General features: G+C 35.3%; 1 protein-coding gene and 1 non-coding gene across 2 annotated transcripts; both read left to right on the top strand.

Moving 5' to 3' along the window:
- Positions 1 to 13,233: 13,233 nt before the first annotated feature.
- LOC128286999 (small nucleolar RNA R71) lies at positions 13,234 to 13,340 on the top strand. The gene has a single exon (XR_008277699.1). It is a non-coding gene; the product is annotated as a small nucleolar RNA R71 (small nucleolar RNA).
- Positions 13,341 to 37,611: 24,271 nt separating this feature from the next.
- LOC108461399 (chromatin assembly factor 1 subunit FAS1-like) lies at positions 37,612 to 44,857 on the top strand. The gene is made up of 12 exons (XM_017761240.2): positions 37,612 to 38,265; positions 38,343 to 38,442; positions 39,093 to 39,240; positions 39,319 to 39,442; positions 39,621 to 39,982; positions 40,071 to 40,385; positions 42,596 to 42,677; positions 42,742 to 42,879; positions 42,984 to 43,397; positions 43,603 to 43,740; positions 44,321 to 44,366; positions 44,443 to 44,857. Exons 1-12 carry the CDS (start codon positions 37,780 to 37,782, stop codon positions 44,613 to 44,615), a joined length of 2,526 nt encoding a protein of 841 aa, XP_017616729.1. The 5' UTR covers positions 37,612 to 37,779; the 3' UTR covers positions 44,616 to 44,857.
- The last annotated feature ends 27,232 nt before the right edge of the window (positions 44,858 to 72,089 follow it).

A 72,089-nucleotide genomic window follows, 5' to 3' on the forward strand; every position in this document is an offset into this window, starting at 1 on the left:
GCTTAGGTGTTGATAGATATTGTGCATGCTTCATGAATAAAATTTGGTCAAATGTATGGTATACATATTATATTAAGTGTGATTTAAATTTTAGGTAGGTTGCATATATTATATATGTGCATCATTAATAGGTTCGATTATGGTATAATGTATTGAAAATACATATAATTGCATGAGGTAGATTCGGTGTTTACTAGTGAATTATATTAATGTTTTGGTAGATGTTTGATTTATTTATTTTGGTAATTAGACATAATGGAACTTGAATTTTGCATAAGAAAATTAGTCTAATGTTTTTTTAAAAAAATTATATTTGAATCAAGACATGGTTATTATATGTTAGTTGAGTTCTTACAAGTATTTATAGGTATATATGTATATATATTTATTCGCTTATAATCGATTAACGTGTATATGTGCATGGATGTATAGATTTAATAATTAATTGTAAATTTATGAAAGTGTGTAAATGAATTATTTGGACCAAGTAGATAAAGAATGAAATGGGCTATTTCATATATAACCGAATGTCTGCTTTTAAATTGTATTTATATGCAAAGCAAATGAATCCCATATGAGTCCATATAGTAATGACACATAGGTGATTATAAAAGGTATTTATTGAAAATATTGATTTGCTATATGTTCAGTATGAGTTAAATTTGTTTTATTATATGTTGGATCATGTTTTAAATTTTGCTTGTGATAAATGACATGATTTTAATATTTAGCAATAAATTACGTTATGAGCATTAATGTATTATTAAATTATTAAATGATAGAATTATGATTTATATTTTATTTAACATTTGTACATATATGAATGTGACTTGTGTGGAAGTACAGTGTTATATTTTAGACCAGTAATGCCTCTGGACCCTAATCCGGCGACAGATTATCATTCTTTACCTACTTGGTTATGATGTTATGATGCAATAAAGGGAAAAAAAATTACCCTAGCTTTGAGCTTGATTATCATTGCTTCGGTTTTGACGGGTGGACTTTCGTGTTGAATGCTCATAATGCATTTTCCTTTTTAGTGATTGGAGTGGCATGTCCTTTTCGTTGTTTGACTTGATGATCTCGTCAATGATACCATTGATTTCGTAGTCTTGTTCAGTCATTGCCTCAGTAGATGTAGGTGGGATAGCTACAGTACTATCCTCTGGTAGTGTCAGTGCAGGGGTTGCTTCTTCAATCCCTTCGTCATCAGTCTCTATGTGGATTGATTCAGTCTTTTCTATCTCTTTGTCAAGTGATTTAGTTTCTTTCTTTTCTGCAGGAGGGTTGGTGGTTCCAGGCTCTGCTTCGGCCATCCCTTCTTCAACAGATTCTTGCAATTCCTTAGGAAATTCAGGGAATGCAGGCATAGGCTTGAGGAAGTTCTTCTGAAGAGACCTCTTTAGAGTAGCATCTCTTTTCTCCACATAGGCTTGAGTCTCGAAAAGATGTAGTTGTTTATGTAACCTCTCAAATGAGTTGAGCACTGGCTGCTCAAATAAATTGTTGGAAGTAGAAGTGGTTGCTATGGCAAACATTGGTGTAGAGGATGTAGAAGTTGAGTCAGGTGGTTGCTGTTGTGACAGGACCTCTCTAAATATCTTGGCTACAATAACCATTGTGATTGCCCCCTTATTTGGGGTTACATCCTCGATGGGCTAGACTTGGACATTGACGCTCTGGCAAAGTACAATGATTAGGGATGGAAAGTTGAGACTCCCTATATTTTCAGTGCACAACAGTGGACTTTATTAAAAATTATTTTTCCCAAATTAATTTTTGTACCTATCATTATGGAGTGGAGTAACAACATTCGTTCTTTAGAGACTGTAGAGTTATGGGTAGAAGGGATTAATCTCATATTTAAGAAATGTTACCAAACTCTACAACTGGGCTTTAAAGATGCCCTTTCAATTGTGTAACAATCTTGTCTAGATACCGTCCATTGAGTTCCCTCACCACAAAGGTCGTGCAGGACCTAATTCAACCTATTAGAGGTGACTGTTGCAGTGAATTGAGGATGCTCGTCTTGTACATCAGAGAGCCCATATTAAGCGTTGATGTTGTCCTCATCAAACAACATCAACGTTCCTCAAACATATATGAAAGCATTATTGGGTGAGGTGATGTGAATATAAAAATCACAACAAGCTTAGTCAAAACATCCTCAGGATGAAAGTAAAATATTTTCCAACCATGTTTTTCTACCATGGATGAGATGGAGACGTCACACCACATAAAAGGTTCATCTTTGAAAAGAAAGCCTTTTTTGAGGCAAAATGGTCTCTTAGATATATTGTTCTTATACTTCTCCTCTATTGTAGCATTGAAGAATGTTTGTGGTGGTACAACAGCTATTTGGGGGGTAATTCATCTAGCAAGTTATGGACAACGTCGATTTAGAAGAGAAAGGGGAAAAATTGTAGTTGTTGAAAAGGCACAAGTAGTTTTGAAAGATAAAAGAGATAGGTAATTGTAAGGAAAAAAGGATGGGATTAAGGTAAAGGTAGAAGTAACGACAGCAATGTAAGTGTTAATTAGGGTGTGACATGGGTGACACGATAAGCGGTAATTATTGCCTGACGTGGTTGTGATGGGAATTGGAGGAAATTTGAGAAAGAATGAAGGCCTAATGTTTGAGGAACAATTTCCATTGGGCCAACTTGGTATATAGAGAGCCCAAACCCTCTACTGTCGTCAAGGAAATAGAAATACATATCTGTATGCAAAGTAAACAAAAATTATTAAACAAATTAAATGAGAGAGCTAGGAGAAATTTAAAACAGCAAAAATAAACAAAATTATCTAGATGTTGAGGTTAAACATCTCGAGATCAATGGATTGTTTGTTCCGATTCACATGAGCACCCCAATAATGCTTCAAGCGCTGGCCATTAACTTTAAATGTGACCCATGTTTTCATATACTTGACATCAACAACTCTATTAGGGTATACTTGGGTTACTTCAAAGGAACCTAACTATTGGGATTTAGTTTGCCAGGAAAAAGCTTTAACCTTGAGTTGAATAACAGCACCTGCTGTTCTGGTTCAGATTGTCATGGTATAATCCTCTTATCATGCCAATACTTGGACTTCTCATTGTATAATTTAGCATTCTCATATACTTGTGCCTTGAATTCTTCCATTTCATTTGACTCCAGTAATCTTCTATTGCCAACAGCTTTCCAATCCATGTTCAATTGTTTCATAGCCCAATATGCCCTATGCTCTAACTCAACCAAAAAAGGCAAGGTTTTCCGTAGACAAGCTTGAATGGTGACATTCCTAATGGAGTTTTATAAGCAACGCAATAGGCCTATAAGGCTTTGTCCAATCTTAAAGACCAACCCTTACTATTTGGGTTAACAACCTTCTCTAAAATCTGCTTAATTTCTCTGTTGGAAATTTCAGCTTGCCCATTCATTTTTGGATGATATGTGTAACGCCCCAAAAATATAGGGTCTATAATTTTGTGTGATTTGGCATAAATTCCATGTTTACTTTAATGGCTAGGTGATTTGGGTGTGTTTAGGAGTGTCTGGAAAGTCCTGGGTTCAAGCTCCGGCTTTTGTAGAATTTTTTATTTTGCTCTTAAAAGAATCTGGATACTGGCACATGGGCTTTATAAATAATTGTGTTTGTTTTATGTCATAAAAAGCCTTGTGGCTTAGTGGCAAGAAACGTGTGGAGCATCTGAGAGGGCATGGGTTCAAACCCCAGGTATTGCAAAAGGGATTTTATTTTATGTCTCTGTGGCGTGAGAGGTGGAGTTTGATTCAAACTCTGCAGAGGTGGTTGGAGACTTGGTCAAAGAAGATTTAGATGAAGATTGGTAGAGATTTGGAGGAGGAAAAGGTGGAGAGAGGAGGAAAAAACCGTGGAGTTTGGGTGGAAAGGTGTTGGTCGAATTTGAGACTCTTTGAGGTGTGTATTCGGCACTTTGGGGGAATACTTTGGGGGAATTTCTCTTTTCCTTTGGTGGTGTCGAATAGGTATAGGTACAATAGGGCTTTTCATTTTTGTTTTCTGTAACTTTCCTCTTGAGTTTTTGTTGTTTCGTCTTTTTGTTTTTGGTATGTTTTTGACCATTCAGGTCTTTCTTCTCTCAACTTTACTTCCCGATTGTTTTGTCGAATACAAGTTAGAGTGTGCCAAACTTTCTTTTGAACCTTTTTCCCTTTCTTCTTCACATTTCCTCTCTGCCGAATTGGCATTCTTCTTCTCTTCTTTTCTAAACCGAATACATTAGACCTTCAATCCCTCTCTTGGTGCTTGACCGAATATACTATCTCGGGATCAACTCTGCTTCCGCCTCTCCCTCTCTTCCTAAGTAATAGCTGAATACCTTATGTCTCCTCACATATTCTAAAACTCTGACAAGCCGACCACAACATTGGTCATCTCATATCTCATTTTGTCACTCTATTTTTTTTGCGAATCTACAATTACTTTTCTCGTGGTTACCAAGCCAAATATTGGTGATCGAACGCTATACTCTGCTCACATGTACCGCCCCTTAAGTCAATATTCGGTTCTAGGGGATACGGTAAGTTGTCCTCTGTCTTGCTTAAGTTGTTGTTGATGGGTGTAAACTACATCTTTAATCAACCCTCTAACGAGATCTGTTGTTATGCAGTTAGGGGTCAATCGACAATTGTGGGAGTCTAGCCAAGTGATTTAAGGGTTTAAGGCTACACTCCTATTTATCAAGGTTAGTGGTATGGCCAGTATAGAAATTCAGGGTTGTGAATCTTATAATTAACGATTTAAGGGCTGATTGAATACTAGGATTGAATCTAGGTTGGTTCTTTTGGGATTTTTGCAAGGGGTCACTTGAAGGTGTGTAACCGTACATCCAATTTGGCTACTAACAAAACGTTGAATAAAGGATTGTATTCACACCACTTTGTTACGGTGAATTGGCAAAAGCCGAAAAGCTGAAAAGCTGAAACTTTAGCAGTTGAGGCCTTATGAGCGTACGAACGCCCGTGTGGTAAACTGAGCCCAGAAATCACGAGCGACAAACTGTAGAGGCCGCCACGAGCGTTCTCGTGGGCTTGGGTCATTACAGGACTCTTAGGCCCCACGCAGATAAAATTTACGGTAAGTGAAAAATAATGGAGTGGGCTATGATGATCGCATAGTCGCAACGAATTTGGGCTAAATGGGCCACACGTGCGTGTGGGCCCACTTGGGCTTATTTACACAATTTTGTCTATATAGGTTACTAAGTCGTTAGGGATGACCGTAGACCTTTTGAAAGGTCGTTATCTGTATCAAGACCCTAAAATCAGTTAAATGATTGAAATACCCCTGAGGGGGAAATTACTATTTTACCTCTAACTGATGAAATGACCATTATACCCTAGTGGTAGGTTAATTGATGTGTGTATGACATTTATATATGACTGGTTTTGAGTATGACATACTACAGGTAATATTTATGACACGACATACTGCATGGGGTTGGGTTTCTGATTTGGAAGAAGTACTATATTAGAGGCTTTGCCAGTAATTACTGCTCTAGTGGCTTTGCCACGTTTACTGTTATTAGCAGCTTTGCTGCGTTACTGTTAGCAACTTCGCTGCGATATTGGTGTGTTGGCTAGATGGGTCGATTTAATCTCCACATGGTGTGTTGGTTGGTACAAGTGGTATGTTGGTTGGATTGAGGTGGGTTACATGAATGCACTATTCTGACACTGAATTGGGCTTAGACCCACGTTGTTACTATATAGGGCTAAGGCCCGATCTGTCTCGATCTTGAATAGCGCTCGTTCCCGATCATTCTTGCATGCACGGTTCTTGTTTGGTCGATAGGGGTTACACACTGAGTTTTTCTAAACTCACCCTTTCTTTTTGTCTCTATAGGTAATCCCCAGCCTTAGACGATTTGGTACTGCGATGGACTTGGAGGTGGTCACACGACTGCTGTGTCTTGCACTTGACTTTATTTAATTTACGTTTCACTTTTGGGTTTTTCATTTTGTAATAAGGTCGTTTGAGGGTTTTAAGTTTTAATTGGGTTTTTGATTTCTTATTTTAAACTGCTAGTCTAGGATAACACGAGTTTTCAAAATCGTGACGGTTTTCTAAAGAACACGAGCTTTCAACAACAAAGTTTTCAAAATGCTCCTGCGGTATAAGTTGAATAAATGTACCAATGTCAAATAAATTGGTAAACGATTTGACGAGAACTACTGTTAAAAAATAATAAAATGATTTAAATTCAGTAAAGGATTTTTACCAAAGTGATCAATTTTAGAAAGACACTTCGATGTGACACGCCAGATTCAGCCATAACGTCTAGGCCGGGTTTGGGGTGTTACAATATGTCATGGCAATCTTTTGTTTTACACCATATAGTTGTAAAGAATAGCAACTAGCTTGCAATCAACTGAGATCCCTCATCACTAATAATGGCTCAAGGTGTACCAAATCTTGTAAAGATGTTCTTGTGAAGAAACTTTAGGTAAAGTTGTGGCTTCTATCCATTTGGAGACATAATTGACTATCAACCAGTAAGTATAAATTGCCGAATTAGGGTGGAAATGGACCTATAAAGTCTATCCCCCATACAGCAAATAATTCACTTCCAAAATATTTTGCATCGGCATTTCGTGTCTCCTAGATAGATTGCTTATCCTCTGACAATGATCGCATGACTTATAAAATTCATGGGATTCTTGAAATATTTTGGCCAATAAAAACCAGATTGGAGTACCTTAGTTGCAGTTTTGACTCCTCCAAAATGCCTTCCATAAAGAGTTGAATGACAATGTTGCAGGATGTTGTGTATTTCATCATCAGGGACACATTTTCTAATTATCTAGTCAACACAATGCTTGAATAGAAAGGGTTTATCCCAATAATAATGCCTGGCATCATGAAATAATTTCTATCTTTTTTGGCTGTTGAGATCAGTTGGCATCAAACCACTTACTAAGAAGTTCACTATATCGGCACACCAAGGTAATGCCATGGCAACTAATAGTTGCTCGTTTGAGAAGTCTTCCTTAACAAGTTTGACATTGCCATCTTCATTTCCAACTTCTGATCTTGATAGGTGATCAACCACTTGATTTCTAGTCCCTTTTCTATCTCGAATTTCTAAATCAAACTCCTGTAGCAAGAGTATCCACTTAATTAATCTTGGCTTGGCATCTTTCTTGGTCACGAAATACTTAATAGTAGAGTGGTTTGTGTAAACTGTGACCTTCGTACCAACTAAATAAGATCGAAATTTATCGAATGTGAATACCACGGCCAATAACTCATTTTCAGTAGTGGTGCAGTTAAGTTATGCATCCGTCAAGGTCCTACTTGCATAATAGATTGCACGAAATACCTTGTCTTTCCTTTTCCCCAACACTACTCCCACAGCATAATTGTTGCTGTTACACATAAGTTCTAAAGGCAATGTCCAAAGAGCTATTACAATTGGTGTTGCTACCTGTTATTTCTTCAATTTCTCAAAAGCTATCAAACAAGGTTCTTCAAAATTGAAAGGTCTATTTTGCTCCAGCAAGGCACATAAGGGTTTAGATATCTTCGAGATATCCTTAATAAATCTTCTATAAAAACCCGCATGGCTTAAGAAACTCTGCATACCCTTGACAGTAATAGGAGGCGGCAATATTTCTATTACCTCAATTTTTTCTTTATCGACTTCAATCCCTTGTTGTGATCATTTATGCCCCAGAACTATGCCTTCACGGACCATGAAATGGCATATTTTCCAATTCAATACAAGATTTGTTTCTTCATAGTGGCAAAAAACCAATTACAAATTTTTCAAATAGCCCTTAAAGTTATTTCTAAATACAGAGAAACCATCCATAAAGATTTCGAAAAAAATTTCCACCATGTAAGAGAATATTGCCATCATATAACGCTGAAATGTTGTCGAGGCATTACATAACCTAAATGGCACCTGAATTTCTATCTAGGAAATAGTAGAAGGCTTTCCCAGCTAATTTATCCAATAGTTGGTCAATAAAAGGTAAAGGGAAATGGTCCTTCCGAGTTGGCTTGTTGAGCTTGCGATAATCCATGAACACTTTCCATCTTGTGATAATCCGAGTTGGTATAAGCTCATTGTTTTCATTACTAACCATCGTAACACCACCCTTATTGGGCACACAGTATACAGAACTTATTCAAGAGCTATCTGAGATTGAATATATAATATCTGTATTAAGCCACTTTATTATCTCTTTCTTAACAAATTCCTTCATAATAGGATTCAACCTTCTTTTCTGTTCAATAGAATTGCCATGGCAATTCTCCAATAAAATTTAATGCATGCATAAAGTAAGGCTAATTCCCTTGATGTCATCAATTGTCCATCCTGATGTATTGTTAGACTGTTGTAGAACTTCCAACAACTTGACCTCCTGATCAAGTGTCAATTCCGCAGAAATAACTACTGGCAATGTGTTGTTGTCTCCTAAGTAAGCCTATTTCAAATGCAATGGCAAAGGCTTCAACTCTGGTGCAAGAGGTTCCTCTATAGATAGTTTAAGAGGATTGAAAGTGCAAGCTGATAAATCCAAGGACTCAAACTTTTTCCCTAGTCTGTACACAATCTACTTTACCTACATGGACTCACTAAATTCTTCTAAAGTCTTTATTTCATTTAGCTCAAGTGAATTGTATCACTATCAGCATTTTTGTGGCAACATTTTGCAAACTCTTCCTACATTGTTATTTCTATCAAACCAATGGTGTGGCACTATGCATTCTCATTAGCACATTTTAGGGCATCGAATGCTTAGAAAGTGATCTACTGATCATTCATCCTCATGGTCAGTTCACCTTTTTGCATATCAATCAAAGTTCTGCATGTAGCAAGAAAATGTCTTCCAAGAATGATCGACACATCTTTGTTAGCTTCACTTTCTAAAATAAGGAAATCGGCAGGAAAAATAAGTTGATCTACTGTTACTAACACGTCTTCAATTTTACCTTTTAGATGTGCATAGGATCGATCAGCTAGCTTCAACGTGACCGTAGTAAGTCTTGATTTTCCGATTCCAAGCTTTCTAAAGACAGACATAGGCACTAAATTGATGCTCGCTCCTAAATCACAGAATGCCTTACCAACATAATGATTTCCAATTGAACATGGGATAGTAAAACTCCTTGGGTCTTTCAACTTTGGAGGTAATTTATTTTTCAACATCCCCGTGCACCCCTTAGTGAGAGCAACAGTTTCAAATTCTCCCAATCTTTGCTTCTTTGATAGTATATCTTTCATAAAGTTCACATAATTGGGTATTTGCTCCAAAGCTTCTACCAACAATATGTTGATGTGGAGTTGTTTCAAGACATCCAGAAATTTTTTGAACTAGAAATCTTGTTTACAATTATGGAATCACTAAGGAAAACGTGAAGGTGGTCATCCTTTAGGTTGCTGATATTGTTTTGTTATGGCATTTTTATTGGCAACATGATCTGATTCTACTGCAACAATCTTCTGTTTAGCCTTTTTAGTTGTAGTGTGCTATTTAGATTGTTCTGAATTCTTTCCATGGTTGAAACATGATTTGTCCTCTTCTGCAGTTGCATCTTTAACAATTTCATTCAGCTGATTCTGACTTCTGATAGTGATTGTCTTACAATTCTCTTTCCCTTGTGATCTCAAATTCTCAGTATCACTTGGTAGAGCTCCTTGTGGTCTCAAATTTAAAGCATTTTCTCTATGCCCCACTTGGTTCTTAAGGGCTCGTAGGGATGCAACTCGACTCTGCATCATGGCATCATTATTGGCCATATATTCTTTCAGTAGAGCTTCAATAGATGAAGAAGTTGATGCTTGACCTTGTAGGACATTTTGTCGTTGCATGGGTTGATTGTAACCAAGCAATACTCTATCGGCATTCTGTCTAACAACATTGTTTGAATTCCCCGTACCTTGATTATTCCAACCAAAGTTTGGATGTTGCTTCCACCCTAGATTTGTAGGTGTTAGAATAGGGATTGTTATTCCAGTTAAAATTACCCATATAGTATACAGATGTTAGGTTTGATAGGCATTTATCAAACACATGGTCTTCACCACAATAAACACAAGATAGCTCAGTTAATTTTGTCTCATGGACTGCAGTTGGCCTCTCCATTATCTTGATCATATTAGCTAAAGATATAACACCCTTAACCCGTATCCGTCACTGGAATAGGGTTACGAGGCATTACCGATCAACCACAACATAAATAATACATTTATACATTCATACTCAAAATCCATTCAAAACATTCACAATGTCCCTTGTAAGGCTCTACGAGACCTTAAAACATGTTTAAAAGTGGTTCGAGACTAAACCAATAACATTTGCAAACTTTGGGAATCTTAGAAAATTTTCAAACATTTAAGGGTCACACGCCTGTGTGAACAGGCTGTGTGCCTCACACGGTTATTAGACACGCCCGTGTCACAAGCTGTGTGAAAACGAGGCATACATATTGACTTACACCATATGGCCGAGAACACGCCCGTATGCCATAGCCAAGGGAAAACTGGGGAGGTTACTGACTTGGGTCACACGGCCGACTACACACCCATGTGCCATGCCCGTGTGTTTAGGCCGTGTCAAAACTATAGGGTATACTGCCTTAATTCGAAAGGGTACCCTAAGGGACACATGGCGGTGCAACATGACCGTGTGTCGCACAAGGCTGAGACACACGCCCATGTCTCTACCCGTGTGGACAAAAATAAGCCATTTAAAAGGCCAATTTGCCACCCTTTTCTCATGCTCACCTAGCCTCAAAATGGTATCATTTCAACACATATATAGGTAGCCAAAACATGCCAATTCACACACATATCATGCTATCTATCATCAACCAATTCAACTACTAAATTCCATACTTAAAACATATCAAATCAACATGCCATAATCATCAATCTCACATGACTACAAAATGCATTTACTCATCAAATTATCATCTATTTCATGACATAATTTGCACCATATCTCCATCTTAAAATCAAACCACAATATGCCAATCTTCCAAGCATTAATACATCATCTACTAATTAACCAAAAACAACTATTTGGCTATATCAACAATTATGGAAAACATACCAAAATAAGCCAACATATAAGGCATTATATACATCACATACATATCACTTGTCAAATACATAAGTCAAGCCAACTCAAATGGCCATACACATCACCATTTACAAGCCAAATCTCATGGCTAAAAACATGACTTAAAACATACCAAAATGACGCTAGCCTATACATGCCATATACCATATATACAAAGCTTCAAAAGTACAAACAAGTTGATCAATAGTGTGATGATGTTTCTCGATGATCCGCGAGTCTGAGTTAGCTTTGATACCCTATAAAACACAGACAAATAACACACAGTAAGCTTTATAGCTTAGTAAGTTTGTACTAAATAAACTTAACAGTTATAATACTCAAATCATCAATTAATAAACACTTAATAAGTCCTATAGCATCACTCAATTCTAACCCATGACCATTTATCATCTATATACAAATCCATCAAGCTTCATACACATAGTATCAACTACCACATAGGTATCGTACAAACCTGTACTCTCTCGTATTTATTTATTACATTTTCACCTCTTTGTTCAATACGTTAATCCATCTAGAGATCTTTCAATACTCAAGGAACTCGCACACTTAGTGCAAAAATGATTAGCCGAAGCTATAACGATATCGCACACTTAATGCCATCACATTAAATCAAAGCTATCTCAGTACCACACACGTAGTGCCACATATAGCCGAAGTTATTCCAATTCGCACACTAAGTGCTACATATAGCTGAAGCTATCTCGAAACTCACACTAAGTGTCAATCGTAGTCAATTTGTCATCAATCTCAACCGTAGTCTCATATATACAATTTATGTGATATTAAATCATTTGAAACATAATAGTAACAATGTTTATCACGTATGAACCTACCACGAACGTAAAAATGACGAAACTAGTTGATTAGTCGAGTACTTTGTTCTTGCCTCTATCTAAGTCCGGGTTCCTCTTATCTTGATCTATATTATAACAAATTCAACTCATTTAATCACATAATCATTTAATTTAGTCCACAAACACATATTTGGGTATTTTTACACTTTAGCCCCTAAAATTACACATTTATTCAATTTATTCCCTATTTCACAAATACACAAAATTCATGAAATTTCTTTAAACCCAAGCCTAGCCGAATTTCATATAAGTCCCTAGCAGCCCATATTTTTCTTTTATTTCACAATTTAACCCTTCAATTTACACTTTTCATAATTTAATCCTATTTAGGCATTTTCACTCAAAATCACTTAACAAAACTTGATAATCTATCATTTAACTTCCATAATTCATCATCAACTATCACAAAGCTTAAGCATTCAATAATGGAATTTCACAAAATCATCAATAAATTTAAAAATTAAGACACGAGCTAGCTAATACTCAAAGTAACGATCACAAAAACGTAGAAATCATAAAAAAACCAAACAAATTTCATACCTCAATCAAGCTATGCAAGTGCTGAAAATTCAAAAGCTTCAAAACCCTTTCTTTTCCTTTGATATTCGGTTGGAAGATGAAGGAAACAAAATGATTTTAGCTTTTTTTTATGTTATTAACATTAATAATAGTTTACCATTTTACCCTTAATAAAACCATAAAAAAACATCCATTTACTGCCCATTTATGTCAATTTCCACTATCAACGGTCTAATTACAACATAAGGACTTCATATTTAATCAACCATGGCAATTAAGCACTTTTAACAAGTAGAATGCAACTTTTTATATTTTACGCAATTAAGTCCTTTTTCTCAAATTGAGCTATTAAATGATAAAATTAGCTCACGAAATTTTCACACATATAAATTCACATGTTGTAAACACCAAAAATAATATTTAAATAATTTTTAGACCTCAAATTTGTGGTCCCAAAACCACTATTCCTATTTAGATGAAACTGGGTTGTTACAAAAAAGGATACATGGGCTGTCAATGAAGTGATTGTATCAAGTTCCATCGTGCTAGCAGCTCTTCTGCCAGTCCAAACTCGCGTGGTAGGATATTGATAATCATTGTTGGCAATCCATTCCAAAATCTTATATGCTTCATTATAGGATTTATCCAACAAAGTACCATTGGCGGATACACCGACTACCATCCTTTTATGTGTATTCAGCCCATTGTAAAACATCTACATCTGATTCTAGTATTGGAACCCATGCTTCAAACATTTTCTAAGTAATTCCTTAAATCTTTCCTAGGCTTCGTAGAACGTTTCATCCTCTGATTATCAAAAAGATGTTATGTTATTTCTGAGCTTGGCATTCATGTTTGGTAGATTATACTGTAGCAAAAACCTCTAGCGCAGGTCATTCCATGATGCCACTATTCTCGATAATAAGGCATTAAGCCATGCTTTTGTATGATCTCTCAAGGAGTATGGGAACAATTTGAGCTGCAAGGTGTCTTGAGGAACACCTTATTATCTAAACGAGTCACAGACCTCTGGAAAAAGTCTCAAATGTAGTCTCGAATCTTTAGTTGGTGACCCACTGAATTGTCCAACAGTTTATAGCATCTGAAACATTACCGATTTTAACTCAAAATGCTGAGCTTATATGTGTGGTCTTACTATCCTCGGATTTAGGCCATCTAAAATTGGAACAACATGCTCTCAAATTGGCCTATCTCGGTCATCTATCGCACCGCGAATAGGAAGATTAACATCCCAACCATTTGGATTTAATAGATCATTCCAACCAAGATCATCCCCTTTCCTAGCCATATTATGTAATTCTCTTCTCTTTCTTAGCAAAGTTCTCTCAATCTCTAGGTCAAAAGGATACTCTTCTTCTATAGGAATGCCTCTTCTCATGCACTGATGGCAAATCTATAAAAATTAAATATAACTAAGTTAGCTAAAAGTAATGAAATAAAATAAAAATAACAAAACCAAATTTCACCAATTGCCAATTCTCGGCAACAACACCAAAAAATTGTTGCGTGTGAATATGATGTGTGAATTGTGCAAGTATACACGTTGAAAAAAGTAATAAAGTGGTAAGTGAATATCGTCTCCACAAGGATTAGATAGGTATAATTTGGTTGTGTTCTTAAAGTTAAGTTTGATTAATGCTAAGCAAAATAACAGTGAGAATGCAGTGGCAAAATGAGATAATGATAATGTATAAAACGTACAAAACAAATAAATGAAATAAGAATGTCACAAAAAATCCACATTACAAAAAGAAGATTAAGGAACTTCAATGTTGATTAGGATGGCTGGGATTACTAATGCATCTACCTGCTTTAACTATTAATGACACAGCAAAGTCTTGAGCATTCTACAACTAGATAGGTTTCTACAGCAGTGTGCTTCTTTTGAAAGCAAAACCTTGGGTTACCTCCCCTAAATCACTATATGTCTATAGACTTGAGTTCAGTTACCACTAATATTTTCTACCTTCTTTCGTATGAGGCAAGGCTCTATGTCTAATGGCTACTACAAATAAATAATTTATCATTTATTCATATTATCCAAGGTCTATCTAGTTAACCTAACCCTATCAGAATTAAGTTATCTTTAATAACCTATTGCACATTTTTCAATTCATAGCCTACATATAACATGAAATACCATTGAATAAAATAGCAGAACAATTCCAACTCTAATTGTAAACATTAATAGAAAATAAAAGGTTTAGCAAAGTAATCCTAAGCCTAAGAGATTTAGCTTATAGCTGGGCAAATCAAGTTCAAGTTTAATTCAACAACCAAAATCATCAATAACACATAAGTTCTAAAAGAAGCACGATAAGAATCAAAGAAGAAAATCCGATATGATAACTTTCGCCTATCCAGCTCCCAACACCGGCAGTGTAATGTCTTGCAGTTGCCAAAGATGATGCAATTATTTTCTCTTTCTTTAGCCACCTTCCTTCTTGGTCATTCCCTCTTCTTTTCTGTTAAAAGCTATTCCTCCTCTCTTTCTAAAAAACATTTCTCCCTTTTTTAGGGTTCCCCTTTTGGCTTTTACAAGTTTGACCTTTTAAGATAGGTAGCCTATAATCTTTTCTCTATTTTTCAAGTGGATTTATCTAGTACAAATACAGCTAGGGCTGAGAATGGTACTCATTAAGTGCTGACTAGGAATCTTCCAAGCATTACCACAGCATTTCTATTGGCAATATATCTAAAATTTGTCATGGCAAACCTTCAATCCTTTACTCATTTTCCTATACTCTACACCTGCCAATCAACCACTAAACAAGTCCTCCTCATAGACAATTAAAAGCAACATGTAATAACACTTAAGTACAATTCAAGCTCTTTAATGCAATGCTCTAAAAAACCAATGCAATATCCTAAAAGACAACTAAACTCACCAAAGTATAGGCAATTAACTAAGCTTAAGGGCACGAAATATAACTCTTTTCAAGAGTTATCACAAGTCTGATGTATTATTTTATTTTTAAATAATTTTCTTTGTTTCTTTAATAATGAGACCTTAGATAAATTAATAAGAAAAAATTTTTAAGTCAATAGTATAAATTGATTCTTTTTAAATTTTTGCTAATTATTATGTGAAGTAACACCCAAGATCCAGACCAAGAGATTCTGGTCAGGTTGAAGGCATTACACTCGGCTTATGAATTCTACTATTGTTAATAATGTTACATACTACAAAAGCTGCGTACCCAACACACCAACTTTCGGTTCTTTATCTATTCAAACTTAGGCTTTTACTTACATCAAAGTATACAAGTCACACACACATAGTCCACCATCCCCTCAGGATTAAGGTATGTCACATTATGAACGTCATATGTGAATAAATCCATAAACAAATTCAATATCTACTCCACTTAGGTCTTATCTGTTGTATGTTAGTCTAGTCAACCACATCTATGTCTCTATCTTCTAGAAGTCATCCACTCCGATGCCCAAGTCAAAGCATCTCCCCAATTGGAATTGATAGACGACATATTAGTCTTTTAATTGGTTTGCTCATTTCCGATTAGACTAAGGATATGTTTAGGTTCATCTACTAATATAAGCTATATTCCCGTATTACGATCTAACCACGTAATACAACTTAGTATTAGTTAAAAATTAAATAACCAATGAGATGATATTTGCTTCTGTTTTGCTTTATATGCAAAAATTATGTGAGGACACTATACAAAGGGTATATATATAATTCATGAATAATTTTATTAACTAAACTGTTCGTAAAATTTACAAGTGTACATAGAAAAAAATACTAAACTTAAGGCACCAGATCCAACAAATTCATCATCAATTCATATCATATCTCATTTAACAATTCATTTTATACTCTTTTCTAGTATATTCAATTTAGTGCAAATCTTGACATTCAATATTAATAAGTGTTAACCGAATTATACAATAGTATTATGTGTGCCTAAATAGGTAGTATCGTATCAAACATATGTGTATATATCCATATGAATATCTGTTTATGTAGAACTCGAATCAAAAAAATACAAACTGAAATTGCCGTCACTTGTCAACAACTCTCGCCTTTCCTTTCCCTTTCGACATCCCAACATCATCTTTAGCTATGTTTGGTATTACATAAATAAAACAATATTAGATTTCATCCAATTAACATCCAAATATATAGCCACTCATATTTTGCATTTTATTCAATTTAATCCTTATACTCGAGATATACATATTTTTCAACATCTAGCTTCAGATCGAAATCCAATTTCACATTCTTTCATTAGAGACTCTGTACTTTCTATTTACAGCACAACCTTATGAAAATTTTCAATTTATTCAATTTTGTCCCTAATGTTTCAATGTTATTTAACAAGCTTAATTAAATTTACAATTTCATCCTTATCATGATCTAAGCTTAATATTTATCAATTTCAAGCCTAACTCATCAATTTCTCTATAATGGTAACTTGTTAAAAACTTGAAATTGAAACAAATTGATATATGAGTTAGCTAAATCAAACTCTCATGATTAAAGTTCCATAAAAAATTAGAGAAAAATGTCTTCTTTTCTATTTAAACTTGAATTGATGACCAAAAGTTTAATAAAGCTTAAAGGTTTTTTTTTCTATTTAACAATGGTGTACGATGTGAAGAATGGGGAAGATGATGAATTCTCCACTATCTAATATATATATATATATACTTTAATTAGGCTTTTATTAATCTAGATTAATTATTATAATTAACCTTCAATTATACTAATCTTATTATTAATTAATCTAAGTGGAAATATCATCAACATCCACTATCTCATGTTATGAATTGGTTTATTTACTTTATCTTTTGGATAATTGTTATTTAGGTCCTTAACCATTTTCTAAATTAAAACTCAATAGCGATCAGACTTTTACAATTTAATCATTGAGTTTTAATTAATTAAATTCGTAGTTAAATTACTTAACCAAACTTCAATATATTTTCATACTAATTTCCTCAATCTTTATTATTTATCCTTACGATGAGGTTTCAGAACCGTGTTTCCAACACCATTGAAATTTGGGTTATTATAATACAAATGTTGTTAGTAGCTTAATGTATGTTATGGTATGTACAAGACTTTATATTTCATAAGTAGTGGGATGTGAGTAGGTATATGCATGATTCAGGAAAGGAGCATTGGCAAGCTATGAAATGAAATTTGTGATATATCTAGAATACAATGGATATTGGATTGATTTTTGAGCATGAAGATAATCAGGGCATGGTTGGATATTGTGATTCAGATTATGCTAGTGATTTGAACAAACGAAAATCAACTACTGATTATATCTTTACTCTTTCAGAGGCATCAGTTAGTTGGAAGTCTGCTTCATAGCCAACAGTTACTTTATCTTCTATAGAAGCAGAGTATATGGAAATTTAGCTTCAAGGGTTGCTTGATGAACCATAACTTAAGTAGAAGTATGTCAAAGTATATTGCAATAGTCAAAGTGTTATTTAGTTAGCAAAGAATCAAGTTTATATGTAAGGACAAAACACATTGATGGTCGATATCATTTTGTTTGAGAAATTCTAGAAGAAAGTGGAGTAAAGATCCAGAAAATTTCAACTACTAAGAATCCTATTAATATGATGACTAAGGTTGTGACTATCACACCCCAAATTTGACGGATTCAAGTTTAAGGTTTAAAGTTATGAAGTTGTCTATTTGGCATAGTGTAGATATGAATAAAGGTTTTAGGTTATTCTTATTATGTTATCTAAGAGAAGGGTATATCAACTAAAGTATAAGGCTAGTGAGTTACCGCCATATACATAGTATGCCAAATTTGCCTAAGTACTAAATTAGTTGGGTTCTGTAATGAGATATGGTTAAGAGTCAACTATATTGAGTAGTCAAATACCAATTGCACAATATGCTCATTTATGTTTCTCTGGGAACCTGTAGGCTATTAAAGAGGACAAATTCAAGATACAGTCGACACTTGTCAAGTTCAAAAAAGAGAAGTTTGTTACATATATGTGGGTGAAAAGGGTTTAGGAGAGAAGTTTTTTCTTCCTTCAGTATTACTTTCTACTTCCTTGTTCTTAAATCTAAATGTTATCATTTTTCTTATTAAACTGAAATATAAGGTTCTTAATCTAGGCAGTGGTTGTTTTACCTTATGGTAAGTATTATACACTTGCATGTTAATTTTTTGAAGGATTAAAAATGTTAAGAAGTGTAGGAACAGTAAATTATGAATGCAAGGTCTTGCATGGAGGTTATTTAAGATTGAGATGTTAGTAATTGGTATAAATGAGGGTTGTAATGGAATCTATGTTTGTTAAGCAATTGTTGCTGCTATTTCAAGAAGGATGTTTGAGTCTGGAACTTCGAGCTACTAAAGGTGAGTGTTAGGTGAGTCTTTATTTTGACTCATGCATGTTAATTGTTCATGTAAAGAATATATATAATGATAAAACCTCAAATAACGGGTGAGTTTTTGAAGTATAGTAAAGATGTCATATGTGTATAATGAAGTTATGCATAAAGTATTGTATAAATATAAAGTGATTCTGTAAGTAAAGTTTAATATAAAGAAAATTTTGAATCGGTCATGTGTGAACAATCTGGTAAGTGAATTATGAGTAATGTCCCTTTGTGAAGCCTTTGGTAGGGCAGTTATAATGCTAACTAGACTGGTAGATCACACTATGAAAATAAGTGTAAAATCATATGGTTTAGACCCATGGCAATGTATGATATGAAAACACTCATGGTGTAGCCTCCTGTAAGATAAAGATTGGATTGGCAAATCATGACATGAAAGTGTGTAAGCTTATGTGGTTGAAACCCATGGCATAATATGATATGATATATGAATGTTCATAGTGAAGCTTTGATAAAATGTAACCGAACTAACAGATCACAACATGAAATTTTGTATAAGTCTATGAGGAAGAAACCTATGAAATCTTCTGCGAAATCCATCAAGACAGTAAACACGTGACTCTATATGTTGCCTTTGAGGCGTGATCCATTTTGCCCTTGTGGCGTACTTTGCTAAGTCTAAGTGGTGAATTACATATTGCATCTGTGGTAAGTTCTAGGTATATTTTGGATGTTCCTTGTTAGATAAGTCTATGTTAAGGATATGATCTGTCTGAAGTTGTTTTGGTTTGACAAGTTCTGTGATGAAATTGAATGAGTTTTAAAGGAAATTTCTTGAAAAAAAGTATGGATTTGTATGTTCGATGAGAGTATCCGTCATGGTTATCTATCAATTTAGGAATGGGAGTATTCTTAGATATCTAAGCGACTATTGGTTTGATTTCGTCTGTATTTTGTAAGGTTGGAAGTCAGATATGTTGGATATCCACCATATATGAACAATGTCATATTTTGATTATGGAATAATATATATATTTACGCTTATTCGTGTTTGTTTTCAATAAAATTTTGTGTTATAATTAAATGATGATAAGTTTGATGTATATTATTTTCAAATACCTTACTTTGTTTCTTTGAAATTGAGTCTTTAAATAAAATAATAAGAAATATATATTAAGTAAGGAGTATCCTTCAACTATTTTGAAATTTCGTTAAGTGTTATATGTAGTAACACCTGAGATCCAGACTCAGTGAATCGAGTTAGGTTGAGGGCATTACAGTAACTACGGCTAAGTTCCAACTATGTTTGGACTTGATCAATGTTGTAACAGCCCGTTTTCAGTGAAATCGGAGTAGTGGTTTTGGGACCACAAATTAGAGTCAGAAAAAATTATTTTAATATTATTGCATGGTCTGCATTATGATAGGAAATACATATGAAAATTTCTATAAGAAAGTTTTACCGATTTCATGTTTAATTATAGAAAGGACCAAATTGCATAAAATGTAAAAGTTGAGTTCTAGTAGCTATAGGTACTAAATAGCTATGGAATTCAAAACTTGATGTCCTTATATGGTAATTAGACCATTAAGAAAAGTTAGTAGATATTTATGATGATTCATCTATTGAAATTAAAGAAAAGAAAAGGACTAAATTGGAAAGTTGAAAAATTAAAGATGATAATTAAATTAAAAGACAAAAAAAAATCATATTATTATCAAGCAAGCAAGCCTAATTGGGTAAGTAATTTTGTCCCGTTTTTAGTAATTTTTATATTTTTGAGATCGGAATAGCCTAATCTAGTTATTTTAGGGATTAATTTGTAAAGTTATCAAGGTATTAAATTTTTTCCATGGATATATATGTTGAAATTTAGAAATCTAAGGTAGAAATTGAAAGGTTATTGATAGATAAACAACTTTTGTAAAGTGAACTTTTATGAAATTGTGATTTAGGGCCTAAATTGTAAAGATGTAAAATTCATGAATTTTTTTTTTGTGAAATACATGAGCTATAAATGTTATATAAAAAAGTTCGGCTAGGCTTGGAAAATAGATTAAATTGCATAAATTTCATTTTCCGAGCCTAGGGATGAAATTGGAATTAATAAAAAGTATAGGGGCAAAATGGTACTTTTACCTAAGATGTGAATTGGATTGATTTGAATGTGGAATGTAATAAATTGATGATTAAATTCATTTATATAGATCCGAAAATACCAAATAAGGAGTTAGATCGAGGAAAAGAAAAAGTTTTGAAATTGTAGATTCTCATATACGAACAAGTATCGAGGTAAGTTCATGTAACTAAATTGTGTATTCTTATATGCTTGAATTGAATGTGTTTATGTGAATTGTATAAATGTCATAAATATATGAAATGATCACATATCCGAAAATGCTCAAAAAATTTCAAGACTTGTTTAAATAAATGGAAGTCGATGGATATAGGATTTTTCGTATTGGTTGTGATCCAGCATATGTTGCAGACACACCACAGCTCTTACAAGTGTCCCGTTATTAGCCCTTTCGAGCTTCCTGTTAATTGGTTCTTGTGAGCTTCCTATTATAGCTTTGCAGAGCGTCCCTATAGGTTGTGATTCTACATGTGTTGTGGACACACCTTAGCTCTTATAAGCATCCCGTTATATGGCTCTTGATGAGCTTCTCGATTAAAGGCTCTTTGTGAGTTTCCTATGTAACACCCCTTACCCGTGTCTAGCGTCGGGACAGAATACGAGGAATTACAGGACTTAAACACAAGCAGACATACAAAATCGAACCATAAAATTTCATCCAAATTTAAAACCTTTCAATCATATGCAACTTGTCCGTTATAAGGGCCTACGAGGCCCAAAACATACATCAAAAGTGGTTTGGGACTAAACTGAGAACTTTCGGAACCTTTTTGACACTTAGAAAATTTTATTGTTTTGGAGAGTCACACGCCCGTGTGGTTACACACGCCCATATGGCATGGGACACGCCCGTGTCCTCAGCCTGTGTAACTCTTTGTTTATGACGTCATCAATCAAATAAGGTCACACAGCCAAGTTACACCCTTGTGTGCTTAGGCCGTGTGGCGAATTAAATTCCAAAAAAATTAAGTGCAGACTTCACACGACCTGGACACACGCCCATACCCTAAGGTCGTGCCCTTCACACGGCAGAGAAACATGCCGGTGTCTCTACCTGTATGTTTACTACTGGGCATTCTGTTTTGCATTAATTAGGGTGCAGGGGACACGTGATCGGATCGTACGCCCATGGGGCAGACCATGTGTCACACAAGGCCTAGACACATGCTCGTGTGTCTACCCGTGTGCACAACTTTGCGGCTATTTTCCAAGCCATTTGTCACCCTTAAATGCTCATTCACTCATACATTTCTGTTGGCTTCTAACATAGTATATTTAGTCACTCAAATTCTCATAAACTTGATTAATTCATGACTTTGTAATGTCAACATATCACCTATCCAGACCATCATGCTTTCATATAGCATTCCACACCAATTTCATATTTATTCATCATGGTACCTACTTCCAATTTACTCAATTATACCATCACTTTGATCATACTTATTACCCACGATTCATTCATTCAACATATATGCCATTCATCACACATTTCATCCACCAGCAACCACATCCAGCATAACACATTGCATGCATGCATAATTAATTAGGTTTACAACCCAAATAACCAATATGAACCATATCACATGGCCATATACAAAATGAATCAAGTATTACCATAAGCCAACACATTTGGCTAACCCAATATGACATATAACAAAAAGACCAAGCCCCTATACATGCCATACTCAAAATGTTGAGACTAACTATACCCCAATTGTCTAATTGATAGTGTGATCGACTCTCCGACGTCCTTTGATCCCCGAGCTAGCTTGGCAATACTATAAGAAAATGGAAAAGAGAGGGGAGTAAGCATAAAGCTTAGTAAGTTCACATGCAAATAAATAGCACCATAATCATATATATATAAATACTAATGACATGGCATAGTTTACATATGTATCATAAAAAATTCATAGGCATAACTTAAATTTGTAGACATGACTTTCAAATTTTCAATCTTACCAAAAGTTCATCACATACCGAACTCATTTATATGAGTTTTTTGTACATACCTGTACCAACTCATAACACATTGTCATATTTCCTCATCGTTGACTTACTTGTCGAATAACTCACAGGTTTACTCGTTGAACACTCAGAATACTATCGGATACACAGAAGGCTTGCACATAAGTGCCACATACGTAGCTAATGCTACCTCATATCACATATCACACATTGCTCATTCTCAAGCTAATCACGGGCTTGCTCACACAAGCTGACAGTCAGGATGTAACTACTCGGACTGCTCACACAAGCTGACAGGTACCTGCAACACATGCCGAGCTACCCAGCCATCGGTAGGACGTACATGACTAGCACCCGGATTCACATAGTCACATATACACATAATCTCATGAGCTCATAATCACATAGTTCCTTGTGAAATTTCACATTGTATCCTAGATTATTCCTAAGGTTCAAACAGGATTTTTCCCGATATCATATATTCGTCAAACTCATTCACAATGTCATGCTCATAGACTATAACATCGTTCATACACTTGTCATAATAATTAACCATAAAGACTCATACATTAATAAAATATTAAAACATGATATATCATTGCATTATTTATACATGAACTTACCTCACTGCAAAATATGGACAATTAATTCGATTTAGTCCAAAATCTTATTCTTTCCTCAGTCTAGGTCCGGACTCCATTTTTCTTGATCTATAATAGCAAATTCAGCTCATTTAATCATCACATTATTCAAATCAATCCAAAAACTATATTTAAGCAAAATTACAATTTTACCTCTAAACTTTCACATATTTGCAAATTAGTCCCTAGGCTCGTAAAATGAAATGTATTGATTTTCTTTGTTACTCAAGCCTAGCCGAACCTATGACATACTCATAGCAACCCACATTTCTCATTAAATCATACATCTTACTACCCTTTTTACAAACTTTACAAATCAGTCCTTTTTAGCCATTTTCACTAGAAATCACTTGGTAAAAGATGTTTATCACACATCCAACATTCATATCCCTCAATTGAACATCAAAACACATGCATGTCATACATGGGTAAAATCTCAAACATGAACCCTACTTCAAAATAATGGTAGAAATAGGTAAATCGGGTTACGAGGACTTCAAATGTAACATCCCAAAATAGGGCCTAAATGGAACAGTCGTTGCGAAACCACGAATTCGAGATATAAAAGTTTATTTTGATTAATTTTTAAAATTTACCTAGTGATTAGATGCATGTGTTAGAGTATCAATGGAAAATTTTATAGACAGCATGCTTAATTTACCTACTAGGGCTTAATTGCAAAAGTTGATCAATATGAGTTTTAGATGCTAAAGGATTAAATTGAAGAGTATAATTGAAGTAGAGGTCCTTAAATGGTAATTAGACCATTAGGTTTTCCTGGACAAAAATGGACATACATAGATAAAAATAACTAAAGTTTTAATGAAGGGTATTTTAGTCATTTAGTAATTAAAAGATTAAAAAGGGGAAAAAGATGGCAAAATGTGCCTATCTTCTTCATTAGGCCGAAATGTCAAGGGTTCTTCATAGCTAGGGTTTTGGCAGGTTTCCAAGCTTCATAGTAAGTGATTCCAAGCCCCGTTTTTAATGTTCTTTACGTTTTTGAAGTCTCGATAACTTAATTTAGCTTATTCTAGCAATAATTTAACCTTGGGTTCATATTTGGAAAAATACCCATAGGTGAAATGTGTTTATTTTAATGTTTTATGGCAGAATATGAAGCTTGAAATTATGTTAAACGACTTAAGCTAAGTGACTTTAAGCGAAAACGAGTAAAACGACATAATCAGAAAAAATACCTAACGGTCATAAGTACATGTTATAGTGGGAATTTGATGTTTCCGTAGGTAAATAAATTATCAGCATGCCATAAAACATAAGAATTAGGGATAAAGTTTCATTTTCGAGCCTTGGGGCAAAAGTGAAATATGCAAAAGTTTAGGACAAAATCATAATTTTTCCAATTAAAGACTGTTTTGATAAATGTGAATATTAAATAAGTTAAATTTGCTATTATAGATCAAGAAGAATGAAATTCGGGGTTAGACCGAGGAAAGAAAAAGGTTGAGGACTAAGTCAAAATATTTGATTGTATTTTGTATCGAGGTCAGTTTGCGGTAAATAAATGCAATGTTTTATTATTTATAATTAATGATGTTACCTTTCAGCATCTATATATCTATTTTGTAAATTTATTCCTTGATGATTCAAGAAAGAATTGACGGAGAAATGATACTTAAAAGTCCCGGTTGAACCTTAGGAATGTGTAGGATACAAATGTCATGACATTAGGGTTTAAGGATACCAAGTAAGACCATGCCAAGGCGTAGAATTGGTAAGTTTTACAAGGCAAGGAAATCATGTAAGACATGGCATTGATAAAATACGATAAGGCAAAGATCCCATGTAAGACCATGCCAAGGCATGGCAATGGTGAGCTCATAAGGCAAGGATACCACGTAAGACCATGTCAAGACATGGCAGTGGTAAGTTTAAAAAGGAAAGGTACCCGTGTATCCTTAGTATTCCAAGTGGTTCAACGAAAAATTTAAAGAGTGTACCAAAGGGAAGATAAGATAAGTCCATGTTCGAAAGGTTCAGGTTAAATATGATAATTCATTTAGAATGTTGTAATTTATTTACATGCAAACTTACTAAGCTTTATGCTTACTCCCTTTCTTTTCTCTCTTTTTTATAGTATCACAAAGCCAACTCAGAAAATCGTAAGGACGTCGGAGATCGCCTCACACTATCAACGAGCTATCTTAGTATTTTATGACTAGAAATACTTTAGGTTATGGCATGTATAGGGACTTGGCTATTTTGTATGTATGTCCTTATGATATGATTAAAGAATGGAATGTGAATACTTGGTAATGATTAGCTTATGATATAGCTAAATAAGAACATGTTTTGGTATTATGTATGCCTAAATGAGGTTTGATGCAAAGAAATTATGAAGGAGTAAGAGTTGGTCATGGAACAGTTAGGAAATAGCAACAGTGACGAGGTTTTGAAAATCACTAAAAATTGTAGAAATAGAATTAAATTGTGAATGAGATATAGAATTAAAGATTATTGAGTCTATTTTCATAGGAAAGAAACAGAGCAAGCAAAGTAAATCTATATTCTGAGATATTTAAATTTTTGTAAGACTGGTTCAGAGTGACATCATGATCCCCTGTTCCAATTTTGGAAAATCACTAGAAATGTACAAAAAGAATTATAAGTCATAGTTTATATCTAGATTCCTTAGTGAGTCTATTTTCATTAGAAACAAACGGAAACATTATTCAAATTCTGTATAATGATATAATCGATTTTTAGTGAAGAAAGGTTAGGTCCGCTAAACTGCGAAACAAGGGAACCTTTAATGAATAAACTGTACTAATTGGCCAAACCAAAAATATTGGAAACATTATGGTAAGAAGATATATGAGTCTACTTTCAGGGAAAATTTACGGATTTAAATTTCGAGTTTCGTAACTCGAGTTATAATTAATTAAGTGACTATTATGCAGATGGACAGTTTTATTATGAATAGTGAAATAAATTGTTTTGATTTGTGTAAGTAATTGGAAAACTTTTAATGTTCCCGGTTTGGTCTCGAACCGTTCCAATTGCATGTTTTAGGGCCTCAAAGGCCCTTTTTAGGGATCTATTGGATGAATGCGGGCGAATTAATTTTTTTTAAAAAAATTTATGCCCCAAACAAGTAAGATAAGTTTGGTAACGCCTTGTGCTCAACTCCGGCAACGGCCTCGGGTAAGGGATGTTACATTAAAAATGTAAAGAGCATTAAAAACGGGGCTAGAATGTACTTACAATCAAGCTTGAAAGATGACAAAACCCTAGCTATGGACAGCCTGAGAATTTCGGCCAAGGATTGGAGAAGATGGACAAGTTTTGGCTTTATTTTCCCTTTTTATTCTTTTATTAATCAAAGGACAAAAATGCCCTTCAGGCTTTTCTTTCAAATTTTTCCTATCCATGCCCATTTTTGTCCATAATTATATAAATTGGGAAATTGTTGTTTAAGACCTCTAATTAATAATCTATGACAATTTCATGCTTAAACCTTCTAGAACTCACATTTTGTGACTTTTTCAATTTAGTCCTAAATATCAAATTGGACACTTTATCAATAAAATTTCTTCATGAAATTTTCACACAAATATGCAATCATATCATAGACCTCATAACAATCATAAAATAATTATTTCTACTTTAGATTTGTGGTCTCGAAACCACTTTCTAACTAGGCCCTAATCCGGGATGTTACAATTCTTCCCCTTAGGGATTTTCGTCCCCGAAAATCTTACCGGTCAAAAGGTTTGGGTATTGGTTACTCATGTTCTCCTCGGTCTCCCATGTAGCCTCTTCAATCCCATGTATTTGCCATAAAACTTTCACAAGGGCAATACTTTTGTTCCTCAATTGTTTTACTTCCCGAGCTAAAATCTTAACCGGCTCTTCGCCATAAGTCATAGCCGGTCAGATCTCGACCTCTGTCGGTGAAATCATATGCGAAGGATCAGATTGGTATCAACACAACATAGACACATGGAACACATCATGAATCTTTTCCAATTTAGATGGTTAAGCTAACTGATAGGCAATTGGCCCTACTTTCTCGGTGATCTCATACGGTCCAATAAATCGTGGACTTAATTTGCCTTTTCTACCAAATCTCAAAACCTTTTTCCATGTAGACACTTTCAAAAATACCTTATCACCGATCTAAAACTCAATCCCTTTCTGTTTCAAATCCGCATACGATTTCTGTCTATCTAAAGCGACTTTCAAACAATCACGTATTATCTTTACTTTTTCTTCGATTTCTCTGACTAAATCAACTCCGTGATTTGTTTCTCTCTGAGCTCAGTCCAATACAAAGGCGTTTTACATTTAGGCCCATACAATGCCTCATAAGGCGCCATTTTCAAACTCGACTAAAAACTATTGTTATAGGCAAATTCTACCAACGGTAAATACTTTTCCCAATTACCTTGGAACTCAAAGACACAACACCGTAGTACATCTTCAAGAATTTGAATTACTCGCTCAGACTGACCGTAGGTTTGCGGATGGAAAGCAGTACTAAAATTCAACTTTGTACCTAAAGCCTCCTGTAACTTATTCCAAAATTGTGAAGTGAATCTCGAATCTCTATCTGACATAATCGATAAAGGCACCTGTGTAACTTCACTATTTCAGAAATATACAACTGGGCTAGCTTATCAAGTGAAAATACCAGGATAAAATAAGCTAACTTTGTTAATCGATCTACAACAATCCATACAGCATCTTTCTTTCTCGGTGTCAAGGCAAACCCGTCACGAAATCTATAGTAATACGGTCCCATTTTCACTAGGGAACCGTCAGAGGCTGAAGAAAGCCTGAAGGTACTTGGTGTTCAGCTTTCACTTGTTGACAAATCAGGCATCTCGCAACACTCGGAAATATCTTTTTTCATACTCGGCCACCAATACAATTTCTTCAAGTCATTGTACTTTTTCGTACTACCCGGATGCATAGATAAATGACCACTATGGGCTTTAAGCAAAATCTTCTGAATCAACTCAGTATTCTTAGGAATACAAATCCTATCTCGGAACATCAAACAACCATCAGAACTAATCTGAAAGTCTGATTCCATACCCAATTCACATTGGACTCTTTTGGCCTACAAATCACCGTAACTTTGCTGAGCTTCATAAATCTCTTGGAGAAACAATGGTTTAGCTCTTAACTCAGGTAGAATCGAACCATCATCTGATAAGGCCAACTGAGTGTTCATAGCCCTCAATGCAAACAAGGATTTCTTATTCAAGGCATCGGCGACCACGTTCGCCTTCCCCGAGTGATAATCAATCACTAGCTCATAATCTTTTATCAACTCTGGCCATCTCCGTTGTTGTAGGTTCAAATCCTTTTGTGTCATTAAGTACTTTAGACTTTTATGATCAGTACACATACGACATTTCTCACCATACAAGTGATGTCTCCAAATCTTCAACGCAAAAACAATGGCAGCCAATTCCAAATCGTGCATGGGATAATTCTTCTTATGTGGTTTCAGCTACCTCGAGACATAAGCTATCACCTTGCCTTCTTGCATAAGTACACAGCCCAATCCATTCAAGGATGCATCACTATAAACTACGAATTCTTTTCCCGGTTCATATTGTACTAAAATTGAAGCCTCAGTCAACAATGCTTTTAGTTTCTCAAAACTCTATTGACATTTTTCCGTCCACTCGAACTTGACATCCTTTTGTAACAATATCGTCATCGGAGTAGCAATCATGGAAAAGCCTTTAACAAACCGTCTATAATAACTAGCTAAGCCAAGCAAGCTTCTGACCTCTGACACATTCTTCGACGGTTTCCATTCAACAATAGCCGAAATCTTACTCAAATCTACTCGAATGCCATCACCCGAAACAATATGCCCCAAGAATCTGACTTCTCGAAGCCAAAACTCACTTTTACTAAACTTATCATACAATTGTTTATCTCTCAAGGTTTGCAAAACCGTTATCAAGTGTTCAGCATGCTCGGTCTCATCATGAGAATAAATCAGTATATCGTCAATAAAAACAACCACAAATTTATCTAGGTATAGTCAGAAAATACGATTTATTAAATCCATAAATACTACAGGAGCATTCGTTAAACCAAAAGGCATAACCAAAAATTCATAGTGACCATACCTCGTCCGAAATGCAGTCTTCGGTACGTCTGAATCTTTAACTCTCAACTGGTAGTTAACGGACTTTAAGTCTATCTTTGAAAATACTGTGGCTCTCTTCAATTGGTCAAACAAGTTATTTGTTCTTTATGGTTACCTTATTGAGTTGTCGGTATTCAATGCACAATCTCATTGAACCATCTTTCTTTTTCACATATAGCACCAGTGCGCCCCATGGAGAATAACTAGGTCTAGTGAAACCTTTATCCGTTAACTCTTGTAATTAGACTTTTAACTCTTTTAACTCTGTCGGAGCCATTCTATACGAAGTAATCGAAATAGGTGCAGTACCAGGAATTAATTCAATGCCAAACTCAACTTCCCTAATTGGAGGCAATTCGGGCAGCTCTTTTGGAAACACATCTGGATATTCGCATACTACTGGCACTAACTCAATTTTCAACTCAGACTCCTTCGTATTCAACACAAAGGCAAGATAAGCTTCATAACCCTTTCTCATATATCTCTGAGCAGTCATGGAAGAAATCACTACAAGCAAGCTATTTGATTCATCTGATTCAACCCAAAGAATGTCACCACTTTCACATTTCAATTCAATGATTTTCCTTCCACAGTTTACTACTACATCATGCATGGTCAACCAATCCATACTAAGTATTATATCAAATTCATCAAACGAAAAAAGCATGAGATTAGCCGGAAAACAATGACCTCTAATCATTAAAGGGCAATTCTTACATACTTAATCAACTATCAGATGCTTGCCTAGAGGGTTTGACCCTTTTATCACAAATTCTGTAGACTCAAGGGGCATATTCATGCTAGACACCAATTTCACACAAACATACAAATGGGTAGATCCCAAATCAATCAAAGCAACAATAGAAGTATCATAGAGAGAAAAAGTACCCGTAATCATATCAGAGGATGAAGCCTCTTCGCGAGCGCGAATGGCGTAAGTTCTCGCAGGTGCTCTACCCTCGGGTCTCTTGGCTGGATCTCTAGGTGCAGTCTTACTACTCACTCTATTTCTCGAATTCTTTTGTGGTCTCCCTCTAGAAGTAGGAACGCCCGATCTTGCACTCTGAAATTTTTCCTTTTCAACCGTCTCAGGACAATCCTTGATAAAATGTTCGTGTGAACCACACTTGAAACATGCTCAGGTATTCATCCAGCATTCACCGGGGTGACGTCTGCCATAATGTTGACACTCAGGTCTATTAGGTTGAGCGTTACCCATACTTACTATTGAAGTAGTCTGAGCCTTATGACCCAAATAGTGTTTCCCATAGTTCTTGTTCGAGAACCCAGTTGAAACACTCGATCGAGTATTAAACTCTTTCAGTTTCTTAGTTGAGGACTGAAATGATTTACCCATTTGTCTCTTCTTCAAATCTCGAGACTCTAACTCAGCTTTTCTCTTCTCTTTAGCCAAATCCTCAGCCTTACAAGCTCTCTCTACGAGCACAACAAATTCTCTCAGTTCAAGGACACCTACCAACAAACGGATGTCTTCGTTTAATCCATCTTCAAATCTTTTGCACATGATTTACCCATCTGTTATTTAGCCTTGTTTTAACTCAAGGAATTCCTTCCTTTTCTGATCAATAAATCTTTGGCTAATGTACTTCTTACAGAATTCTTCTTGGAAGAATTCCTAGTTAACTCTGTCCCTTGGTACCACCGACACAAGGGTGTTCCACCACTAATAAGCCGAGTCTCTCAGGAGGGACACAACACATTTGATGCATTCCTCAAGTGTTCAAGATAACTCATCAAACACCCTAATGGTATTCTCGAGCTAGAATTCTACCTTTTCAAGGTTATCATCTTTACTGGCTCGGAACTCTTCGGCCCCTTGCTTTCGAATTTTACCCGCTGGAGGTCTATTTAGTCTCATAAAACCCACACCTTGGGGAGCTATAGGAATAGGCTGAGGAATAGGGGGTGGAGGGGGGTTGAGCGTTTGGGTTCATTCGAACGAACTCCGTATACCAAGCGTCCATCATATGGAGAAAGGCTTCCCTGCTTTCTTCTCCTTGACTAACTATAGGGGGTCTACTATCAGACGGTGCTGCCCCTTTAGTGGGCATAGGCGCGTTACTTTCAACATTATCTACCACTACTCTGTCGGGATCCATTCATTATATGAAAACATATTTTAAAATCATCAAGAGTCGTCACACTATCATAATATATGTATGGCATGTACAGCTAGACTTAACACTTGCTATGCTAGTCCAAAAATTGACTAAATCGTAGCTCTGATACCACTAAATGTAACACCCCCTACTTGTTTTCGACGTCAGGATAGGATACGAGGCATTACTGGACTTAAACATAAGTAAGCATACAAAACCAGGCCATAAAATTTCATCCAAATTTAAAACCTTTCAATCACATGCAACTTGTCCTTTATAAGGGCCTACGAGGCCCGAAACATACATCGGAAGCGGTTTGGGACTAAACTGAGATCTTTCAGAGCCTTTTTAACACATAGAAAATTTTCTTGTTTTGAGGAGTCACACACCCATGTGGGTAGGCCGTATGGTTACACACGCCCGTGTCCTCAGCCCATGTAACTCTCTGTTTATGACATCATCAGTCAAATAAGGTCACACGACCAAGTCACACACCCATGTGCTTAGGCCGTGTGGCAAATTAAATTCCAAAAAAATCAAGTGTAGACTTCACAAGGCCTGGGCACATGCTCATGCCCTAAGGTCGTGCCCTTCATATGGCAGAAACACATGCCCGTGTCTTTGCTCATGTGTTTACGACTGGGCATTTTGTTTTGCATTAATTAGGGTGCATGGGACACACAGTCGGATCACACGCCCATGGGGTAGACCATGTGTCACACATAGCCTAGACACACTCCCGTGTGTCTACTTGTGTGGACAGCTTTGAGGCTATTTTCCAAGCCATTTGTCACCCTTAAATGTTCATTCACTCATACATTTCTGATAGCATGCAACATAGTATATTTAGTCACTCAATTACTCATAAACTTGCTTAATTCATGACTTTGTAATGTCAACATATCACCTATCCAAACCGTCATGCTTTCATATAGCATTCCACACTAATTTCATATTTGTTCATCACGATACCTACTTCTAATTTACTCAATTATACCATAGCTTTGGTCATACTTATTACCCATGATTCATTCATTTAGCATATATGCCATTCATCACATATTTCATCCACCATCAACCACATCAAGCATAACACATTGCATGCATGCATAATTAATTAGGATTACAACCCAAATAACCAATATAAACCATATCACATGGCCAAATACAAAATTAATCAAACATTACCATAAGCCAACACATTTGGCTAAACCAATATGACATATAACAAAAAGACCAAGCCCCTATACATGCCATACTCAAAATGTTGAAACTAACTATACCCCAAATGTCGAGTTGATAGTGTGATCGACTCTCCGATGTCCTTCAATCCCCTAGCTAGCTTGACGATACTATAAGAAAATGGAAAAGAGAGGGGAGTAAGCATAAAGCTTAGTAAGTTCACATGCAAATAAATAGCAACATAATCATATAATATATATAAATACCATTGACATAGCATAGTTTTCATATGTGTCATCATAAATTCATAAGCATAACTTAAATTTGTAGACATAACTTTCACATTTTCAATCTTACCAACAGTTCATCACATACCGAACTCATTTATATAAGTTTTTCGTACATACCTGCACCAACTCATAACACATTGTCATATTTTCTCATCGTTGACTTACTTGTCGAATAACTCACAGGTTTACCCGTTGAACACTGGGAATACTATTGGATACACAAAAGACTTGCACATAAGTGCTACATACGTAGCCAATGCTACCTCATATCACATATCACACATTGCTCGCTCTCGAGCTAAGCACAGGCCTGCTCACACAAGCTGACGATCAGAAAGTAACTACTCGGGCTGCTCACACAAGCTGACAGGTACCTGCAACACATGCCGGGCTACCTAGCCACCGGTAGGACGTACATGACTAGCACCCGGATTCACATAGTCACATATACACATAATCTCATGTGCTCATAATCACATAGTTCCTAGTGACATGTCACATTGTATCCTAGATTATTCCTAAGGTTCAAACGATATTTTTCTCGATATCACATATTCGTCGAACTCGTTCACAATGTCATGCTCATAGACTATAACATCGTTCATACACTTGTCATAATAATTAATCATAGAGACTTATACATTAAGAAAATATTAAAACATGATATATCATTGCATTATTTACACATGAACTTACCTCTGTGCAAAATATGGACAATTAATTCAATTTTGTCTAAAATCTTGTTCTTTCCGTAGTCTAGGTCCAAACTCTATTTTTCTTGATCTATAATAGAAAATTCAGCTCATTTAATCATCACATTATTCAAATCAATCCAAAAACTATATTTAGGCAAAATTATGATTTTGCCCCTAAACTTTCACATATTTGCAAATTAGTCCCTAAGCTCGTAAAATGAAATGTGTTTAATTTCTTTGTTACTCAAGCCTAGCCGAACTTATGACATACTCATAGTAGCCCACATTTCTCATTAAATCATACATCTTATTACCCATTTTACAAAGTTTACAAATAAGTATTTTTTAGTAATTTTCACTATAAATCACTTGGTAAAAGATGTTTATCATACAGCCAACATTCATATTCCTCCATTAAACATTAAAACACATTCATTTCATAAATGGGTAAAATTTCAAACATGAACCCTACTTCAAAAAAATGGTAGAAATAGATAAATCGGGTTACGAGGACTTCAAAAATGTAAAGAGCATTAAAAACGGGGTTAGGATGTACTTACAATCAAGCTTGAAAGATGACAAAACCCTAGCTATGGAGAGCTTGAGAATTTCGGCCAAGGGATGAAGAAGATGGACAAATTTTGGCTTTATTTTCCCATTTTATTCTTTTATAACCAAATGACAAAAATGCCCTTGAGGCTTTTCTTTCAAATTTTTCCTATCCATGCCTATTTTTTGTCCATAATTATAGAAATTGGGAAAATTTATATCTAAGGACCTCTAATTAATAATCCATGACAATTTCATGCTTAAACCTTCTAGAATTCACATTTTGCAACTTTTGCAATTTAGTCCTAAATGTCAAATTGGACACTTTATCAATAAATTTTCTTCATGAAATTTTCAAAAAAATATGCGATCATATCATAGACCTCATAATAATCATAAAATAATTATTTCTACTTCAGATTTGTGGTCTCAAAATTACTGTTCTGACTAGGCCCTAATTCGGGATGTTACATCCTAATTAATGGCTCTCTAGAGCTTCCCGATATGGCTTGCTCGAACTTCTCGATATATGGCTATCTGGAGCTTCCTAATTAATGGCTCTTCAGAGCTACCTGTTATTTGCTCACATGAGCTTCCTGATTATGGCTCTTATGAGCTTCCCGTTATATAGCCCGGATAAGCTTCCCATTACATGGCTCACATGAGCTTCTTGTTAAATGCTTAAGAATGTGCTTCCCGATTATGTGCTTTAATGATCACCCCCGAATATGAATTGACGGTTTACTGTTTGGTACACCTAGAGTGTACTACCCGAGTATCCATCGATATTTCAATGATTCAACGAACAAACTCATGATGTGAGAAAATATGAAATTTAAATGAATTATATCTTTAATATCTTTGAAATACCTAGAAATTGTTGCACGATGAACTCATCTTTGTTCTCTTAAAAATCATGTAAATTTCATGACTAACGTGTTTGATGAAAGCATATGTTTAGGTAAGTGGCCAAAATGTTTTGGATGCATATTTGTATGCTTACTTAAAATGAACATGATTGGTAAGTTAAATTCCTGTTATACGAACTTACTAAGCATTAAATGCTTACTTTGTTTATTTCCTTTATTTTATAGTACTCGGAAGCTCGTGAAGTTGGAACTGGTCGAAGACACATCACACTATCCCTCGAGCTTTTCGGTATATAAAACAAGAAAATTTTTGGTATTGCTATAATGGCATGTATAAACTAAGTACGCATAATGATAAAAAGTTTTAGTTATAACTAGCCATTGGAATGGCTAGTATTAATTATATTTTGATGTAGTTATATAAGGCCTTATCATGCTTGATGAGTGTATTGAAATGGTTGAATGATGGAAGATACATAAATATATTAATGGTTGCATGAATGGGTAAAGTATACTCATATGTTTATATGGTCAATTAGGTAAGATCAAATATTTGGTTAAATGGGATGTTTTGACATGTATTGAACTTGAAATTGGCTTGAATTTAATGTTCTATTATGACTTGTAATGGTATAAAACTTGGTTAGATATGTTGATTTTAGGTTGGGTGAGAAATAAGGCTTGAAAATAACCTTATTTTGTCCAAATAGGCAGAGACACGAGCGTGTGTCTCAACCGTGTGTGACACACGGCCGCGCGCACGGGCGTGTGGTTTGGCTATGTATCCCCTGCATTTTAAAAATTGAGAAACAGAATGCTCATAATTGGTCACACGGGCAGAAACACGGGCATGTGTCTTAGCTGTGTGAAAGCATGGACCAACACACGGGCGTGTGTTTTGGCCGTGTGAATCCTGCACCTAATTTTCGAAAATTAAATTGTTTACACAGCCTAGCATACGGGTGTGTGGCTGGCCGTGTGACCTAAGTCAGAGAGTTACACGGGTATGAACACGGGCTGGGACATGGTCGTGTGCCTTACATGAATGTTTACACTTGCTAGGACACGGGTGTGTCATTTGGCCGTGTGAGCCACACGGCCTACCCACACGGGCGTGTGACCCCTATATTTAAGAAAAAAATTGAAATTTTGCAAAAAATTCTTTGAGTTTCCGATATAGTCTCGATTTGTTTATAATGCATCTATTGGACTTCGAGGGTCTATTTAAAGGATGATATGATTGGTTTCGAATATGAATAATAAATGATATGAATTAATAATATTTGATATGTAAACTTTGGTAATACTCTGTAACCCTATTCCAGCGACGAATATGGGTTAGGGGTGTTACAAATGTTAAAACTTAAAGGTTGAAATTTGAAGACAAATCAAATGCTGTTTTGCAAGGAGATTGAATATGTGGAAATTTTCTAATGTGGAGATTTGTTGAAATAACACAATCCAAGATCTAAAAAATATAATGTTGTGGAGTGTTTGTACTATTATAAACAGAGCTTGTTTCTCTACTTTTAAATCATTTCAAAATTTGTCATTTTCTTCATAAGACAATTTGATTCTTCCTATTTGTAATTTTTGACTTATATTTTTTGTAATGAAATATATTTGGCAAGATCTCGAGGACGTAATGTAATTTCTTGAACCTCGTTAAATTTTTTGTGTTATTTATTATTTTATTTATCTTTCAATATTTTATAGGATACAATTGTAGTGATATATTGTAGTATTAAATTATATTATAGAAAAATTTTATCTAAAAATTAAATTTTAAGTGGAATCATTTGTGTCCCTCTAATATTTCTTAAGAATTAAACCTAAAAATTTTTAGTACAATAATTTTCATCATTTATCCTATTCGTAGAACAATGTATCTCTTCAACATTCTAACTTGAGGATCCCAAAAGTCCAAAAATGGTCCTAAGGTTGATATAGATTAAACCTATAATTTTAAATAAAATATTTTAAAATCTACATCATTATGCCGTTAATACATTAATAAGATAGTGACTAAAAACGAATTTAGATAATTTAATGATTAAAGTGAGAATTTTTATAATTTACTGATGAATCAAAATCAAAATAATCATTATTAAAGCAGTTAACCTTTACATAAATGTTATGTTGTGACCGCTCACTCCAAATGTTAACCCGCCAAATTTCATTAAATGTGTTTCTTTTTTTACCACACTTCGGGCGGGAAAAAAGAGGTAGAAAAGAATTATTTAAAGATTACTATCTTTATTACTAGCTACCATCCAGCTTCATTTTCTTTTTTCCAGGTTAGGATTTGGGTCTGTATTGGTTATAATGGCGGTTTCAGTGCCGGTAATCGACGTGGATGATGATCCGAAAGCCCTCAAAATGGACGGTCAAGATCAACACAAGAAGGGTACGAAGCGAAGGAGAACGTCATGGTTTTCAGAGAACTTGAGCGGTGAACAAAGAGAGGCCCAGATCAAGGGATTGAAGAAAGAAATGGAGGGGCTTTTTGGGTATTACAAAGAAATGATGGAGCAGAAATCGGGTCTCAGGATGGGGTACGACATGGGGTTGTTTGAGTCCGGTTGTTCACTAAATTCAGTGGTTGCGATTCTGATGGAGGAGAGCGATTTGCCGCTATCGAAATTGTTGGAGGCAATTCATGAGAAGGTTAAGGACAGAATGGGAAATGTGAGTTTGGCCGCGGTGAAAAGCGCTGTGCTGCTTGTAGGGCAGAGAGTGAAATATGGATTGGATAATGATGAAGCTGATATTTTGGAGGATGATTCCTACTCTTCTCTTTGGTGTTGGGAGGTACATTTTCTTTTCTTTTTATTTTTTTGGATTTTTTTTTTTTAGTATTTACAGTTACATACATACTTCCCTGTCAGACAAGAGATGCAAAGTTGATACCAAAAGCTGTACGAACCACGTTAAGAATTCGGCGTACCTGTAGAAAGAAGATAAATGAGAGAATTACTGCTGTTTCTGGTAGGAAGAAATCTCACTGATTTCTTTGCTATTATATTCTCTTGATTCTTGTTTCGTTACTGAAGTGAATACTGTGGTCGCAGTGGAATAGATATGTCTGCCTTAATGTCTTTCTTAACCATTTGTTTGGTTCTTTTAGGCAATTCTTCTAGGCAACAAGTTTTGCTGAATCCAGTCAATTGAGGGGCCCTTTTCGTTCAACTGGTTTTTAGAACTTTGGCCTTAGATTAATCCTTAATCAAACGTTAACTTTTGTCGATTTCATCTCTATCAAAACTCGTAACATTGGTCATACTTTATAATCTCTTCTCTATACATATGTTTTTTCTTTGGTTCTGCTCTCTACTCAAGCTTTTGCGCACTTCCAGTGTTCTAACAGCTTACCCTGTGTTAATTGGGAAAAACTACTCTTACGTATCTTATGTTTATTGCCTTATTATATTCCCTGTTGGCATCTTTCCTGCAAACATGTGCTTTGTTTTTAACTGAGGAATGAGTTGTTTAATTGATTTTCATATTGAAAAAAATAATCAAATTGATGTTTAATTCTTTCACATATGTTCTTGCATGGAATGTGACGAGCAAATTTTCAACTGTAATACCTTAATTTCATGCTTCAAGTGGTTAATGATATTTATGGTTCATTGCAGCAATGATAACTCTGTTACAGAAGTTGGAGAATGATCATAACAACGAGCATGATTTCGTGAAAGTATCAGAAAAGCTTGTCAAGGTATTAAGTGAGGCAGACATTCGCTTGTTAATGTGTAACATGTTGCAGAAGACTGGTGCAAAGATGTATGTATTTATGTGGTTCTATAGATTTTGTGCTTGAATTAGTTTCTTAAGAGTAAAAGCTTTTGTCTGTTGCCAAAGGGCTGAGAAAGAAGCAAAGCGAGAAGAAAAATTGTTAATAATGCAACTGGAGAGAAATAAAAGGGAAATTGAGAAGAAGAAGAAGAAAGTGGACCGCGAGCTCCAGAAGGAAAGGTTGCAAAATGTATGTGCAACTTTTTAAAGTTTGTCCATGTGTGAATTATCAAATTTTAGTTTTGTGGCTGTGCTATTGGAATGTGTAAATCTGAATTACTCCCAGGACAGTGATTGTGTTGGGTATGTCTTTTGCAGTTACAATCCTTTTTTGTTTCTCTGATTTTCATGAACATAGTTTATTTCAGGAAAAGGTGAGAAAGCGATTGCAGGATGAAGCAGAAAGGGATGAAAAGCGTCGTGAAAGAGAGGAGGCTGAGATGAGGAAGCAGCTGCGGAAACAGCAAGAGGAAGCTGATAGAGATCAACGACGGCGTGAGAAGGAAGATGCTGAACTGAAAAAGAAACTTGCAATACAAAAGCAAGCTTCAGTTATGGAACGCTTCCTCAAAAAATGTAAAACATCACCATGTCAGATTGAGGAAATAACTAAGCCAACCATATATTCTCCATCTACCGAAAAGTGTGAAAATGTGCCTGAACCAATCATGCTCTCCATGGACAGGGCTCTTTCATCTAAGGAAGAAACTGATACTAATGATCTTCGCAAGTGGGTTTCTTTGTTTTCTTTGATTTGTATGCTTTTACAGGCTTTGGTTTTATATTTCAAGTTCACATTCTATTATTTTACTTCTCAGGTTACACTTATCTTCTTGGCGTCGCTTAGGTCATTCTCTTCATTCAAATTATAAACAGTGTTGGGGCATGCGTATGAATCCTAGGACTGAATTGTTTAAGGAACTTAAGTTAACTGCTAATAAAGGGTTATCCCGCGAAGGCTTGACCCTTGAAAGGCATGTAGATGGATGGGGAGAACAGAATTCTGATGATAGATCCTGCCATAATGATGATGTTTCAGTTTCTGATGTTAAAAATTGTTGTGCAAGGAAGCAGTTGTTGCAGTTTGATAAGAGCTACAGACCTGCATTTTATGGTATTTGGCCTAAGAAAAGGTAGACTCCTATTTCTTGCTTTTGCATCCTTCTAAATAAGCATTCAGCCTAGAAGATTAGTATCTTGTGAAAGGTTCATTCTTCTTGTATAAAAGAACGTCAGACCTGTTAATTTTGACCCCAACTGGAAAAAGAATGACCAAATCAACTCAAACCCAAATCTAGCCCAATCCAATTTGATCATAAAAAACCAACAATTTTAATCCGCATTGACTCAAACCAAATTGAACTGAGCTTGAAATTGTCCCAAACCCTAAACACCCAATAGGTAGATCTAAAGAAAATGCACTGTTGTATCAGAATATGTGGAGTTGGCTAAGCATTTTATTTGAACAAATATAAAACCATAATGGACGGTTTTATGTCTATTACCTGCGTTTCCTTCCAGGTTAAGACCAATCTTTCAGATAGGTGGGGTTAAAGTAATGAATTCAGAAATTAATCAACTGTATAGAAGAGTTATCTATTGAAATAACACTCTATGCCAAGGGAGTTAATAAAGTGTCAGGAAAAATTGGTACAAGAAGCAGTGGATACACGTTTGAATTCTACTTCTCAACTACATTCTTTTTTCTTTTCTTTTTTTTTTCCCCCTTGAAAGTTTGATAATAGCTTGTTATAACTGATTAAAAATATGCCTTGGATAAATTAATTTATCAATTTTAATCTTTGTTTGCTTAAGGTAGCTTGTCTGACTGTACAAGCTGTATGTGTAGAGTAAGTGCTCATTCATACTCCTTAAACTAGCTTGGCTAGAGTTCATTTATGAAGCTCTGTGAACTAGTAATACTATTTTTAGGCTTGATCTCAAAGATCTGAGTTTGCACATTTGTAAGTTTGACTCATTAATCTTCTCACAAAAATCCAATAAGCTTTTCTTTGTGAAAATACTCAGATAATAATGTGTTTTATACTTGTAGATTTAAATACTTGAAGCTTTAATATTATTCATATTTGGCCTAAGGTCATTGAATAAAATGCAGTATAGATTGCACATAATCTATTATTTTGGAAAATGCTACTTCAAACTATATACTTTTTCCTTAAAAATGAAGACTTAATATAGTTAGGGACATTGTAAATGTGGATATATGTTTTTATATTTTTTTTGTGATTCCCTCTCCTGCTTTGCCAATCAAATTGAAAGGCATCTTGCATGTGTAAGGCCACATTGAAACTGTCCAGGGCCAGTTAGAATTTTTGATATTTGGCCTCCAAAATGTATGGCTTCTAAACCTTTATATATATATATATCAAGGACATTGAGTTTCAAGCTTTACGTCATGGTATGAGTTGCTTTTTGTTGTTTTAGCTGAGATCTTGGAATGTGCTCTTGGTTGGGTTGGGGCTTTGTTAACCAAGCTTTAATATTTTTCAAGCTTGTGTAAATTTAAACAGCCAAAGTTTGAATGAGGGAAAAAATCTTGCATGGATCTTGGAATTAGCTCTGGTTGGCTTGGAGCTCTGTTAACTAAGCTGAGAGGAGTTAGGAGTTTCAAGAACTTGATGGTTTTCAAGCTAGTGTAAATTTAAAGGACTGAAGTTTGAGGAAAAGTATCCTACGTGGATTCTCTATGAGAACTCCTTTTCTTCAATGTTCTGTAATATTGTGTACCAAGGAGAATACCTTTCCACCAGAGCAATTAATTTTTTCTTTACCTCTTGCATCTTTTCAGAATTCATAGTAGCAGACAAACAACAAATTTGGATCACCTAATGCTTTCTGTGCTTTTGTTAAATTAAGTCCCAGCGGTAGAGTTTTTTCAAGAAAAAATCAAATAGAAACCCAAGTGGAAAGTTGTTTAAAAGTTATCAATCTCTTTGTTGACCATATGTTCTGTTTCCAGGTGATTGCATTTGCAACATTCTAGTGTATTTGACTCCATATCCTGTTCTAAGCTTCATTTGCTGAGTCTTAATAGTTCTAGGAGTCAAATGAAAAATAGTTAAGTATTCAAGTGTGCTTCATAGCTCCCATTACTTTTATGATTGTACTGTCAAAATATGAAAATTAGTTTTTTTTTTTAATCTCTTTGCGTTTCAGTGGTATCTTAAATGAAATGGTATTAAAAGGCTATAGTGCTGATAATGATTGGGACAAAAATATTTGATGTCCTTTAGTTAGTATTCTTTGTGAAGTTGTTACATTGATGTCGCGTTGCTTTCATTGTTGCAATTTGTTGATAAGTTGTGTTTTACTGTATTTTCAGTAATGTTGTGGGACCTCGTCACCCATGGAGGAAGGACCCAGATTTAGACTATGATGTGGATAGTGATGAAGAATGGGAGGAGGTACTGTAAGTTATTCAGACTGAAAATTAGATGTAAACCTGGAAATAACCTTTTCACCTGACAGGAGGAGCCTGGTGAAAACCTCTCAGATTGTGATAAAGATGAAGAGGAGGAAAGTTATGAAGGTTGCTCCAAAGTCAATGATGAAGATGAAACTGAAGATGGCTTTTTTGTACCACATGGATATCTCTCGGAAGATGAGGTAAAAACTTGGAAGATGCTCCACCTTGTTAGCTTCTGAACTAAAAAAGAATCACCTACCAGAAAACCACAGGCTTAAAGTGCTTATTTGAGGCTTATATGCAGGGTGTACAAGTTGACAGGATGGAATCTGATGTTCCAGTTCAGGATATCCAAAGTTCCCATATCAGCAAGCAAGATGGGCGGAATGAGGAGTTTAGTGCATTGCTTCGGCAACAGAAGTGTCTAAACAATATAACTGAGCAAGCACTAAGGAAAAATCAAGTGCTGATTATATTAAATTTGTTCCATGAAAAGGCGTCATTGCTAATGGCTGAAGATCTTAATGGTACTCCTAAATTGGAGCAGACATGTTTACAAGCCCTGAGCATGCGGGCATATCCTGGTGGCCATTCTATAGAGATATCAATTGATAGCAAGGTACATGACAATCAAGAAGCTTGTTTGTCAAGTGCGAAAGCTGGAGTAACACCGGTCCTATCTGTGGTACCAATTCCGGACTCAGATTTGCCTCTTATCGTAAGTTGCACTTCTAACCACAGTTTAATGTAAAACATCCTTTGGTTATAATGTTCAGGAATATATTCTCCCTGCTATTCTTGAATCTCATCATGATAGTAGCAACAAGGTGATATTATGACATGTTAGGCGCTTGAAAATTAATTTCTGTTAAAAATACTAAACTGCTGTGGTTTGCTGCTAATTTTGATATTGCTGGTTTTAGGTATCTACAATCCAGTCATGCTCCCATGGTATCAAAAGCTTGGTAGAGTCTTTGCAAGAGAAGTTTCCTTCAATTCCAAAGTCTCAGTTAAAGGACACAGTGCGTGAAATTTCAGAATTCTCTGATAATCGTTGGCAGGTTAGTTACTCATTCCTGATTTTAGATCTCGCTCTTTGCTAGTGGCATTTATTTCTATATTTATTTTGGGGTGCTTACATAGATGACATTAGGATTGCACCCCTTTTTGAGAATACTATTGTACCATGCTTGGTTTAAGTAGTTGAATTAACCTCTAACGAAGTAGAATGGATAAGTTAGACTAGGGAAATGTGAAATTAATGATTTAATGCTTGAAAATCATTTTCATGAATTAGTTAGCTGAATGTTCGGTGTTCCTTTTTTGGTCTTACCTTTCGGTAAATTTACCTTCTCTTGCCTTATCAACAGTTGCAAGGGTTCTGATTAATTTTGACTATCCCCAGTCCTTGGTAAGAGGGTTAAATTTAGGCCATGAATTTCCAACAAGCTGATGATTACGTAATATTCCAAGCATGCCTTTATATCAAGCTGCAACTGTCATGCCTTCAGATACCACACCGCACCTAGTTTACCTCACCAACCAATTCCATGCCTGTCTGTCTTAAAATAGCAAATGTAAGTTATGCTTTGAGTCTGACACAAACTATTTGTTTTACTGATATGAATGATCTCTCTGCAGGTCAAGAAAGAAATCTTAGTGAAGCTTGGCATGTCAGTTTCACCCGGTATTTATGTGTCTCAACTCAACTGGTTTAATTTTAATTTTCATTGACTGAACCATTTCTTTTATAAACCTGACAGAGAAGGGGGGTGGACAAACCAAAAGTATTGCTGCTTTTTTCTCGAAAAGGTGCTTGCCTCCTGCTGCAAAGAGTGTTTGCAGCCCTACTACCACTGAATCCTCTCCTCAGCAATTACTGAAACCAGGTTCTGCTGCCCATGAGCAACAGGGTTGTACATTCAACCATACATAACATCGCCTTCTTTTACCCTTTTTTGGCTCCTAAGCGTGGGTACAAATTGCAAGTTATGTTGTAAAATCTTGTTAAGATGATGAAATGAAGGGGTGGGTATTGGGACTTGTGTACGAAGGTTTTTGATCGTGAGCGATACTGATACAGGAGAGCCATCCTTAAGATCTCATCTGATATCATGTTCTTAGTACGCTACTCAGTAGTACCCTTTTTAATTCTAGAAAAGTCGTTTCGGTTAAAAATTTGGGTAGCTGGTTATAATTTTAGTTTTGAACTTCAAGATAAATATATAACTGAAATTTGTCCGGCAACTAATTAAATTATTATGATAAATTAAGTAAAATATCAAAATGTCAAGTTTTTATCATTGCCGATGGATGAATGGTGGTATTTAATTTTATTTAGTGTCGTTCTTTACGGCTTGGGATTGGGGCTGGCCGTTGGTGTTCTCAACAGTGTGCTGGTATGCTTGGAAGTGGCGAAATGTGGAGGTGTTTGTGGGCTTGTCGCAATATTGACGGCAGTTGGGATCGTGAGGGTAAGGGCAGGGGCAGGGGACGTGCTTCGGGACAGTAATGGCACTTGGTTGGTGGGTTTCTCAGCCTTTTGTGGGAATCGAAACAGTAGTCTTGCTGAGTTATGGGGCATTTATCATGGTATTCAGGTCGCTTGGACGGCAATTAGGAGAATCATTATTGAGTCGGATTTAGCTACGTCGGTTGTTATGATCCGTAAGGGGTGAGCCAATTTCACCCTTACTTTCGGTTTTGTTGAATCAATTCGGGCATTGTTAGGAAATAAATGGCTACGGGAACGGAATTTTGTCGCTGATTGGTTGGTAAAGAATGAGCTACTCGAAACTAGAGTTGTGCGTATTCGATGGACCACCACGAAGTGTCGTTGACTTGGTTGTTAGCTGATGTTGCGACTGTTCCTTCACCCGTATGATTCTTGAGTGACTGTTTAGGATGTTTCCCTCCTTTGTTGTACCAGAAAAATAATAAAGATGTGACATAAAAAATAATTAAAATATGAAAACATACAAAAGTAATTTGAGCATGACTCAGAAAATGTTAAAATTTACATGAGTTATTAGCATAAAAGTTCATGTGGATCTATGTTACTCTGGAGTATACAAATGTAAAATGTATATCACCCCAAAGATTCTCCGAATTGAATCACTATAATAACATTCGAAATATGTGATGAGTTTATATACAAAATGGTAGGGGTATAATGAATTATATACAAAATGCTAGGGTAAGATCATTTGAGCTCTAGTTTACTTGTTCAAAGTAAAACAACTCAAGATGAAGTTACAAGCTTATGTGCAAGTGTAATAATTTAAATTCCACTGATGTCAAAAAATGCGATTTCAGAATATTATTTCGGTAAATCGAATCTGTAAATATAAAATAAGAATATTTATGGAGTTAATATAAAATTTTATTGAAATTTAGTTAAGTAATTTAGTTGAAAAAATAGTTAATTAAGGCTCAGAGACTAAATTGTAAAAGTATATTCACTATTAAGTTTTAATTAAGAAAAGATTGGAGATTAGATAGTAATTATCCAAAAGATTAAAATGATTAATAAACCAATTTTAGTTAGTAGATAGTGTTGGAAAAAAATCTGATTCGAAAACGGTTTTCTTGTACAACGGAAAATAAAAATTTTGAAAATTGACTCGGTTTGTGATATTTATAGTAATAAACCCTAAACTAAATTCGCACCTGTGTTTTCAGGTAAACAAATCACTGTCATTCTCGACTTTTAACCGAATAATATTCTTCGTATTAGAGTATGCCTAAAAGACCAATCATAAGATGATTGTAATTACATACTCGTTTTACCTTGTTATTAATATAATGTATTGCCATTGTTATTTCAATTTCTATTCCTGTTTGTATAAATGAACTGATCAATAATAAAGTTCTAAGAATAATATGATTATTCTTAAAAGGTCCTTAGTCAAGTATTATTGTGGGTTTGAACAATAATAATGCATTAAGACTAATATGTAGCTGATTGGTGAGAAAGTATTGTCATTGACATAGGGATGTCAAAATCAATACTTGAGTATGTGTTAGAGAACAACATACTAGACTGGCCTACCATGAGTATGTTGACCACTTTGGATGCACTAACGTCCAGAGTGTGAGTATTGCAATAAAATATAGAATTACGAGGCAGTATCTACAAGTATATGAGTCTAGTTGTAATATAGTTTTACAACGGAGTGGGTGAGTACTTCGAGGATTGTACCCAAGGGAGGCGAGTACTAGATCAATCCTAACCTAAACATTAAAAGATCTAATTAATACTTTAGATTCAGTTATAGTACGAAGAATATAAAATAAATGATTTTTGAGGTTTTTATAATGATAAAAATAAAACAACATAAAAAGATAAAATTCAAAATATTAAAAAGGAAGAATAAATCAAATTTGATTATGGGTGATTAGCTTACTTCGGTAATTGTAACACCCTTTACCCGTACCCGAGACTGGGATCAAGTACGAGGCATTACTAGACATGTACTCGAACATTTTTGGGAAATACGGGTTATAAAATTTTATTCCAATTTGAACCCAATCAAACAACATCTTAGTGCCCCTATTATGGGCCTACGGGGCCCAAAACATACATTGAGAAAGGCCCGAGACTAAATCAAGGACCTGAGAAAGTTCTTCAAAGATTTTCTAAGTTAAGCCTCACACGCCCGTATGGAGGCAATACACACGCCCGTGTGCTTTGGGACACATGCCTGTGTCCCCTACCCATGTGGAATTATTTGAATTTATTTTCTATTTTGAACCTACAGGGGTTTTCACACGGCCTAGACACGCCCGTGTGGTCGCTCGTGTCCAAAAACTTGAGCATTCAGTTTATGACATTAGAATGCATTTAGGGGCACACGGCCAAGACACACGCTCGTGTGCTAGGCCGTGCCCTCCACATGGTTGAGACACACGTCCGTCTGTCCACCAGTGTGGACCTTGGTAGGCTATTTTCCAAGCCTTAGGTCACCCTCTAATAACCATATCCACTTATAGTTTTCAATAACACTTAGCATGGTCTAATTATACTCTTAAATGACCTTAATATACCTCATTCCATGTAAACCTAATTTGATCGGTTTTTATACATGCTAGGTTGTCCCCTTTATCTTAAGGATTTCCATGACTTATGACTCAATTAAGATTGGCTCATTATCTTAACTTATTGCCAAAATTGAGGCCTAACCACCCCATGTAATTTGGTCATGCTATATATTACTAATTGTAATACACCATATTTAATCATCACAAGAACATTGGAGCATAACATGCACAATTTGGTAGGTCATAACCTACACCAACATGAGCCAATTTCCATGGCCATATATAAGTGAATATGTATACTTTTATAAGCCTTCATATTGGCTAATTAAATGACACATGTAAAAAAATAACAAAAGGCCTATACATGCCATTGAACAAAATAAGAGTATCTATATACCAAACCTAGACAAGATGATAGTGTGTTGACTCTCCAACCGTCTCCCAATCTTCGCAAGTCCACGAGCTTTGTAAGACAGGGAAAAGAGAGGGGTAAGCATTTACATGCTTAGTAATCCCGAATAACTGAAAAGTAAACTTACCGATTAATTAGCATGCATCCATATTAGGCAATAAAACCAACAAGCATGAAATAGTTTCCCTATCACATGCACTCAATCAACAAGTTAGTCTCATAACAATACACCATGTAATTTATCTTAGATGAGCTCATCATTCAACATTTTCATTTTTATATCTCATGTTAATCTCGTTGAGTTTCTCGGAAGTCTTGATGGATTATTAATTTACCGTCAAGTCATAAGAGCAATAATCTCAAGTATGCACTCCTGCGAACCTCACATCATACGGCGGGATTACCAGTCCAAGCTAAATCCCCCACAATGTAAACTCATAGGGTGATGTCGGGATTACCAGTCCAGGCTAAATCCCTTACAGCTACAAACACCGTAGTGAGCTCGAATCTGAATTACCAGTCCAGCCTAAATTCAGACCCTAGTCGGATTACCCGTCCGGGTTAAATCCACAATGCACACATATTCTTCGGGAGGCTTGACCACTCAAGGAACACCCGTCCGGGCTAGATCCTTCCTATATTTGAGATCAACAGATTACCCGTTCGGGCTAAATCCTTTTCTGCAACACATGCAGGATCTTAAGTCATTTAAGCCATGGTTTATCCATCGAATTTCCCTTTTGACTTCAACAGGGACATTTATTACCATTTCATTATTATTAACATACTTCATGGATTTTCATGCCATCATTATAACCAATTATCATACATTCATAACACATGTAATTAGGCATATTAATAGTTTACTTAAAGTTATTCGAACTTACCTGGTATCCGTTTCTGTTTTGCGTCTTGGTTATTCCAAAACCTTTCGTTTTCCTCGATTCACCTCCGAATTTTTTTCCTCGGGGTCTATAACAATAAAAATGAATCACTAATACCTCATATTATTCTTTTTGAGTCTAAATTTCACCTCCAGACAAAATGACCGTTTTGCCCCTAACCTTTCACATTATTTACGGTTTAGTCCTTAGGCTCGTATGATGAAATGCATGAATTTTTACATTACAAAAGCCTAGCCAAATGTTCTTTCCTCTTATGACAGTCCACATTTCTCTATTATTTCACATTTCTACCACATATTTTACACCTTTTTCAAAAAGGTCCTTTTAGGGTTTTTTTTTTCATGAAAATCACCTAGAAAAAGATGTTTAACACACATCCAACTTTCATATTCCTCCATAAATCATCAAACAATAAACATGTCATACATGGGTCACTTTACATACATGAAACCTAACTCAAAATATGGGTAGAAATGGAGAGAGTAAGTTACCGGGATTTCAAAAATACGAAGAACATTAAAAACGGGGCTTGGGAGCACTTAACTATTGAGCTTGAAAAGTGAAGAAACCCTAATTAAGGTGGCTCTCAAATTTTGGCAGCAAGGTGGAGAAGATGAGCTAAGTTTTGGCCTATTTTCCCATTTTATTTCATTAATTAGCCAAACGACCAAAATGCCCTTAAGCCATTTCTTTCAAATTTTATCCATACATGCCCATTTTTGTCCAAAAACTTAGAAACTGGGAAAATTTCTCTTTAAGGACTTCTAATTAATAATCTAAATCAGTTTCATACAAATTTCTTCTAGAACCCAAGTTTTGCACTTTATTCAATATGGTCCTTAATTTCTAATTGGACACCTTACTCATAGAATTTCTTCATGAAACTTTAACACATGCACATAATCATATTCTAGACCTCATAATAATCATAAAATAAATATTTCAACGTTAGATTTGTGGTCCCGAAACCACTGTTTCGACTAGGCCCTATTTTGGGATATTACAGTAATCTCCATCAACTGTCACTTCAGGTTCCTCGTCAACTAGCCGCTACCCTAGTAGGATCTTTCGATATTCTACTAACATAACGAGTTAGTAAGAGCTACTTTCCTTCCAACCTCACAGTCTAGACTGGTTTGAGGTTAAGATTTTCACGGATGAACAATACAAATTTTGGATTAATTCCCACCTTGATGACTTCTCGGGGTTGTCAGGCCAAGGATTTGTTTCACGTTCTCTATTTCCTAAACAGTTGATCCGGTGAGTAACCCTACAAAACATTTAACAAATCATACCTCCACTCGCTAATCCCCCATAGAAGGATTAGTTCCTCATGACGTTCATAAACAATATATAATCGATGCAAATAGAAAGCATGCTAATTAAATCAAGAAAATAGAATAAATGAAAGAGCCTGATTGTATTGATATTAAGCGTAAATCCATAGAGTTAAATGATTCCACAGTTTAGATCTCTTGAAAGAAAGCGATGAACAAATAAACTAAACTCTAAAAACCTAAGAAAGAAAGAAAACAAAACTAAATCTATAGAAAGAAACTAGGCTAATGAAAAGGTGTCTATAACATTTGCCAAAGGAGCCTATTTATAGCCTTCAAGTGGTCGTTGTCCTTAACCCTAGGTTAGCTAATGTTCCCGAACTTTAAGTTTGATTGTACGAACCAAAACGCCCCTACTTCGTGTTTAATTTTAGTTTCAAAGTCGATGTCGCAACACACCAGGACCTATGTCATGACATAGCAACCAGTATGCTCTTCTGTAGCTAGCTTCAAGGGTATGTCACGACACCCTTAGTCTGTGTCACGACATCAAAGGCAGACTTAAATTTTCTTCATTCTGTTCCATATGTTGTGACATTAGTTCTCCCATGTTGCGACATAGCATCCAGTATCATCTTAAAATGCCTTCTAATGGTCTCCTGCATAGTCATAAAGTACATTAGCTCTTCCTTCGGCCTCATTCGACCCTTAGGGTCAATAAAAGACTCAATTTTCGCATTTTATTGAATATAAGTAAAAGTAAAGAATGTAACACCCCTTACTCGAGTTCAATGCTGGAACAGGATACGAGGTGTTACCGGACTTAAACATATACAACATACATTTCCTAGTTATGAAATTTCGTTCCAATTTAAAACTTTTCACAATACCTTAATGTCCCTACTATGGGCCTACAAGGCCCTGAACACACTTTGTAATGCCCCAAAACTTAGATATTTATTTATGTTTGTTGTGTTACACAAATGCATATCTGCTTCAGTGGTTAAGTGTTCTGAGTGTTCTGGGAAGTGTCTGAGAAGTCTTAGGTTCAAGCCTGGGCATTTGCAAAATTTTTGTTTTTAAGAAATAAATCTTTGCCTTTAGTTAGTAGGCTTTTAAATTAAGGTGAGTAAAACATGACAAAAAAAGGCCTGTTAGCCTAATGGTAAGGGGCATGTGGAGTGTGCCTTGCAGTCTGAGGTTCGAGGCTCGGTGATGCAGAAGGAGCATTTTATTTTGCTACAAGTGTTGTGGAAGTGTCCTAGGTTGACAGAAATTGAGGTGTTTGAATAGTGTTTAAATGGGTGGTTGAGGAGATAATGGTGGAGTGATTTTAGGAGGATTTTGTGGGATTTGAAAGTGGAGAAGTTGTAGCCAAATAGGTATTCTGACCACTTAGGGATTTCAGCTATTGGTAAGTTTTCTTTGCTCTTCTCTTTTTCGGCTTCTAATAAGTGGTTTCAGGTTCTTGTCACTCTTTTTCTAGTTAGCTAAATTCTGCTAAGGGTTTTTTACGAGTACTTTTCATTTTGTTCATTTTCGGTTTTGCTTCTCAAGTTCAGTGCCCTACTGACCATTTGTGCTTTTCTCCCCTACTTCTTAGCAATCACTTTTTCTTTTTCTTCTTACCTGGTTGTTAGCCGAACATATCCCTTCTCTCTCTCAACTCTTTCGGCTTTGCTAGTCGATTCTCTTCTCCTTTTTTTCCTTTGCTCTTATAGATCGATTGTTCTCCTTCTCAGTCTCTTTCAATCCCTTCCCTTTCACTAGTGTGGTGGCTGACTATTGATTGTTCTTATTGTGGAGTGAAGGAGTTCTCTAGTGCTACAGAAAAGATCAGAACCTTTCTCTCGTCTTTCAATCGAAGATAACCATTAAGGAGTTTATTATCAACCTTCATCAACGGGTTAAGCGGGCTAAAACCACACTCATTCAACCTTGGTGGTTGTGGGTTTCTACGCCATTTTGCATCAAGGTGTGTAATCACATTGCTATAATCATAACTCGGCAAAAGCCAAAATTGGTGATCGTCGACCCTACACAAGCATGCGCTCGCTCGTGTGGCAATTCGAATGCATAAACGTGGGCGTTTGATCGTAGAGGCCACCATGAGCGATTTTATGGGTTTAGGCCGATTTGGGCCACGTTGGGCCGAAATGGGTCGTGCGGGCCCTACGGGCTCGTGTACCCCACACGGACATGTGGAGATTATTGGGCTAGACTGTGAAACTCACACGGCCAAGGCCATTTTTGGGCTTAGTGGGCTCACATGGGCCGCATTATGGGCCCTAGGCCCACTTTCACTGTTTCTTTGATAAGGTTGCACGGGTCGTCTGAGACGAATGTAGACCTATTATTGGATCGATAAGTATACCTCGACCCTAAAATTTATAAATGTCTATTATGCCCTTATGAGATGTATGACTGTATTTAGCATGCCATTTTATACATGTTGCATACATGCATGATATTATGATATGTTGCATGGGGATGGGTTATTATGATTGGAGGAAGTGTACTGTACTGGCAGCTCTGCTGCAATTTCTATTTAGTGCTGCCACCAGTGCTATTTTTTGTGTGTAAGGATGGGTGGGTCGATTTTATCCCCACATGGTGTGTAAGGCTGGACAGAGTGGCGTGTAGAGGATGGTGGGGTAGGATTTCTGATTTCATATCTGTACTGTGACCACTATTGAATTGGGCTAAAACCCACACTAATTACGATCATCAGAATGGGCTAAGGCCCTAATCAAATTAAATCATATCAAACAGGCTTAGACCTGCATCAGTAAATGCCTATTGTATAACTGACTGTTGTTAAGGGATTACACACTGATTTTTTGTAAACTCACCCTACTGTTTAACTGCACAGGTAATCCCCAATCTTAGGTGGGTTGGTGCTACGAGGGACTCAAAGGTGGCCACAAACTGCATGGACTTTTTATTAAATTTTATTTTATAATTTAATTTGGGTATTTGGTTATGTAATAAGGCCTCTTTAATTTTTAAATTTTAATTTGGGATTTGTTTATTATGATTCATATCTGTTAGTATTAGGACACGGGTTTTCAAAAAGATAAATGCTTTTCAAAACCCCACAAGTTCGCAACTTATTTCAAAAAGCTTCCGCAACAAACAACGTTTTAAAAACGTAACTACGATTTAATTTGAGTAAACATTTTGCTAAACAACTTGGGTTTTAACACTGAACAAGACGCCCTAAATATTAGCTAAGGTTACTAAGAGGTTTAATACAAAATGGGGTTTTCAACGAAATTTTATTCTACGAAAAATACTTTCATGTGACACTGCCAGATTTGGCCATAACGTTTAGGCCGGGTTTAGGGTGTTACACACTTTGGAATTGATTCAGGACTAACTGTACACTCTAGAAAACTTTGTAAAATTTCAAGCAGATAGGGGCATATGCCCATGTGGAAGGGCAACACGCCTGTGTGTCTTCTTAACACTGCCTAAACACATCGAGACATGCCCGTGTCCCTAGCTCATTTGAATTTACTTTTCAATTTGAACCTATGGGGGTTTTCACACAGCTTGGCACACGCCCATGTCTATGGCCTGTGTCCCTCACACGGTCATGACACGCTCGTGTCTCAGCCCGTGTACAAAAATCTTGACATTCTGTTTCTGACATCAGCAGCCCTTTAGGGGCACACGGTCATGGTATACGCCTGTGTACTAGGCCGTGTCCTCCACACGGTTGGAACCACGGCCGTGTCTCTGCTCGTGTGATTACTACTGGGCATTTTGTTTTGCCAACTTTAGGTGCAGGGGACACACGGCCTTACCACACACCCACGGGGTAAGCCGTGTGTCACACACGGTTTAGACATATGCTCGTGTGGACAAGAACAAGGCTATTTACCAGGCCTTTTTGCCACTCATACTTGCATCAACCTATACAACATCAACCAAAACCAATCCAAGCATAACACATATAACCAAAACAGCCATAACCATGAGAATTTTTATCAAATGTATTCAATAATAATCTATATTAGCCAACATTAATGGCCTATACAAAATGAATATCACATCCATAAGAGCCAACACTTGTGACTAAACTAACATGACACTAAACAAAAGATCAAGTCCCTATACATGCCACACACAAAACATTTAAACTAGCTATACCAAAAGCTTCAGGTGATAGTGTGATCGATGCCTCCGATGTCCCTTGATTCCCGATATTAACTTGGCGGTACAGTAAGAAAATGGAAAAGAGAAGGAGTAAGCATAAAACTTAGTAAGTTGCATATAAATAAGTAACAACATCAACCATGCATATTATAAGTCAAGACAACATTCTTGGGTGAGCAAAGGTAAATATCACTACATGCTTAAATATCACAAGTAAAGCCAAAGATTTCAATATCGTCCTAAAATCATGTTCATAGCTAGAACTTACTTAAGTCATTCTTACCATCAAGGCAACATAACTAGACTCATATCTCATGAGTTTCAAATAAGAACCTGTACCACTCACAACACGAATATATTATTCCATATCATTATCATAAGCTTTGAAAATAACCCGTGAAACCATTTGGAATACTAAAGGATATCTGACAAGCTTTACACAAGAGGGTGAATTGCTGATGCCATGTCCCAGACATGGTCTTACACTAGCTAACATGTCGAGGCCAATGCCATGTCCCAGACATGGTTTTACACTAGCTCACATGTCGAGGCTGATGCCATGTCCCAGACATTGTCTTAAACTAGCTCTCGTCTCAATGCCGATGCCATGTCCCAGACATGGTCTTACATTGGCTCACATGACGACACCGACGCCATATCCCAGACATGGTCTTACACTAGCACACATAACAACGCCGATGCCATGTCCCAGGCATGGTCTTACACTAGCTCCTACAATATTGTCGATGCCATGTTCCAAACATGGTCTTACAAACTGGCTCTCATATTGTGGCCGACGCCATGTCCCAGACATGGTCTTACACTAGCGCACATATCACCAAAATGTTAGGGCATGGATATCCAATCTATCCCTAGGTTTAACCGGGAATTTACCACATTAATTTCATCATGCATTATTCATAAGCATATTCAACCATATTATGCAAAATCAATCATTCAACACATAATAGCGATAAAGCTGCCTTACTTACGTACAACTTACCTCGGTATACAAAAAGTGGGTGATTAGATTGAATCAGTCTACTAGCTTGGCTTTCCCTCGGTCTAGGTCTGGATTTCATATTTCTTGATCTAAAATGATAAAATTCACTAATTTAATCATCACATCAATCAAGACATTTCGTAATTCATCTTTTGGCAAAATTACCATTTTGCCCCTACACTTTCACAAAATTATGATTTTACCCTTAGGCTCGTAAATAGATTTTCATCAAATTTTCTCACTAACCAAGCCTAGCTAAACTCTTTTTGTACCTATAGCATATCAAAATTTCAAATATTTCACACAATTACCATCCATTTAACAAACTTCACAAAATGGTTCATTTTAGGTGTTTTCATGAAAACCCCTTTCACAAAAGTTGTTTATTTCACTCATTTTCTTCCATGAAAATTCAGCAAACAGCATTAACACACTCATGGAAAGTCCCTAGTCTCTCAACCATTTTGCAAAATAGTCTCCCCATTAGTTAGCTTAAGTTATAAGGGTTCCAAAAGTACAAAAATCATTAAGAAAGACCACCAAAATCACTTACTTGCAAGGGTGAAGAGTTTCTAAAATTTCAAGCTTCCAAAACCCTTATTTTTGCTAAAAATTTCGGTGGAGGGGAGGAAGATTAAAGGTGATATCTTTTTCTCTTTATTTTATTTTATTTCAAGTCAAATTAGTCACCAAATTTCATCTAACCTTTGACCATTTCATTTTCTTTGTCTCTATCGCTGGCAACCCTTATTAGAAAGGGTCTATTTTCCCTTTAAAGACCCCTAATTATGATTCTCTAGCTATTTAACAGCATTTTCTAGTAAAACAAAACTTTTTCCCTTAATGCGATTTAGTCCTTTTTTCGCAATTAAGCTCACAATCGCTAAAATTAATTCACCAAAATTTTCATGCACTCATATAATCATGCTACAACACATAAAATAATATTAAAAATAATTTCTCCGACCTCAGGTTTTCAAAACCACTCTTCTAACTAGGCTCAAAATCAAGCTATTACAAAGAAACTTAACTAAAATGCAATGAAAATGCTTGTATTCAGGCTCTTTAAGTGTGAAAACTAGTTTAATTTGCTACACTGAATTTTGAAAGATCATATGTTTCTTGGATTATTATATAATAGTCACAAATATTACTCAGAATGATAACTATGTAGATGATCCTCGGACTTTAGATCGTAATTGTCCCAACATAGCGAGTCGTATATTTTGATATAGTCAATCATTTATCGTAACAGGTTGTACTATAAAGACTGATGTTGGATATACCACAATGTAGTGGGATATAGTTTATCAAGATAGGATTTATCTCTCCTACATAATGGGAGTAATATCTTGGGCCACTTAACGAAGTAAGACTAGAAATGCATGGTCATGCTCAAATAAGTTGATATGAAATATCACACTTATTTGTTTAACATAGTTTATTTAGGATATCAAGAAATATGGGATTGGACTATAAAAGTGTGACTATTCCATGAATTGTGTCCAATCCTGATATTAAGGATAAAATGATATAATACATAAAAAAAATTATCACAGAAAGGTAATGTCGAATCACGACTTTTTGTAACTTGAGTAGCAATGACGCATTGCTAGATGCCACTCATTGCTTGTAATATTAGAAATGTTCTAGTATTACTACTAATGTTACAAGAGCCTATAGGGTCACATGCTATAACTGAAGCGAACAGAAACCAAATACATTCGGTATTTTATTTAGTTGTCACATGAATTAAATTAATTATTGAATTAATTTAATTTGATAGTTAAATATTGAACACATTATATGTACAAACTTGTTGTAGACAAATAGAGAACATAGATAAAATTAATATATAAATTTGATTCATACAAAATATTAATTACATATAGTTTATGAAATTATTAATATAAATAGTTATAATAATTAATTTCGGTCAAAATATAAAAGACATGAAATTTGATATTCTTTAGGAAAGAATATAATTTCTTTTTGACTTTCCATTTGTTTCTCTAATAATAAGGAATAATCTGCTTTTTTTCGAAATGTGATATCAAAGAAAATAAAAGGAATATAATCCCTTAATGTATTAGGGTTACTAAGGAAAAGAAAATCAAGAGGTCTAGCAGTTGTTTTTTTATTTTTCTCTTTGAACAATTCAAAAGATATTTTTGTTCATTCTTTGGCTGGGTGAATTATATAAAGCTCGAGACATTATTGTTGCAGCCTGGGATTGAAATCTCCGAAAGGGATTCTATCAACAACGTTGTTCGTCAATTTTCAGTTTTGAAAGGTATATTTTCAACCCTTGTTTCAACTTGATTCATTCCTTGTACATGGATCCATGATTGATGATTGCCAGAATAATTTTTCCATTGCGCCATAGGGCGTATCGATGATCCAGTACTTCGCTATTCTCATACCTTGAATTACTTCGAGTCTGGGTTCGAACAATTCGAATCAAAACACAAAACTATATAATTTTCTTTGTTTAAGTGTGAATGAAAAAACTCTTCTCAAATAGAAACCGTCGTAAATTGTTATTTCAAAAAATAGATTTAATAGTTGAGAATAAATTCTCTCTATTTTCGGGCATAGTAATAATATCTTCCAGTTGTGTAAATAGCCCTATCGGTGCCATCTATTTATAGGGAGATGAGGTAGAACCATTGTTGAATTGTCAAAGTTTATTTCAATTAGAAAAATGAACTCCTAGTCCATCTAAGAGTATAGGGGGTAGCAACTTAGTTAATAATACTAGGGTTTGTCGTCCCCCTTATTAACATGAGGGGCTTTTGAGCCTCTCCTATAGCAGACACAATTACAAGTAATTCTCGAACTTTTAACCCAGTACTTTATAATTTGATCCAACCTGATATTTGTTTTTCTATTTCCCAAAATAAACATCTCAATATATTTCAATTAAATAATCTTTTCAACCCAATTCTAATTTTGTTAAAATCATGACGGCTTTACCGTAAAAGAAACTATGAAAAATATATTTAATATTTCTACATTCAACTGGTTCACTTTGACTAAATGATTTAGTTCCATTTTCGAATTTCATTTAATTTGAAAAACATAAATTCATTTCCAAGTCATTTTCATTTTTTATTTTTATTTTGGATAAAACCACATTCATTTTCAAATGATTCCATTTCTCCATTTTCATTTTCATTTTGAAGAAAACCCTAATCATTTCCAAATATTACCCATTTCTCCATTCTTACCATTTCTATTCATTTCTGTTCATTTGATTCAACATGCAATTCATTTCTAGTTTTAATGAGCTAACGGAGGGACCGATTGGACATATGCAATTGAGGCTCAAATGATTTATAATTAATTTCTAGCTTTTTGCCTATTAATTATAAACTCATTTAGTCATGAAGTCATTCCACTATAGTATCATGACTGAGCTCTCAACAACGACATACCATTACAAAAATAACTCGATCAGTGCTTGTTCAATGACCTTGTCATAAATGTGTTACTCTTATATAACATCCTTAATCTCTTTGGGATAATATCCATTCTCCCATTATGATCCTATTTTATCTCATGGTAAGCATTACATCTTCCTTTGTGAATAGTCAATTAGTATCCAATAGTAATTAAGTTATTCATCACAAAGACAACAACCTGTGGCTATGTTTACTTTTCATCAACCATGCAATGACAATGAGTGGATATCATTTACTCATGTCTCGGGCTATGAATTCTGTTGTTGTGAATGACGCTACATACTACAAAAGTTGTATACCCAACGCACCAGCTTTCAGTTCCTTATCTATTTAAACTCAAGCTTTTACTTACATCAAAGTATACGAGTCATGCATACATAGCCCGTCATCCAGTCAGGATTTAAGTATGCCACATTATGAATGTCACAAGTGAATAAATCCATAAACGGATTCAGGATCTATTCTTCTTGGGTCTAGTTTGATGTACTGTCAGTCACATGTATGTCTCTATCTGGTGGGATTCGTCCACTTCGATGCCTAAGACAAGTCATCTCCCCAATTGGACTTTATAGATGACATATTAGTCTTTTAATCAGTTTTCTCTTTTTCAATTAGACTAAGATTATGTTTAAGTTTTTCTACTAATACAAGTTATCTTTTTGTATTACGATTCGACCACATAATACCTCTTAGTATTAGTTTAAACATTAGACAACTAATGAGCTAATACTTTCTTTTATTTTGCTTTGTGTGAAAGAACCATATGAGGAAAATTATACAAAGTATATTAATGAAATTCATGAATTTTTTTTTATTAACCAACTTGTTTGCTTTGTGTGAAAGAACCATATGAGGAAAATTATACAAAGTATATTAATGAAATTCATGAATTTTTTATTATTAACCAACTTGTTTGAAATAATTACAAGTTTACAAATGAATATACTATGCTCAGGGTACGATATCTAATAGTCTCTCACTTGCCCAGTGAAGAAGATGTGTAATATTCTGCATTCCCATGCTCTCCACGTGTTTCTTAAAACTTGTAGCTAGTAGATTCTTAGTAAACGAGTCCGCAAGGTTGTCCTCAAATGCAAGCTTGACTACATTCACAATTCCATTGCAACTATCTCCCTTATGATATGATACTTGGAAACACTAAAATATATAAACCTTTTCAATTCCTCCTGAGCATTAATTCGTGCAAATTTTAAGTGTTTTCTATCGAATTTTATGCTCATATTATAAAATAATTAAATTGGACATGATTTAAAATAAATATTGAATTTTAGTTATTTTGATAATAAATTAACGTAATTCTGCCAATTTTAAGCAACTTTGCGAAATAAGGACAAAATCAATCTTGAAGGCACCTTAAGAAGGTCAAATTACTGAAGTATTTTTTAGAAGCAAATGTTTTCACAAGGAATGTAACACCCTGAATTTGAGCCTAGAAGTTTTGGGCCTTGAGCATGGGAGCGGTTGAAGGCAGCTTTTAATATTTTGTTGTGCATGTAAATTTTGTTAATGAAGGCTTGTTTTAGTGGTTAAGTATGCTGAGAAGTGTTGGAGAAGTCTTGGGTTCAAACCTGGACTCTAGTAAAAATTTAAGGTAGATCAAACCCTGGGTGTAAGTAGGTAGGCCTTAAGAATATTGTTGGAGAAATTGCATCACAAAAAGAGCTGTAGTAAAGTGGCAAGGGTGATGCCACTAGGCTCCTAGAAAAGTGGCGTGTGGAGCTTTGGGAAGGCAAGGGATCGATTACCTGTGTTGGCAAATAGAGGCATTTATTTTTTAAGTGCAGGAGGGGTAAGTGTTGGAGTTCGTGGATTCTCGCTAGAGGAGAGTTGGATCGGTTTAAATGCTTGGATTAAGGAGGGATAAGGGAGAGATTTAAGGGATATGGATTAGGCTAGGAGTTGGCGAATTATGGGAATTGAAGAGGGAAAAATCGGCGGGGGTATTAGGTTGGTATTTTGGCACTTAGGGTATTGAGTGGTGCCGCTTTTCTTCTCGCTTGAACACCTTAGGGTTGTTTTCCTCTCTTTTTCCTCTCTAGCCAAACTACCACCTCCCTATTCTTCTTCTTCTATTTTTCTTCTTCAAAACTATTCATCATACCGCTATTCATCAATACTTTTGCGAATCCATAAAAGCCGAAATCTGTGATCACCGCTTGCCGATTTCTTCAAAGCCAGGTTCTCCTATGTTCTTTTGCTTTTATTAATTTACAAATTATCTTTTCTTAATGCTGGATTCCTGACCGTAATTCTACTTCAAGGTTGTAGCCCCGCATTATCATCTCCTTCATCACACAAAAGCCGAAAAACCATAGAATTGGGGGCTTATAGCCGAAACTTCAGAACTCCGGGAGTCGAGTTTTTACCATCGTTTGAAAGATAAATCTGCACCAGATTGTGTGGAGATCAAAAAGGAGTAAGGGGTAAGTGTTCATCATCTCAGATCTGTTCTTATTTTGCAAAGTTAAGAAAAGCCGAAATCCCTAAAATATAGAGAGGCTGTCGAATTGGGCATGTGGCTCTAAAGGTTTTTAACTGACGTTTTCTATCAATGATTAGTGTCTTCTTAAGTGTTGGATTGAAAGCGTGAATCATTGGAACAATCGGATTCGAGCTAGCTATCGATTGTGGCAAAAGGTAACGCTTCAAAGGCTTTTAGGGACATGGTTCGATCATGGGTGAGTAAGTTTTGGAATTTAGTGATTATGGTTTGTAAATAAGAATTGTGCTAATCAATTGTAGGATATCGAAGAGATCTCAATGAGATCGTCATGAATCGGTGTGTCTAGAACACCCTTTCTTAGTTCAATTCGGTAAAAAGTCGAAATGCCAAATTCGGCATTTCATGGTCATATAAGTATGTGAATGCTCTCAAGTCATAGAGTAATTGTTAGATCTGGCACCGCAAGGTGGTAAGCACGTTCATGACGTTTTAGCGTATTTCAAAAAGGGGCTCGATGGGCCAAAAGCGGGCCCAATGGGCTTACTGGACCAATATGGGTAAGAGATGGGCAAATTAGCTCATTAGGTAGATGGTGGAATCAAATTGCATAAAACTGATAAAATTACTGAATTAGCTTGTGTAGTAGCGTAGATCACGAAATTACCCTAAAGAGCAAAATTACTAAAATTACCCCTAAAGAGCAAAATTACCGATATACCCTAGAGTTTTAAATTGGTGAATCGCATGATTGATCAATGTTGTATTTTACATGATATGCTTTTATTAATTTCATTGCATGGGGTTGGGATATTAATGGAGGAAGTATCGAAAGTGGTTCAACCACGTCTTGGAGGCTTTGCCTCAATCGATGAATTTGAGTGCGTTCTTTAACTGTGTGTGTGAAATTTGGGTGGGTTGAGATATTCCCACATGGTGTGTAGGGTTGGTATGGGGCAGTGTAGCGGTTGGTGGGTTGAGTAGTCTCCCGGATGGGCTTGCATTCATTATTACTTGTTGTTACTCATGCTCTTGAATGGGCCTATGGGCCACACTGTTATGTAAAAGGGCTAAGGCCTTGCTATCAGATTCGAAAAGGGCTTGACCTCATGTATCGTTATCTGAATAGGGCTTAGGCCCAATGGGCTCGAGCTGATTTGGGCTTTGGATGGGTTTCAGATACACCGAGTTTTCCCAAACTCACCCCTTCCTCTTCCATCCTTGCAGTGAGCCCTAGAATTGGTGGACTTGGAGTCAAGGGATTCAGAGTGGCCATGAAGATTGATTGACGATTTTAAATAAGTTTAGCATTTATTTTGGATTATTTTATTATGCTTAAAGTTGTAATAAGGTCGCTCTTTTAATTACTTATATTTTGGGGATTATTAAACTGCTAGCACTAGGGTTCGTTTTATAAAATCTACTTGTTTTTAAAAGATCACGATGACGCCGCAAAGTTTCCATAAAGTAAATGTTTTCCCAAGAAAATAAATATTTTAAGCAAACGATTTGCAACCTTAATCATTTTCTTAAGCTGGTCATAATCAAACGGTTTTCTCAAAATTATACGAGATGTTAGAGTGTGGCAATGGCGGTGTGCATGTCTAGGATTGGATCCAAGAGAGCTTGGTACTTAGCGGTCCGACGGACTCACCTCCTCTTCTTCCTGGTTTCCTACCTGGTGCGCAGCTTCCGTTCACTTTAACTTACTTTTAAAAGTGTCTTTTACAACACCAACTCAGCTTTTCCAAACTAAGTAATACGGAATGTTTTGAACGCATCAATGTGGCGCATCAGATCCGGTCATAACGTCCAGGCCGGGTTTGGGGTGTTACAAGGAATACAAAATATTCAACAACCATGGATGCCCAAGAAAATTAATTTTGTACCTCTACATTTTAATTAACCTAGTTCTTAATTGGGGCAATTAATTTGGACAACTTGAAGTAGAGAAATGGGCCCAGAATATCCAACTGAGAGAAGACTAATCTACAAAGAGGAGAGTAGCTCAAACCATCCCAAATTACTTCCCACATAAGCTAATTTAAACTGATTTCAACAATTTAAAAACAACCCTTAAATTTCTCTTTATTACCATTCCAACCCTCCACTTTTCAAGCCTTCCATTTTTAAGCGCCAAGCTAATTTTTGTAAACCAATCAACCCCTCTCTCCTCAATTCATGGCTGTCCACTTGAAGGAGAAATTCAAGGCTTCTAAATGCTAATTTTAGCTAGCACCAACTAGTATAAATAGGACCCTCATTTTCCTTTCAAAGCATCTCATTCACTCTTCATCATTTCTTCATTTTCTCTCTACTAGCTTTCTCTTTTCATTCTTCTCCATTTCCTAATTTTTTATCTTGAAAAAGAGTTCTTGCAAAACCTTGAGAATAGCCTTAGTCAGCTTTATTGAGGGTAAATTTGCTTATTTGTGACGACAAGACAAGAAGAGCAAAGGAATGAGCGATCAATTTATGCCTTGGGAACATCTAGAATCGGCTAGAGTTTCTTCTTCCCTTTTTAATCTTTTGTTTTGTTCAATTCATAAACATGAGTTCAATTAAGTGTTTGCTTTTCAATAATATTATGATTTCTTAAATTCGTTGGTGTTAGAATGATCTGATTTCCTTAGTTCGTTTTAATCATTTTTGTTAAAAGGTGTTTTGTGCTTTTTGATCTATTTATTCATATAAGTAAAATCATGATTAAGTTTTTGTTGCATTATAAGGGTGAAGAAATGTATGAATTAATTAATTAATCTAAATAGTGTTTTAATTAATTGACAAACTACTTGTATGGTGTAATGTTTAATCATGTAGGATTAAATCGTAATAATACCAAAACTATTATTAACCGACATAACCCTATAATATGTTTTGCTTATGAAATTTTGAGTCCGTTAAACATAGAAATATGTGAAATAGGTTTAGTAATTAATTAACTTAAATATTTTAATAAATTTAGTTAAGGGTTAATACATGATCAATTTAACCACGAAATTTCCGTAACATCTTTTAAGAGTTTGAAGGATTCTAAGCTAGGAAGGAGGATCGTTTTGACACAAGCATGCCATTATGATAAACTTTTAAGACTTGCATAAATTTTTTGTGATAATTTTAATTGCATACTTAGGTATTTACTAGTTTGATTAATTTAGTTAATATTATCTTATTCATAAAAATATTATTTTCCACCACCAATTTGCTAAAGTCTTTATTTCATAAATTTTTACCTAAACAGTACTTGTGGAGACGATACTTGATACTTATTACTTTATTACTTGTTACGATTGTGTACACTTACACATTTCTATCATTCTAAGTTTTTGGCATCGTTGTCGGGGACTGTTAAAAGGAAATTATTTATGAAATTATTAATTTTAAATTTTGGTCTATTTTTCTATTAAATTTTAAATTAATTTTTTTTTCTTTTCAGGAGTTTATGAGTATTGATCAAATTATTGACTTACTCCCAGTAGACCCCAAAATTGAAAGAACTTTTAGATGAAGGAGAAGACAAGTAGCTCAGAGACAAACTGAAGAGATGAATCTTGAGAACCAAATCAAGGAAATAGAGTTAATGATACTAAAAATCCTATCCTTGTTGTTGATGAAAGGGATCGAGCCTTGAGACAATATGCCATGCCACTTTTTCATGAGCTTAATTCGAAAATTAGAAGGCTCGAGATTGAGACACAACAATTCAAGTTGAAGCCTAATATGTTTTAGATGCTTCAGACAGTGGGCTAGTTCATTGGAATACCTACGAAAGATCATCACCTTCACCTCAGATTGTTTATGGAGATGAGTGATTCCTTCAAGTTGGTTGGAGTACCCGAAGATGCACTGAGGCTGACGTTGTTCCTATATTCAGTAAGGGATACAGCTCAAGCCTAGTTAAACTCGTTACCACCTAATTCAACTAGAACATGTCAAGAGTTGGCAGAACGCTTCCTACAAAATTATTACAAAAATGCCCTCATCACGGAATTTCGCATTGCATCCAACTGGAGACATTCTATAATGGTCTCAACACGCGCACAATGATAGTGGTGGATGCTTATAACCTCTCAAACTTGGCTTAGATGTTATGGTCGAATTGTGAAAGTCATATGGAACATTTAAACTATGAATCTACCCCATCGATGGTTGAAAACCTTAGACGCGCTCTCTTTTTAATAAAGTAGTAGTTACCTTTGTTATTTTGAGAAAAACATTCATTATTAAAATCCAATCTTTATTAAGTTAGGTTCGTAGCACTGGCGTGGTTTTCGAGTACGAGAGTAAAATAAGAAATATGTTTAGGGTTTGTAAAATAGTAAGATAAAATAAAAAAACAAAGAATTAAAATTGCAAGAGATAGAGATAGATAAAGTGAATCAAATTTGAGGATAGGTGATCAGCTTGCTTTGGCAATCTTAATTAATTGTCGTCTCCGGTTCCTTGTCAACCAACTAGTCGCTACCCTAGCAGGATCTTCCGATCTTCCACTAACATAACGAGGTAGCAAGAATCAGTTATCTTTTGACCTCACAATCTAGACCGACTTGGGGTAAAGGTGTTCACGAATGGGCAATACCAATTTTGGGTTTATTTCCACTTTGATGGCTTCACGGGGTTGCCAGGCCTAGGGTTTCTTTCATGTTCTTCCTTTCCCAAACAATTGATCTATAGAATAACCTTACAAAATAGTTAAGAGATCATGCCTCTACTTGCTAATCCCCTATAAAAGGATTAGTTCCTCATGGCTTTCATAAACAACATGGAAAGAATGAAAGAATTAATCATAGGGAATGAATTGAAATAGTGAGTTTAAGAAAGCTAGATTGATATTGATGAATAGAGCGAATGCACATAAATTGATCTCCTTTACAATCAGATCTCTTGAAGAAACAAATAAACTAAAAACCTAAGAAAGCAAAAAAAAAAAAAAAATTCTAAAACCTAAAGAAAGAATTTAAGCCAATGGAATGGTCTCTATAATGTGTGCTAAAGTAGCCTATTTATAGCCTTCAGAAGATAATTGTCCTTAACCCTAGGTTAGCTGACGTTCCCAAGCTTTAAATTTGATTACGCAGACCAAAATACCCCTGTTTTGTGTTTAATTCTTGTCACAGAGTCGATGTCACAACATAACAGGACTTGTGTCGCGCCATAGCAACCAATATGCTCCTTTGTAGCCATCTTTAGTGGTATGTTGCGACATCCTCAGCTTGTGTCGTGACATCGAAGGCAAACTTGAATTTTTTTCATACTGTTCCTTATGTTGTGACATAGTGTCCAATATCATCCCAAAATGCCTTTTAATGGTCTCCTGCTCACTCATGAAGTACGTTAGTTCTCCCTTAGGCCTCATTTGGCCCTTGAGGTCAATAAAACACTTGATGTCCACATTTTATTGAATGTAAATAAAACTAAAGAAACTTAACTAAAACATTACAAAAATGCTTGTATTCAAGTTCCTTAAGTGTGAAAACTAGTTTACTTTGCTACACCGAATCATGGCATAACAAACTCCCCTGCACTTAAGTCATTGCTTGTCCTTAAGCAACATAAACAAAGATGACAAATAAAAATGATGGTGCTTGAGAAAGTATGGTACAAGTATTAATTTCAGAGCATACGACTTAGGCATTAATGCTTATTAACAATTTCAACATGATGAGTAATTGCCATACCACTTTTGATTACAAACATCGAAGTTCAGTATGTTACAAAATATAAAAGTATTAGGGTTATCACCTATAGGAATCCATCAACAAATCATACAAGTACTTTCATTATCACATGGGGCTTTACTGTAACACCCCTCACCCGTATTCAACGCTGGAATAGGGTTACGGAGTATTACCAAACTTACAACACATTTAAACATACTTTTCACATTTATTTCATCAAATCATACAATCTTCATTCAATCTCAATCAATTTTTCACTAATACGAGCTTACAAGGCCCTAAACATGCTTTGGGAGTGGTTCAGGACTAAACTGATAACTTATAAAATTTTTAGAAAACTTAAAAAATTTTCCCAAAAATAGGGGACATATGCCAGTGTGGCTAGACACACGGCCACCAGAAACGCCCTTGTCACAGGCAGTGTAGACATTCAAAATGGAAGCACGTGGCTGTGTCCCAACCCATGTTCGACCCCGTAAAACTCTCTGACTTGGGTCACATGGCCAATACACACGCCCGTGTACCCTAAAAATGGCCACACACGCCCATGTGCCAAGCCGTGTGCTAGGCCGTGCCAAACCTTTAGGGTATACTGACTTATGCCACACGACCAAGTCACACACCCGTGTGTGAGACCGTGTGGAGCATATTGACTTGATTTCTAAAACCACACCAGGGGACACATGACCGTGTAACATAACCATGCATCACACACGGCTGAGACACATGCTCGTGTCTCTGTCCGTATGGACAAAAATAGGCTATTTACCACACCTATTTGCCACCCAAATTTAAATGTACCTACAAGACATCAATTTGCACCATCTCAAAACATAAATAGGCATTTAAACCAGCCAATTCAAATATGAATCATGCATATTCTATACTACATTTCTCAATTCACACAAGTAGTCAAATAAACCAATTCTTTTATACCAAAATCCCACAACCTTAAATCATCAATATAGCTACTCAAAAACATGCATTCTTTACTTTGGTTCACTAAAAACTAACATTACCAATATCAACATTAGACCCTTTAACAATTTCCATTTCAACCCCATATGCACATATATGCACATAAACAAATCCACCAAATTAAGCCATCACTCATGGCTATATTTACAAAGCAAAACATATTTCATTACAAGTCATTACAAATAACCAAAATCACTATCAACCCATAATAAAAATGACTCAAAATACCTATAAATGCCATATACTTAAAATACCTGAATCTGAGCTAGCTTTGAATTCACTATAAAACATGAAAAAAATAAACAAAGTAAGCTATAAAGCTTAGTAAGCTTGTATGAGATAAACTTTATGCAATCACATAAAAATAACTCAAAAATTTGAATACATCATTATATAGCTATACTTAACTATCAAACCTTTCAAATACTCATTCACAAAACTATATACTTTCATCATCATTTCTTCGATTCAATGCTGAAATAGTTTATACACATACCTGTACCATCTCGTACCAATCTCATATACGTTCTCGTCTTTCATTTACCTGTTGAACCATTCAGAATAGAAGTCGGACGCTTATGGGTCTCACACGATAAGTACCTATACCATGGCTCGAAGCCAAATCAAGGTAACTTATCCGAAATGCTGATATCATGGCTCGAAGCCAAATCAATCGATATGCATGGCCCGAAGCCAAATCAGTTTATCTCGCACCCGAAGTGCTATATTATGTCCCGAAGCCAAGTCAAAGTATCCTTAATGACATGTCACTAGCATCCTAAACTATTCCTAAGGTTCAACCGGGCTTCCAACTATCGAATCATCGTCGAATCATTCCCAAACTTGTCCCAAGTCACATAATCACAATTTAAGCTATATCAAAGCATATAAAATACATTTGAAATGAAATTATAACATACGAACTTACCTCGGATGCTAAAATAGCGAATCGAGTCAACTAATTTGAAACTTTATTCTTTCCTCGATCTAAGTCTGTATTTCTCCTTTCTTGATCTAAATATATTTAAAATAGACTTATTCAAACATCTATTCATTCAATTTAGTCCAAAATACACTTTAAAATACATTTACTTTGCTCCACACATTTCACATTTTTCACAATTTAGTTCTTATTTCATAAAAATCACAAATTAATGAAATTCCAAATATACCCATGCAAGCCGGATTACCATAATGCCCTTAGCAACCCATATTTTCACTTATTTCACATTTTAACTACTAACTTTTCATACTTCTCAATTTAATCCCTATTTTGCATTTTCACTAAAAATCACTGAACAAAACTTGTCTAACTATCAACAATTATTCAAAATCTATCATCAAACGTCAAAATACTCATGTCTTCATCAATGGAAACTCTCAAAAATTTTAACAGTTTTGGAAAATAGTCCCTAGGCTAGCTAGACCTAGTTGCAGCGATCTCAAAAACATAAAAATCAATAAAAACTGAACAAAAATGGACTTACAATCAAGCTTGCATGTGGCCAAACCCTAAAATGGACAGAAAAAAAAATGGCTTCCTTGTTATTTTCGGTTGAAGCTGAAGAAATAAAGATGAATATGGTTTGTGTTTTAATTATTTTAAGCTTATTTACACATTTACTTATTTAACCTTAATTAATAAATATTATAATCCCTAATTATATGCCCATTGTAACACCCCTCACCCGTATCCAAGGCCAGGACAGGGTTCGAGGTGTTACCGGACTTAAACATTTACAACATGCAAAATCGGGCCACAAAATTTTTGTCGAAAATTAAAACATCTTAAACACATGCATATCGTCCCTTATATAGGCCTTTGAAGCCTATAACACACATGTTATAAAACTAGGTCCCTATACATGCTACTCACTTGATAATTCTAGCATATGTGTTTATACTCTCAAGGTGTTTGCTTGATAATGTGATGCTGCCTCCGACGATCTCCAACCTTGAGCTAACCTGATAACACTAAAAGAAATGGAAAAGAGGGGGTAAGCTTTATGCTTAGTAAGCTCACATGAAAATAATAAGCAATTTACTAACATGCTTTCCATAGTAAAACTAATCCAATTGTACATTTACACATGTTCTGGTTAAGCTACTTTCTTGAGTTACAGTTACTAAATCATTTATATCTGGAGTTACAAAACTCCAAATTAAGATCCGTAAATTTTTCCAGAAACTATACTCATATATATATTTATACCATAAAAGTTTTAGAATTTTTGGTCTGGCCAATAAGTACAGTTTATTATTCAAATCTCCCCTATTTCGCTGTTAGATAGCTTCAACCTTTCTTCACTAAAATTTATTTATCTCATAGTACGAGACTTGGATAATGTTCCTGTCTCTTTCTCCTGAAAGTAGGCTCATTAAGGATTCTAAGAATATAAATTATAACCCATAATTATTTTTCTAAAATTTTTAACAATTTTTTTCAAGTCGAAATAGGGGATCTTGAATTCATTCTGACACTGTCTCAAAAAAATTTGAATATCAAATAATATATAACTTTTTTTCTCCCCCTGTTTCTTTTATATAAAAATAGACTTATTAAGATTTAATTAAATAATTTATTTAAAATTTAATTCAACTTACACAATTTTTGGTGAATTTTCAAAGTCACACAACTGCTGCTGTCCAACATTGTTTTACTACTAAAATTTACTCTTACATAATTTCACTTAATCCATTTTGTCTTATCGAAGTTCACTCAAATATCGAGCATATTGCTCAAATTTTCTTAAACATATACCTGCACTTATTCATCACATAATCATGTTCACATGTATTTTTACTTAATCGATTTTCCCGTTGAACTCTTCGGAATAATAACTGATACTCAGTTGCCTGGACATATTTTCACACTTATAGCCAAAGCTATCTGGTACGCATAGTAGCCTGCACTTAGTACTACACATGCGACTAATTATCTGGTATACATAGTAGCCTGCACTTAGTACTACACACATGACCTAACCATCTGATGCACGTAGTAGCCTGCACTTAGTACTACACACGTGATTGAAGTTATCGGGTACGCATAGTAGCCTGCACTTAGTACTACACATGTGACCAATAATCTAGTACACATAGTAGCCTGCACTTAGTACTACGCATGTGACCTCACAATAGATCATTCGTATCGTTTCTATTCTAAAGGCTCAACCGGGAAATTCCTCACTTTCCAACATGTTACAATTTATTCATAGTCCTTTTGCAATTTGCAATTTACAACAAATAATCATTCTATAGGCAGCCACATTTCATATGATAACAAAATATAATAAAATAAAAAGAATTGATAAATTATTTATTTACAAACTTATCTCGGATCCAGAAATGGCAATTTACCATTCTAGTCCATAACCTTGTATTTTCCCGATTTAAGCCCAAATCTCTATTTCCTTGAACTATAATATCACATTTAGCCTACTAATTAGTCACACTATTCATATGGGTCTAAAAATCATATTTTTAGAATTTTCATTTTGACCACTAAACTTTTGCATATTTGCACTTTTTCCCAAGGTTCGGAAATTAAAATTCTTCCTATTTTCTTATGTTTTATGACATGCTGATCATTTTTCATTCTATGGAAACATCAAATTCTCACTCTAACATGCACTTATGAACACTAGGTATTTTTACCGATTATGTTGTTTTACTCGTTTTCACGTAAAATCGCTTAGCAAAATTTGTTTAACACAATTTCAAGCTTCATATTCTACCATTAAACATAAAAATACATGCATATCATTCATGGGTAAATTTTTAAACATAAATCCTAACTCAAAATAATGGTAGAAATGAGCAAATCATGTTACCGGGATTTCAAAAATACATAGAACATTAAAAACGGAGCTCGGAATCACTTACTATTAAGCTTGGAAGCTTGGTCAAACCCTAACCATGGCTGCTCTTGGTACATTCTTCTGTAGCAAGGAGAAAGGGACACATTTAAGGTTTAAAATTTGTCTTTTAGTTCATTTTACCCTTAAATGACCAACATGCCCTTTTTACCA

This window comes from Gossypium arboreum, chromosome 13 (genome assembly GCF_025698485.1).
Source record: "Gossypium arboreum isolate Shixiya-1 chromosome 13, ASM2569848v2, whole genome shotgun sequence".
Lineage (NCBI taxonomy): Eukaryota > Viridiplantae > Streptophyta > Magnoliopsida > Malvales > Malvaceae > Gossypium > Gossypium arboreum.

What these genes read in the sequence shown, in the direction of transcription:
- LOC108461399 (XM_017761240.2), top strand. Translation starts at nt 37,780, where the DNA reads ATGGCGGTTTCAGTGCCGGTAATCGACGTGGATGATGATCCGAAAGCC. An exon ending in CTTCTCTTTGGTGTTGGGAG is followed by an intron (nt 38,266 to 38,342) that starts GTACATTTTCTT and finishes CTTCCCTGTCAG; the next exon opens with ACAAGAGATGCAAAGTTGAT. An exon ending in TGGCATGTCAGTTTCACCCG is followed by an intron (nt 44,367 to 44,442) that starts GTATTTATGTGT and finishes TAAACCTGACAG; the next exon opens with AGAAGGGGGGTGGACAAACC.